The 65,969-nt window shown below is 37.1% G+C and overlaps 6 protein-coding genes and 1 pseudogene across 8 annotated transcripts in view; 6 read left to right on the top strand and 1 right to left on the bottom strand.

The window, feature by feature from the left end:
- Nucleotides 1-6,209: 6,209 nt before the first annotated feature.
- On the top strand, nucleotides 6,210-17,251 carry LOC126793460 (regulator of nonsense transcripts 1 homolog). Its single transcript, XM_050519994.1, has 29 exons — nucleotides 6,210-6,851; nucleotides 7,987-8,238; nucleotides 8,336-8,506; nucleotides 8,716-8,766; nucleotides 8,867-8,959; nucleotides 9,058-9,153; nucleotides 9,245-9,295; nucleotides 9,383-9,501; nucleotides 9,902-10,010; nucleotides 10,231-10,353; nucleotides 10,441-10,512; nucleotides 11,309-11,380; nucleotides 11,464-11,530; nucleotides 11,836-11,978; nucleotides 12,068-12,139; nucleotides 12,228-12,356; nucleotides 12,538-12,693; nucleotides 12,818-12,931; nucleotides 13,010-13,108; nucleotides 13,187-13,264; nucleotides 13,543-13,677; nucleotides 14,082-14,156; nucleotides 14,290-14,407; nucleotides 14,847-15,220; nucleotides 15,316-15,378; nucleotides 15,465-15,536; nucleotides 15,948-16,079; nucleotides 16,181-16,300; nucleotides 16,505-17,251. Exons 1-29 carry the CDS (start codon nucleotides 6,327-6,329, stop codon nucleotides 16,637-16,639), a joined length of 3,816 nt encoding a protein of 1,271 aa, XP_050375951.1. The 5' UTR covers nucleotides 6,210-6,326; the 3' UTR covers nucleotides 16,640-17,251.
- A 1,768-nt stretch (nucleotides 17,252-19,019) lies between these two features.
- On the top strand, nucleotides 19,020-21,751 carry LOC126795519 (serpin-ZX-like; annotated as a pseudogene).
- A 2,146-nt stretch (nucleotides 21,752-23,897) lies between these two features.
- On the top strand, nucleotides 23,898-37,119 carry LOC126793722 (uncharacterized). Of its 3 annotated transcripts, none has more exons than XM_050520324.1 (23): nucleotides 23,898-24,061; nucleotides 24,729-25,720; nucleotides 26,565-26,680; nucleotides 27,318-27,526; nucleotides 27,849-27,968; nucleotides 28,499-28,627; nucleotides 28,725-28,850; nucleotides 28,973-29,028; nucleotides 29,130-29,229; nucleotides 29,707-29,824; nucleotides 29,900-30,109; nucleotides 30,486-30,813; nucleotides 31,464-31,557; nucleotides 31,915-32,023; nucleotides 32,133-32,398; nucleotides 32,514-32,638; nucleotides 32,912-33,146; nucleotides 33,540-33,728; nucleotides 33,819-34,105; nucleotides 34,844-35,051; nucleotides 35,129-35,368; nucleotides 36,194-36,279; nucleotides 36,656-37,119. In XM_050520324.1, exons 2-23 carry the CDS (start codon nucleotides 24,879-24,881, stop codon nucleotides 36,813-36,815), a joined length of 4,353 nt encoding a protein of 1,450 aa, XP_050376281.1. In that variant the 5' UTR covers nucleotides 23,898-24,061; nucleotides 24,729-24,878; the 3' UTR covers nucleotides 36,816-37,119. The 3 variants fall into 3 exon arrangements, 2 of the variants coding, with proteins under 2 accessions (XP_050376281.1, XP_050376282.1); XM_050520325.1 differs by having other exon boundaries at nucleotides 23,907-24,061; nucleotides 24,726-25,720; XR_007672088.1 differs by lacking the exon at nucleotides 36,656-37,119 and having other exon boundaries at nucleotides 35,169-35,368.
- A 1,091-nt stretch (nucleotides 37,120-38,210) lies between these two features.
- LOC126795240 (ATP synthase subunit delta', mitochondrial) lies at nucleotides 38,211-39,476 on the top strand. Its single transcript, XM_050522083.1, has 2 exons — nucleotides 38,211-38,472; nucleotides 39,132-39,476. The coding sequence occupies exons 1-2, from the start codon at nucleotides 38,215-38,217 to the stop codon at nucleotides 39,474-39,476; spliced, it is 603 nt and encodes a 200-aa protein (XP_050378040.1). The 5' UTR covers nucleotides 38,211-38,214.
- A 646-nt stretch (nucleotides 39,477-40,122) lies between these two features.
- On the top strand, nucleotides 40,123-42,604 carry LOC126793731 (H/ACA ribonucleoprotein complex subunit 4). The gene is made up of 2 exons (XM_050520341.1): nucleotides 40,123-40,228; nucleotides 40,769-42,604. Exon 2 carries the CDS (start codon nucleotides 40,772-40,774, stop codon nucleotides 42,485-42,487), a length of 1,716 nt encoding a protein of 571 aa, XP_050376298.1. The 5' UTR covers nucleotides 40,123-40,228; nucleotides 40,769-40,771; the 3' UTR covers nucleotides 42,488-42,604.
- A 683-nt stretch (nucleotides 42,605-43,287) lies between these two features.
- On the bottom strand, nucleotides 43,288-50,735 carry LOC126794393 (lon protease homolog 2, peroxisomal). Its single transcript, XM_050521102.1, has 17 exons — nucleotides 50,508-50,735; nucleotides 50,115-50,227; nucleotides 49,906-50,011; nucleotides 49,521-49,690; nucleotides 49,268-49,359; nucleotides 48,913-49,092; nucleotides 48,738-48,821; nucleotides 48,454-48,581; nucleotides 47,468-47,669; nucleotides 47,177-47,383; nucleotides 46,896-47,026; nucleotides 46,195-46,408; nucleotides 45,757-46,059; nucleotides 45,093-45,287; nucleotides 44,151-44,396; nucleotides 43,954-44,055; nucleotides 43,288-43,746 (listed from the first exon to the last, which is right to left on the bottom strand). Exons 1-17 carry the CDS (start codon nucleotides 50,612-50,614, stop codon nucleotides 43,663-43,665), a joined length of 2,664 nt encoding a protein of 887 aa, XP_050377059.1. The 5' UTR covers nucleotides 50,615-50,735; the 3' UTR covers nucleotides 43,288-43,662.
- A 13,147-nt stretch (nucleotides 50,736-63,882) lies between these two features.
- The window catches only part of LOC126794737 (uncharacterized), a 4,556-nt gene continuing 2,469 nt past the window's right edge, over nucleotides 63,883-65,969 (top strand). Inside the window, exons 1-2 of the mRNA XM_050521509.1 lie at nucleotides 63,883-64,201; nucleotides 65,146-65,207. Coding sequence (XP_050377466.1) covers nucleotides 64,035-64,201; nucleotides 65,146-65,207 — 229 coding nt within the window. The 5' untranslated portion in view covers nucleotides 63,883-64,034. The remainder of the gene's footprint in view (nucleotides 64,202-65,145; nucleotides 65,208-65,969) is intronic.

The following is a 65,969-nucleotide window of genomic DNA, read 5'->3' as shown; positions in this document are numbered from 1 at the left end:
AACAATGTTTTAACGGTAATGAGTCCGCTTCAGTGAATTTTACGTATCATTTTTCTAAGCAGTTTATCATGCTATTAGGTGACCGATGAAACGAGTGAGGGAATTACTTTCAGTGTCGGGGAAGTTGCACGCAGAAAATAAGGTGAGTAAATCTCATTATGATGAGTCTACCCTTGGCGGTGACTAATATTTACGTTTTCTTAAAAAGATCGAACTATGACATTATATAATATAGTGGGTTGTGTATGTGTATAAAATGGTAAATACGATACATATATATGAGTTGCTATATTATATACTGTTACGTTCTTATTTCTAATGAGTTGTATTGTGACAACTATATTTATATTTTTGCGCAAGAGTCGCTTGGTTGTAGTACAATAAACATGTGTTGATTGTCATATTATATGTGGTTTTAACATTGAGTCTTGTTAAAATGTTTTGTGGTCTTCAGACGTTGTTGGCAGTAGTCAGAACCGAGCTTTGGCCGGGTGTCTATTACGATTTAGTTAGAGCTTTAGTTTGTCTGTCGGTGTACTGCATGAGGGGTAACAGATGGGTTCCTCGGGTCTCATGAGTACCCATGTTTTTGTTGATATTGGGTAACATATGGGTTGCCCAGTATCTGTCGGCGTACTACATGAGGGGTAACAGATGAGTACCTGGGTCTCATGAGTACCCGTATTTTAAATGTAATTTGGGTAAACATATGGGTTGCCCAATGTTTCATGAGTACACATATTTTCAGATACTATTGGACGACCAAATGGGCCGTCAGTGTCTTATGAGTACAATTATCTTTAAATGTCATCAGTAAATTCCTTGTATGCGATGTGTGTTATACTGTTAGTTTACTCATACGAGCTGCAAAGCTTACCGGGTTTGTGTTTATAATCCCGGTGCACATATTCGATGGTGTAAGGGATAGTTCTGTAAGTGTGGATTAACAGAATTGGAGGGCTTACTCTGAAGATTGAAGTTTATTTCTTTTATTTGTGGTGAGGATGGAGAAAATTTTACATTTACATTTGTTATAATACTTGAATTATAAACTGGTCATGTATTAATCAAGTCGACTGGGTCGTACTATGAACTCAGTTTCGATACATTGTTACTATAAAGATGATTTCAATATATTTGAAATTGTTTTAGAGTTTTCACGGCTTTGATTTCGAGTTTTACCATTCGAAATTTCGGGGTTGTGACAAATAATATCAGTTGGAATATCTTCTTCATCTATTGTTGTTGGTTCATATGGAAATGCATGCAAATCCATTTTTGACGGCTCCTTCAAGTATCTTTTTAATATTTCTGAAGTTGTGTTTAGTTATCTTGATGAATGGGCTAAAGCTAATACTAAGCTTAGTACAAACTTGCGTAAACATGTGGATATGCTATATTAGATTAAACCAGCTGTTGGAAATTTTAAATTGAATGTTGATGGCTCCAGGATGTATAATGGAAATATTGGAGCAGGGGGTGTGCTTAAGGATGAGGTTGGCTATTGACAAGGTGGGTTTATGGTGAATATTGAGACTGGGGAAGTCCTGTAAGCTGAGGCTTAGGGCTTGTTTCATGGTCTATACCTAGCTCGTAGCTTAAAGATTTCAAGACTGGAAGTTGAGTCTGATTCTTTAGTGCTTATCAATCTTCTTCAAAATGATAATATTGATTTGCATCCTATTGTGACCTTGATAATGAACTACATAAGCTTGATGTGTGCCTTTGACTTTATTGATGTGAAGCATGTCCACATAGAGATGAATATGGTAGCTGATATTCTTGCTAAGTATAGTACCTCTAATAATAGAGGAATATGTATCTTACATGACCCTCCTAGGCTGGTTTTTGATGCTTTGCTGGATGACATTGTTGGTATTTCTAGAGCTAGGGAGTTTATGGCTTGTAGCTCTGACTAGTTTCTTATTTGCTTTCTTTTGCTTGGGCTAATGGCCCTATTTGTACAAAAAAAATTCCATTAAAAATAAATCAATTAACCTAGCTTATCGATTGATTTGCGTCGTCAGTAGGCTGCTAATTTATTATATGACAAAATACTAGTCACTCCTCCAATTTTTAATAACTCGACAGTTTAGTCCTTCATGTTTCAATTTCAACTGATCACTTCTTATACTCTCAAATTTTAAACAATTTGGTCTTCTGTTAAGTTTCCATCCAATTACACCGTTAAGTGGTTTTTTTCCCTCTTACGTGATGTTTGCCAAATCAACAACTTAACAATGTAATTGGACAAAGACTTAACGGAATGACCAAATTATTTAAAATTTGAAAATATAAATAGTGATCGGTTGAAATTTAAATATTAAAACTCAAACTGTCGAGTTACTAAAAATTAGAGGAGTGATCAGTATTTTATTATTTATTATATGACTATAATATGAACATTAATGTTGTGTCTACATTATATTCTCTTGCAGATTAATAGGGGGGCACTTAAGACCGAAAAACCGAAAACCGAATCGAAAAAACCGGAAAAAAAAACCGAACCGAAATGAATTAATCGGTTTGGTTTCCGGTTTGGGCACATAAGAAACCGAACCAAACCGAAAAACCGAACTATTCATAAAATAATATCGTTTTACGTTTATCTTACCGAATATGTGATTCAATTAATGTGATTTTAAGTTTATATTATATATAATTATATGTTTTTTTTGTAGTGTTATATATGTATATATAATCATCTATGTTTATATGTATGCTCATATATGTATGTTTCAAATAAGTTTGCTAAAACAAATATATATATATATATATATATATATATATATATATACAGGCGGATGTGTAATTACTAAATCCGCCTCAATATGAAGCAACTATATGAATGAAACTTCTCAAGATCGATCGACACCAATCGATATGATTGATATATATATATATATGTATATATATGTAGTGACCTTGTATTAATTTCATCCAATTCGGACCTCGTTTAACCGTCGAAATTTCCGATAAACCGAAAATAATACTAATATGTCATAAGGGAAGACCCATTACCAAAATACGAACACCAAAAGTCGTTTGCATATCTGAAATCACCTAATTTTTATCACCAATTGTGTGTGGTCGCACCAAAGAAACCTATTTGACAAAGCCCCGGTCAATGAGGATTTTAATATGTCAAAACGCCTCTTTTTTAGTTGACCGTTGGTACGAACGGTCAAACTAAAACGGACGAAATTTTTATAGGGTCCCTAAATATATATACATATCACATCTGCTGGTGTCGATCTACCATATTTTGAACTAGAGTTGGCGATCGCCTAAGTGTCAACTAATGTATCATAACTTTTATATTATGTTTAAAATAAAACTATCGCATTATGAAGCAGCTATATGAAGGAAACTTCTCGGGATTGATCGACACCATCCGATATGATCGGTATATATATTTAGTGACCCTATAAAAATTTCATCCAATTCGGATCTTGTTTGACCGTCATAATTTTCGGTAAATCGAAAATACCACTAATATGCCCTAAGGAATAACCTATTACAAATATGCGAACACCGAAAGCCATTTGCATATTTGAAATCACCTAATTTTTGTTACCTATCGTGTGTGGTAGCAACGAGGAAACTCATTTGGTAAAGCCTCGGTCAATGGGGTTTTATTATGTGAAAACGCCTGTTTTTTGGTTGACCATTGGTACGGACGGTCAAACCATGTTCAAAATGGACGAAATTTTTACGGGTTCCCTAAATATATATACCGATCACATCTACTGGTGTCGATCGACCATATATCGAACTGGAATTGTCGATTGCCGAAGTGTCCACTAATGTATCATAACCTTTATATTAAGGTTATAATAAAATTATCACATTATGAAGTGACTATATGAAGGAAACTTCTCAAAATTGATCGACACCATCCGATGTGATCAGTATATATATTTAGTGATCATTTTAAAATTTCATCCAATTCGGACCTCGTTTGACCGTCGGAATTTCCGGTAAACCAAAAACAACACTACTATACCCTAAGGGATGACCCATTACCAAGATGCGAATGAGAAAAGTTGTTTATATATTTGAAATCACATAATTTTTGTCATCGATCATGCGTGGTCGAAACAATAAAACTCATTTGGCAAAGCCCCGGTTAATGAGGTTTTATTATGTGAAAACACCTCTTTTTTGGTTAATCGTTGGTACAGACAGTCAAACCATATTCAAAATGGATGAAATTTTTACATGATCCCTAAATATATATGTCGATCACATCTATTGTGTCGATCGATAATATTTTGAAACTAAAATTAAAAATAATAATAATTTTTTTTAAAAAAAACAAAAACCGAAAAAACCGAACCTAACCTAACCGAACCGTTCTGTTCGGTTTTTAGTTTGACCTATCAGAGAACCGTGAACCAAACCGAACCAAACTGAAGTTCAATTTCAGTTCGGTTTCCGATTTGAGCCCAAAACCGAACCGTTTAAACCGAATGCCACCCCTACATATTAATGCCAATGAAACAGAGCTAATGGCTTCATATTATAATCAGTGGCTTGTACAAAAATTGAGTTATACTTGCATTTCATTTCACAGAATTAAAGAAAAACGGAGTGGTTGTTTTAACATTGGGGTGAATTTAAAAGTCTATTAGGTGATTTTTTGGGTGCAGGGTAGAGGATTCCTTCAATGCTAGGAGACATCATATCTTACCTGAAATCTTTTGAAAGTGGCCAGCTTAGATATGTTGATGAATTTTGGCCTCAATAGCCAGTTTGCGACTCTAGCTTTCACCTTAGATCTTAGTGTCAATTTAATACTCTATCTTTTATTTTTGCCAATTTACTATTCTAGTTTTTCAAGACTTGCCAAATTACTACCATGAGCATTAATTTTGCTAATTTGCTACCCTTGTGTCTTCAAAATTAGTCTATTTGACACCTCTTTGACATATCAATTTGTCAATAATCTATGACAAATTAAACAACTGAATTTGAAAATTCAATTAACTAATTTGGTGAATTTTGAAAATTCTAGAGTAGTTATTCAACTTAATTAAGGTTTGAAAAATGACCAACATACATACTCCGGGTAGCAAATTGGCAAGTTTAATTTGTAAAGCTAAGGTAGCAAATTGACAAAATTTAAAGTTATGATAGCAATTTGACACTAAGGTAAAAGCTTAGGTAGCAAATTGGCAATTATGTCATGAATTTTTAATCTTTAGATATACCACATTCATCCTCTAAACATTTTCGTTATATAATGTTTTGTCAATTATATATAGTTTTGTTGATGACTATACATGTAATCTTTTTTTCAACTCGGTGTATGCACGCATGTTTAACTCTGGTGTGTCAAGGACAAAGGTGAAAGCGGCGCACCTCAATGTGTGAAGTTCAAGGAAAATTATAAGATGTTGTGCCCGTTGGAGTGGGTAAATAATCACCACAACACTACCACATATATAGGCCTAGCTAGTGGATCATTTTTGTATATAATCACATCTTGTTTATGGTTTCCTTTTGGAGAATGATGTTGCATATACTGATATACAGGTTCTTACATTTTCTTGAATTGCAGATTGAGAGGTGGGGTGAGGATCAAAAGCACAGTATAGCATGTCTAAGCACTTGAATGTGTGTTCCTTCACTTCCACATACATCTAAGTAGCATATCAAGTTGGGAGTATAATGCTGTGACATAAGAGGCAGCCTAAAATGTCACATCGTTGAATAACATAAAAGAGTGAGAGGTGTACGTTTGTGCAAACATCTATCAACAGAATTTCCGTCACAAGTTTTTGTATTTTTAAATCCATTATACTAGCATCGGGTGCTGGATATATAGGACCATGAATAAAAATTAAAAGTAAAAAATTTCAGGGTTACATTACTCGCGTCTTAGCACTCATATGTGTTACCGTTGCCTTCACTCAATTAAGAAGTTGCACCACAAAGCTGTCCGGGGCCGTGACGAATTACTTTGTGGTCCGGGGCCGTGACGAATTACTCCTTAACACCCTTGATTAATCAGAAGGGTAAAAATTCACTTGAACGCGCTTCACCCAAATAAAAAAAGTTGACATTTGTTACACTTTCTCACGTGCCCACGAAAGCCCCCCACTCCCTAGTACTAACCCCACAGTCCAATCACAGCGGAGCGTGACGCGCGTTCCAAAGCAGTTTCACGCACTCTCTCCCTTCTTCATTTCTCCATGACGTCTCGACTCACTCTCGCTTCTCCCTCTTCCCCTCATTCAATTCCCCTCACCAACCCCTAACCCTAACCCTAACCTCTCAAAATCTTAGGGTTTCCAATCACTCGCGCAATCAATACATCCGCCATGGAATCACAGCCGAACAATCTCTTCGACACGGCGTCCCAGCCGGACACCGCCACCGACGCCTACACCTTCCTCGAATTCAACACCCAGGGCGAGGACTTCGACTACCCCGAGTTCCGCGACCCGATTCGCTCCCCTGTCGCCTGGCCCACCCCCTCCGACTCCCTATCCGACCGCGGCGGAGGAGGAAGCTCCGACCACCACTCCGATGCGTCGCCGGTCTCGGCTGCTCCGGGGAGCGCCACCAAGTCCAGGGCCGGTGGCTCCGGCAGTAGCGGCGGGAATAATAGTAGTAGTAATCAGGTGGTGGACGCCCTAGCGTCTGGGATGAGTGTGCTCAACTTTGAGGACACTGGAGATGATGATAGCTATGAGTTTGGCAAGGGGGATTTCACTGAGCATGCGTGCCGGTACTGCGGCGTGTCAAATCCGGCGTGTGTTGTGAGGTGTAATGTGCCGTCGTGCCGGAAATGGTTTTGTAATTCCAGAGGGAACACCTCCGGTTCTCATATTGTCAATCACCTGGTCAGTTTCTGGCTTCATTGTGTTGTTTACCTTTTGGAATTTCGATTACGTCATCATTTTTCGATTGTTCTTAGGTGGAATTTATTCAAGAAATGTAAAATAGGAGTGATTAGTAGGAAATGTAGTAGTTGGAGGGATTTAGAGGGAAAAATCAGCATTGTATTTAAGAGCTCAATTACTATTGAAGTCAATGCAATTGTCTAGGTTGAATACTACAATAGATTACAAGTATCCAGCTTAGTTTTGTAGGAAAAACCTAAATCACAGTCGCTTTCTGATTTAGATTAGATGCTTTTCTGTTTGTTGAGCTCGAGTTTCAGTGGTTTGGCCTGATTTTGTTCTTTAGGAAGAATGTAGGTAGAGTAGTATAACAGACCATGTGATTGTTACATGTTTCTATGTAGTTTTGTAGATAATAAAAGACATTTGGACTCATGCTACTCTTTATTGGTGAAGTTCTATTGACGAACAGGGAAATTGAAAGCTGTCGAGTACATGCTCTTCAAATTTGTGTTGGTAGTATTTGAGACCACTTGCATACAAATGTTGTGAACGAGCATGTGTTCCTTTTGTTATAACTTATAAGCAACCTGATTTTTGGTTCAATTATGCCGTTGATCATGGTAGTTGTAGACTGAAACTTTTGTAAAATTGTTATTTTTTAGTTGGGAATTGAGTTGTAAATAATTTTTGCTACTTTCGATTCATCAGCTGTAATATGGGAGTTATAATTTGAGGTTGGAGTTTGAGTAAAAATAATGATTGAAATTTACTGTGTATGTTTGAGTTCATGTGAATTAATGTCTTCTTGTTGCAGTTTTTTTTGGAATATTTGTGTTCGCTCTGTTATAGCCTTCTTGCGCTTTCTGTCTTACTGTGCCTTTGTTGTTACGGTTTCTTATTGCGACTACACATCAATGTGCAAGAGCATCTATTGTAGGCTTATATTATATATGGTAATTTTTTTAATTGTTTGCCACTTGTGGGGTCACACTTAATGTTGCTTAAATACTGAGTTGGAAAATACGCCTCAAGATGCTATTTGCTACTACTAGATATTTGTTATTACTCTTTCTAGGAGAGTCAATACGCCCTGGGACCCTTAAAATCTTAACGGTTATCTTGGGTTCTGCAGGTTCGTGCAAAACACAAGGAAGTCTGTCTTCATAAAGATAGCCCTCTAGGAGAAACAATCCTCGAGTGCTACAACTGTGGATGCCGCAATGTATTCCTTCTTGGATTTATTTCAGCCAAGACAGAGAGTGTTGTCGTTCTTCTTTGTAGGGAACCCTGCTTAAGTGTTAATGCATTGAAGGATATGAACTGGGATCTCAGTCAGTGGTGTCCCCTGATTGATGATAGGTGTTTCTTGCAATGGCTTGTAAAGGTTTGGTGCTTCTATCTCTTTTGTCGAACTTCATAGTCTTTTCCTTGAGGAAACCTATAGTTTCAAGTTCAGTTATCTAATTCTTTGTGTTTTGCAGGTCCCCTCTGAACAGGAGCAGCTGAGGGCACGCCAGATTAGTGCTCAACAAATAAACAAGGTAGAAGAACTCTGGAAGTCGAATCCTGATGCTTCCCTAGAAGATCTTGAGAAACCTGGTGTGGATGATGAACCCCAACCTGTGGCCGTAAAGTATGAAGATGCATACCAGGTAATTTTGCTTTTCTGTGATTCTTACTGGCTTGCTCAAACCTGGAAAGGTCTATATCCTCATCTGTGTGTTGTAATTTGATAGTAATGAAAATTTGAAATTCCTTTTTGGAAGTAGAGGTATTATGTGGTTGATATATAAAATAACAGTGAAGATCTGCATTTGCATATAGATTCGTTAATGGGTTTTTTATTTTAATTGTGATGCAGTATCAAAATGTGTTTGCACCTCTTATTAAGCTTGAAGCTGACTATGACAAGGTATGTGTACTATCTTCAACCTCCCCTTTTTATAGTCCTTATGTTATCTTTGTTGAGTACAAGCATTTGTCTAAGCGGCTTGTTCTTAATTATGTCGCAGATGATGAAAGAATCTCAAAGCAAGGACAATCTCACCATTAGGTGGGATATTGGTCTTAACAAGAAGCGTGTCGCTTATTTTGTTTTTCCAAAGGTGATTTTTTTTGAGTTTATCTTAGTTTGACTTTAGTATTGTCGTATTCCACACATTTTTATGTTCATTCTTATCTTACCTGTTGTGTTGTGCTGCAGGAGGACAATGAGTTGCGTCTTGTACCAGGTGACGAGCTGCGACTTCGTTATTCTGGGGATGCAGCTCATCCAGCTTGGCAGTCTGTGGGACATGTCGTATGTCTTTTCCTGCCTGTAACAATATATGTTTGTATGTACTTACACACATTTTTCTTTGGCTCAAAGCTGTAATTTCTCATATTTCTAGATCAAGTTAACTGCACAAGAAGAGGTTGCACTCGAACTTCGTGTTAGTCAGGTAATATTGGTTTTGCTGTAGCTAAATTCCTCATTTTTGGTGAAAGTGGTTGTTGTTCTTTGTGTTAACTGTTAGTGTTGTGTGCAGGGAGTTCCAGCTGATGTGAATCATGGCTTCAGTGTTGATTTCGTATGGAAGAGTACAAGTTTTGATCGTATGCAAGGAGCGATGAAAGCTTTTGCAGTTGATGAGACAAGTGTTAGTGGGTAAGTGCTTTGTGACTTTCATCTGTATCTGCATAATCTTCACATGGATAACATTCTAGAAACACTACTGTTGCTATAATCGTGATCAGATTCAAATATCAGTCATATGGTTGAACAAACAATCGTTCACTTATTGAATTGGTTTTGTCAGCTACTTTATTTTGATACTGGTGTTCATAATCTATTGCTTGGTGTTGTTTGGAAATGTAAAGCCTAAGGTCTTGAGATCAGATTAGCTTGAATCTTGTGAATGTATCTTTGCACGAGCTTAGCTAACCTGATCTGACCATATGTATAAAAAAATTTGAATCTTGATTAGTTTATAGTGATCTTACAGCCTGATTGTATGTCTAGGACTTTTATGCATCTCAAAGTTAATGCTCTTTTGTATTTTTTCCAGGTATATTTACCATCATCTATTAGGCCATGAAGTAGAGGTCCAAATGGTCCGTAATACATTGCCTCGTCGTTTTGGTGCACCTGGTCTGCCAGAGCTCAATGCATCTCAGGTTGATCTATTGATAAATTAAGTATTGTATTATGCTTGTTTGACAAAGATTCTTGTTTTCTCTACTGTCCGCACTGGGTTTGTATTCATGCGTGACATGGTTGTTTGAATTTTTTATCCTCTACTTCTGAAGGCATCTTATTTCCTATTGTTTCATGGTCCCTTCTGAAGTTCTTTCTTGTAAGGATTTGTCTGAGTGCCTTATATCGCTCTATGGACAGGTTTTTGCTGTGAAAAGTGTCCTTCAGAAGCCTATAAGTTTGATTCAAGGTCCACCTGGCACAGGAAAAACTGTCACTTCTGCAGCAATTGTGTATCACATGGCTAAACAAGGCCAGGGACAGGTAGAATCACCAGGATTATTTGCTTCACCCCCTCCCTCCCTCCTCCCCCTCCTCTCTCTCGCACGCTGAATTGTCATCTGTGTCCAGGTTTTGGTTTGCGCTCCTAGTAATGTGGCTGTGGACCAACTAGCTGAAAAAATAAGTGCAACTGGGCTGAAGGTAAAGAATCAGTGCTTTGCCTACAATCATATCACCCTGTGGTCTTTGTTTGGTTATATATCATGTATTGTATTTTCTTTACTCTTTCTGGTACGTTTACTTGATTTTGGTGGCTTCACATAAATTGGGTTTAACAAAGTGACAAGGGAAAATGTAATACTTCCAGGTGCCAAGAACATCAAATATGAGCATGGAACAATGACTAATGTTCCCGGAATATTGTCTTCTTATCCCCCCCCCCCCCCACCGCTTCTATGATGATGTCTGTAAATGTTCCACGGTTTTCTCCCCAGATCTATCTTTCTTAGGCAGTGGGCTTCTAGTAACCCCAGAAAATTAAAAGACAGAACTTCTGTAAAATGGGTACCCAACTTCTCTGTTGATACTGGAGACAATCAGAACGTTTTTCGTACTGAGAAAAGCAACCAACTTAGAGTGATTTTCGTACTAACACTGTGGAGGAGGGTCATAAATTTTCACTATCATACGATGGATGCGGTGTGACTAAAAAATATAAATTAGCTATTTTGGCTCACTCATACTACTCTGTATGTTGAATCAATTGAATCTCGATTGAACTGAATAGCTGTATGTTCGTTCAGCTTATCTTCAATATGAAATTCAATAATTTGTGTCGCAGATCGTTTGGTTAAAGAGTTTGTAGTGTAATAGTTGGTTTATTAGTGCTAGCATGTTACATATTGGTTTGTTGACAAGGTATTGCTTTTCACTCGTATATTTGTATAGATTTTTTCTTCGATGTCTTCTAACTATTCTCTTTCTGTTGGGCTATTAGGTTGTTAGACAGTGCGCAAAATCAAGGGAGGCTGTCAGCTCTCCGGTTGAGCATTTAACCCTTCACTATCAGGTTCGTTCATATTTGTTAGCTAATCTTTCACATTTTTGTTACAAATTATTATCATGTTTAAACCTGGTGCTTACTGATAACAGGTTCGTCATCTTGACACATCAGAAAAGAGTGAACTTCACAAGTTACAGCAATTGAAGGATGAGCAAGGTGTCTGCCTATCTCTCTCTCTCTCTCTCTCTCTCTCTCTCTCTCAAATAGAATGTTCATTTCTTTATTAATATTGCTAATAATCTTCTCAAGTAATATTACCTTTTGAACCTGGGGCTTTTGTACCACAATAATAGTACTAAAGAGAACATGCATGAATCATCCTTGCCATTATTTTGGTACTTGTCTAATCTTATACTGAACTCTGAGGAATTAGTTCAAACTTGTTTGAATTTTTTTATATAATTTTCCCCACATTGCTCATAAACTTTAGATGTATCTTCTATTAATGCAAATCCTTGTAGGTGAATTGTCAAGTAGTGATGAGAAAAAGTACAAAGCGCTGAAGCGGGCAACTGAGAGAGAGATTTCTCAGAGTGCTGATGTCATTTGTTGCACATGTGTTGGTGCTGGAGATCCCCGATTGGTGAATTTTCGGTTCCGTCAGGTTAAAATACATCTTACTTAGCCAGTTCTACTGTCAGTGTCAGTCACAACTTAAATGTGTTTTAAACATTTTCTTCCTTTTCCATTTAGGTACTTATTGATGAGTCAACTCAGGCAACCGAGCCTGAATGCCTCATTCCTTTGGTACTCGGGGCAAAGCAGGTATCTTGAGATCAAATCACTTGCTTTTACATCGTTCTTAACTCTTATGGAATTATGGTTTGCAGTTTAATGTGAGATTCTATTCCAGGTTGTTTTGGTTGGTGATCACTGCCAGCTTGGTCCAGTCATTATGTGCAAGAAAGCAGCTCGTGCTGGGCTTGCCCAGTCTCTTTTTGAACGCCTTGTTTTACTCGGTGTGAAACCAATTAGGTTGCAGGTAATTGGTCAAACTTATTCAATCTCTGCATGGATGTAACACAGTGTGGCTGGTCTGATTTATGGAGAATTATGAAATTTGTGTTTTTAGAGGTAGCAGTTGGGCCTGAACTGATGTTATTGTGAGTACAAGTATGTATATGCTGCAGTACTGATGTGTTATCTTTTGCATTTCAAACTAGGTTCAATACAGAATGCATCCAGCTTTGTCAGAATTTCCCTCCAATAGCTTCTATGAGGGTACACTCCAAAATGGCGTCACCATCAATGAAAGGCAATCAACGGGAATTGATTTTCCATGGCCAGTTCCCAATCGTCCAATGTTCTTTTATGTTCAGGTACACTAGGAGCCAACTCAATATTTGAAAAGTTCATTGTTTAGAAATGTGCCGTTTGCTGGCTTCTTTTGTTTTTTGTTTGTTTTTCTAAAATGTTTTGGGTTCATACGTTGTGGTGTTACAGATGGGTCAAGAGGAGATAAGTGCTAGTGGGACATCTTATCTGAACAGAACTGAAGCTGCTAATGTTGAAAAGATTGTCACAACATTCTTAAGGAGTGGCGTTGTCCCTAGTCAGGTACCATGACATTTAATGGCATTTAGCTTTTACACTGCCTTTCATGTATATATACTTGATAATATAATTGTTTCACAGATTGGGGTGATAACACCATACGAGGGCCAACGAGCATATATTGTGAATTATATGTCTAGGAATGGTGCTCTTAGACAGCAACTCTATAAGGAAATAGAGGTAATATCTTTGATTCATCAGATACATGACTTTCTGGTTCATATTTGTCAAAGTTTTTCATTTTTATTGTTGCTACAGGTTGCAAGTGTAGATTCATTTCAAGGAAGAGAAAAAGATTATATCATCCTTTCATGTGTGAGGAGTAATGAGCATCAGGTGAGTGGGGATGGCAGCAGTTGTATGTGCAAATTCATTTTATTTTTGTGGAAAATTTCTTTCTTTGCTGTAGCCCAAATACTTATTTTGTGTAATGTGTATTCTGCAATGCCTCAATTTTTTGTCATATTTATTCTGGAAAATCCTTTAACACACTACCTAAGTTTGCACAATTAGCTCTTGTCACGTTTGCAATTTTTGCTCTTCAATGTGTGCAGATTTAGTTTTCATCAAAAGATGGTATTCAATATATCTGGCTAATGCACCACTTTTTTCAGGGAATTGGATTCCTTAACGACCCTCGGAGGCTCAATGTCGCCCTGACACGTGCTCGATATGGTATTGTTATTCTGGGGAACCCTAAAGTTTTAAGTAAGCAGCCCTTGTGGAATAGCTTGTTGACACACTACAAGGTATCATCTGATCTCTAAGAATGATGCAGTGGTGGTTGTGTTCACCTGTTTGTTTTTTAACTTTAACTGCCAGATGATTGAAAAGTAGTTACCAATTCTAAATATATATTTTTTGTTCAAGGCTAAAGATTATGTACCAGTGATACACCTTTTTCTCTGTCCATTTTTAGTTTCGTAATACAAATATACTCTCTTATTGTAAAGGGAATAAGAAAATTAAAATAGGATCACTTATAAACTGGCAGACACGAGCTTTGATTGTTGATGGTTAATGGTTGATACTTACCGTCATCATGATTGTTTATCCTGAACGTTGTGTTCACATATCACCTTTATGATTTTCTCCCTTTGATGAGACACCTTAATAACATTGTATATATTGAGTTTGATTTATATATCATTAGGAACATGAGTGCTTGGTCGAAGGTCCGCTAAATAACTTGAAGCAGAGTATGGTTCAATTCCCAAAGCCGAAAAAGGTATGTTAGTTTGCAATAGTCACCATTTTTTGTTTTTGGAAGTTATAAAAGTCATAGAACAGAGAATAATTGATTTTCAATTTGTTTGTGGGAATTAAAATCACATATGTTTGGTTGCCATTGTTTTACACAGATCTACAATGATCGGCGTCTGTTCTTTGGTGGTGGTCCGGGCGTTGTTCCAAGTGATAGTTATGGGTCGATCGCCCCTTCCGGTCAGGGTGCTGATAGAAGAAGCGGTCGTGGCAGGGGTATGTTATTTCTAGTATCTTTCTCTCCCTTCACAAATTGTTGGATGTTTGCAATCTAGGATCACGGTCTTATAATGCTGGAATATAATTGAATCAAGTGTTAGTTCTGCCAATGGAAATTATAGCTTGCTTCTCCCAGTAGGAAGAAACAGAGTAAAACTTGAATATAGGGGTAGACCTTAGGTAGGATTAACTGTTTGGATTACTGAAATCATAAGTACGTTACTCACAATGCAGGGGAACCTAAGAATCTAAAACTGAATGCGCAGTAATCATGTGCATCTATTTTCAAATGAGATTTTACTTATGTGGCGAACTAATTATGTTTCAAAAGTAAGGTTTTGGTTGGGAATGTTGAACTCTGTATTCTAATAACTCTTGGAAAATGTTCTACCCATCTGTTAAATTAGTTTTGTGGGATCCTTTTTCTCAAATCCAGGTAATTACCTACCTCCTGGTCTGCCAAATGGTACCCACAAGCCTGGGGTACATCCTGCTGGATATCCAATGCCTAGGGCACCACTTGCCCCATTTCATGGTGGTCCCCTTTCTCAACCCTATGCTATTCCGACTCGTGGAGCCGTGCATGGACCAGTAGGAGCTGTTCCTCATGTCCCTCAACCTGGAAGCCGAGGTTTTGGGGCCGGACGTGGCAATGCTGGTACTCCAATTGGTAGTCATCTCCCACACCAGCAAGGGACGCAGCCGAATGCAGGAAACTTGGGGTCTAACTTCAACTTTCCTGCTCTGGAAAATCCTAATAGTCAGCCATCTGTGGGTGGTCCATTATCTCAACCTGGATTTGTCAATAATGTTCGTATCCTATTATCGTCCAGTGCTTAATGTATATATGGATTTTCAACAAGCACTCAGTCTCATGTCTTCCTTCATTTTTTTTTTCGGGACAGATGCCAGGTCAAGGGCCAAGCCAAGCATTTCGAGATGGGTTTTCCATGGGGGGCATGTCTCAGGTTTTTTTTTCTCAAACTTTCCAAGTTCCCATTAAGAACTGTGTTCAAAATTGTGGAGCTATATTCATATCTTAATTTCACCTCAGGAGTTCTTGGGTGATGACTTTAAAAGTCAGGGATCACATGTTCCTTATAATGTTGCTGACTTCTCAACTCAGGTATTATTCGTTTTATTTGTGTACTGTGTTCATCAGTAGAGGGACTATTTTAGTTGGTTCAGCTGCAGTTCTGGATGTTCTTGTTTGTCATACACGCATACCTTTGTTCTACTTATGTGCAATATAGTATCTAGATTTTTTAAAGCATTTTGCTGAAGCTTATAATTTATATTATATCAGGCAGTTTGTTAAAGGATGTTAGATTAATCTGTTTTATAGACTTTTATTCTCTCTTGGTATTCTGATGGTTTAATCTATGCTTGTTTGAAATGAATTCTTTATTGTATGTTTAAACTTCGGAGTATCCATCTTGTACTCTTTTTACTTAAAATCCATGCACTCGTTTATAAAACTGAATTTTAATGTTCCTTGAATTTTACTATGTCGATATGCTGCTGGCTTTCTCTGCAGGCTTCTCAGAGTGGATATGCTGTTGATTATGTTACTCAAGGAGCACAAGGAGGGTTTCCAGGGAATTTTATAAACCAGAATTCTCAAGCGGGGTACTCTCGATTTGGTACAGGGAATGACTTCATGTCTCAGGTTTGGTGTTCTCCATTAGTTGGTTAAAACCAGAATAGATTAGCTATTTCTGTCGTCTTTACCATCATTTCGGCAAATCTAAACTGCGGATCATATTTCAGGACTACATGGCACATGGTACACAGGGTCTATTTACCCAGGTCGGCTACAATGACCCATCACAGGATGATGGATCGCAGAACCACTATGGAGTGGGAAATGCTAATGCGCTTCAGTCTCAGGTTTTTTTTCATACAAACTATTTGATATATAACTATCATGGATAGTTATTTCACTTATTTGGCCATTGTGTAGCGAATATATAGTGCAAATGGCCAAAAATGATTGCATCCTTTCTATGTTTCTTTTGCGTGTTATACCTTCGATAGGTGCTTCGTTGACCTCCCTAGTTTTAAAGTTGATGAAGTTGTTCTACATATTTGCAGGGCTATATGAATTCTCTGTACTCCCAGCCTTTTACTCATTACAACACACAGCCAATGAACTTGCAGGCTCCACAACAGCAGCCGCCCCAGCAGGGTCAGAGCTCGCAAAATCAGAAGAGTCACTACAATGGTTAAGAAACAGTAGGGAATAATGTCTCTGATGGGTTATAATCTTTGCATACAGCAACTCGGTTTGTGCTCTCTTGTGTGCCCAAATATATTTTACCCTAAAATGCAGAAATTTGCCGGTTGAAATCAGTGGTTATCTTATCTCCGTAACCAATAGCTTAAATGGGTATTGGTTATAACATCATACAAGTGGGGCAAATGAGCAAGGGTCTGAGCAAACAAGAGCAGCACATCCAGGGCTGAGAAAGAAAAGGATAACCCCGATTAACTGCTTGAAGTTTTGTATTGTTCTGAAGAAAGGTGAGAAAGTGTTCGACGAGTGAGAGCAGTACATGGCATGGTTTTGGTGAAAGGGTGTGGAAACTGGAAACGGCGGCGGGGCTATATATCTAACTGACTGGGGAAAACCCCATTGTTCATACAGAAGCAGTTTACCACAATTTTGTACAGCATGCTGGGGAAAGTCGCCTAGCCCTTTCAGATCGTGACATGTAATTAGACTCTACACTATTATTGAATAGATGTGACGACGATGATGATAGCTTAGCAAGTATTATTCAGTGCGTGTACTGCTCGCTGAACCCCAGTGGTATATAAAAGCGTGATAATGGTTTTCTTTTCTTGATTTAAATACTGTATTGGTTATTTGTGAGTAAGAAGTTTAGAACTTGCTCGTATGATTGGACATAATTGGAGAATGCATGGCATTATTTCAAAATATAGTCATGTTCTATTCCTTGCCCAGAAAAGATACGAAAGCCTACAAAATGAGCAATGCCGCTCATGTCATGTGGTCTCAATCACAAGGGTTTTCTTTTTGGGTTTATTCATGTGGCTGTGTGACTTGGAAGATGGCAAAGGAATCAGATTAAATTCACCATCTCTACCTGAGCTCAGTTGCTGCCAGAACTGTCGTCCTATTGCACACGTTTCAACGTCTTGGCCAAGCCAACCATCTCCTGCACGTTGTAGAACACATCTGACATCAAAACCAAGTCGAAATGGCCGATTTCAGTCGAGGACTCGTCTGATCCCCACATGGGTTCCCTGACCGAACACAACATGGCTTGCTCCTAGCAGAGCTGCAGTCAATCCAGGGAGTCCAGCTCCAGCGCTAAGCTCGAGTTCCGTTGTGTCTTAAAAATTGAACTTGATAGGATCGTGGTTGCTCATCCAATTAGATAGGACCAAAGCCAAGGGAGGCCAAAGCATGCGCCAGTGAGTGCTTGACCGGTGGCCGAGTCACAAACGTCCTGGAGCTCAAGGAGTACAAGGGCGTTGTTAACGATTTGGATTGCTAACAATATAAAGTACAGATAGTTTCCGATTCGCTGACAAAATTGTTCTCTGAGATCTTGGTTCTGCTGGGATTTGTTAGGATTGGAAGCCAAGACTTTGTTTGTTAGGGTACTATGTCTGACACTTATCATCAAGTTTGTACTTTTATACATATGTAATGAAATAAATTAAAGGGCACATTTACTAACTTAAAATGAAACTTATCAGGAATTGAATTCATTAGAAATGAGAGACGGAATAGATTTGGATGTGGAGATTTCAATTCTATTGAACTGTTTACTTTCAACATGGAATTAGAACATAAACAATATTACTTACGATTGATGTTGTTTACTTACCATCAGAATTAAAATTATTTTGATTACTAAAATACTCATATATATCTATGAAGTCTTTTATTTCTTCTACCAATCAATAGTGCTATTGTGTTACACTAATTTTTACCATCAGAACGACATACAAATGTCACTACACCAATTTTCTTTTTCTTTTAACACCCAATAAGACAAATTCAATTTTAATTAAATTTCACTTATCGATCATAAATTATGTAAACAAAAGAAAAAAAATTAGAGAATAATATTAGAAAAAGAGACGAACTGACCTTAAGTACTCCCATAGAATATATGTGATTGTTTATTTATGAGTTTTTAAAATATTATTTATATATATATTCTCAATTTGGGTTGGACAATTTAAAAATATTATCAATTAAATTAGGGTAGTTTAGGTAATAAATATTGATACCCGAACTAATGGAGGAATTGATTCTGATACCCATCTCCCCTGTGAGGAGTTTTGGGAGAAATTTATTCCTGATGAAGAGGTGGGACCCACGTTCATTCCAATTCTCGTATAAATAAACAATGCAATTCTCTTATTCCTTAATTAATTTCTCTATTTTTAATTTTATTCTACGTTGGTTAACGTACCAAAAGAGTAAATATGTATCCTAATGGAATATTGCATACTCCTAGATTTGAGGACCATGTTCTATATAATAGCGCAACTTACGTGTGTATAGTGTGAAAGGCTTTTAGATATGAGGTATGGTCGCCTTTCTAGGGTTTGAAGATTTAGGTAAACCATGGCATCTGTGATCATGAGAGCGTTCCGAAGCAAAACCCTAACTTCCTTGCGTAAGGAGCATCGTCTTCCCCCTCATCGGTACACCTCTGTATCTGTTAGGATGTGATGAGAATTTGATTAGGAAAGTAAATCCTAGTTGTACTTGGTTACTATTCCTAATTGGACATGGTTTATGTCAAAGTTTATTCCTTTTCAGGAATATGTTCTTTTCTAGTATGAAAAGGTTTTAGTTTTCCTATGACCAATTGGATTGTAATTGGTGTGCCTATATATAGGAGACATAGGTAGTTAACCAACGTGTGGCTTTCATGACTTAGTTCGTGGATGTGGTCATCAAGGCGTGGCCATCACGGTAAGATGGATGTGGTCATCGACAAGGGAGTGTATATCTCTTGTGTAAAGGAGCATAGATGTCAAGGGTGAGGTCGTGAGGATGTGTTCTTGGGAAATTATATGAGTGTGGTTGTACATAAGTTATGAGTTTTTGGGTTATGGGATTTAGCTTAAATGTAGCTTGTACTATTATATTTCTCATAGTGAAGAACATGGTGTCTCTCAGAGGATGTAGGCATAGGTTTATGCCGAACCTCGTTAATCTCGGTGTTGTCTTGTTGCTTGTCTTATGGTTTGTTTACTTTTCTATTGGTATACTATGTGAACCATGTTGGGAGGGATCCTAATTCCCTAACAATTGGTATAAGAGCCGATGGCTCGGCTGTGGCACGTCATCATTATTCAAGGTGGAGTCAAGCAAACTGTCAAGGTGGCAACTCAAATATGCATTAGGTGGAGCCAGCTCGGGTGAAGTAGACTCAAGACAAATTCTAATCTAGGTGAGATTTCAAGGGATCTTTTTGACTCAAGGGAATGATGAGGTGAGAGGTATATCTCGTCAATGTGGTTTGTGATGTCAATGATTATGCTTGTTCGTCATTCGTGCTATTCGTTCATCGGAGGATTGCATGTTGATCGTGGAGTTCATCAAGGCCTCAAATATAGACTCATAGTTTGAGGTGGAGTAATTTGATAGAAAATGAGTTTTACTCTTTGGGTACAGAGAGTGGAGGACATCATAGTTCAATGGAGCTTAATAAAGCGTTGAAGGGAAAGACTATGAAACCAGATAAGACAGCGGATAATGCAAAGAAAGACTGCATAGGGTTTTTATAGCAGGTCTAAATCTAAGCGCAGCGGTGCTACAATGTTGTGACTAGAATCATGTAAAAGCGGAAAGCTTTGTTGGTACTATGGTAGCGGAAAATAATTTCATATGGAGATGCTCTCACAATCTTCATAGTTGTCACATGTTCTCGACTGAATATCAAAATTGAGATTGGCGTACTTTGGGTGGTGTGACGATGTCCCAAGTTGTTGGAGAATTTTGATATTGAGGAGCCAAGTGATTTCCAAAGCGCTATAAGTGTTTTATAATATGTGGAGTCAGCATAATCACACATGGTGGAATGGTCCTCATATAAGGAGAATATGTTGAAATGTATCATCTGTATCTTTGACCTCGATGGTGAATGAGAAACAAGGTGCACAAAGGTGAGTCTTGTTTGCAGGAACAACAAAGATATCGTTAAAAAGTTTCTGGTATTCAAATGATGGTGAGAAGGAAATTCCTGCTAGAGAATAAGTCATTTTGAGGTCCCTCTTCAGAGTCAGCTAATGATTATTGACTCAAGTGCAGTTACACATATGATTGGTCATTACGAATCAAAGAGGACTACATTTGATTTGGGCTATGTGCTGCTGGTGCAAGAAAATGCCAATGACTAAAGATGGTGCAAGGTGGCTCGCATGGAATTCTCATCAAGATGGAGATTGTTAGGATGTGATGAGAATTTGATTAGGAAAGTAAATTCTAATTGTACCGAGTGAATCCTAGACGGCTCCCAGAAAGGCGGACCTCGCCTGTCATTGCGATGCTTACAAGGCGGCTTTGAACCGAGTGAATTTCAAAGCTGAACACGAGGAAGTGAGGAGTCGAGTGAATTCATGGGTGGAAAAAGAGACTTACGCCTCATCAAAGAGACTCTTTCTCCAGGCTCAGTTGGTAGCCTAACGAGGCTCCTATTTGCAAATGCATTGTACTTCAAAGGAGATTGGCCAGAAAAGTTTGAAAAATCAATGACCAAAAATTATGACTTCCACCTTCTTAATGGGAAGGTAGTTAAGGCAGTGCCCTTCATGACCAGCAGGAAGAGTCAGTGCATAGGTGCCTTTGAAGGATTCAAAGTCTTAAGACTCCCATACCGAAAAGGAAAAGATACGCGGCTGTATTCCATGTGCTTGTTTCTTCCAGATGCGAAAGATGGTTTGCCAGCTTTGGTCGACAGACTTTGTTCGGAGTCTGGCTTCTTAGATGACCATATTCGACGAGTCTCATATGAGGGTTGGTGACTTCAGAATCCCAAAGCTTTCGACTTCGACGCTTCGGCCGTTCTGAAGGATTTGGGACTTCTGAGAGGTTTGACAGAAGAGGTGAAATCACTCGTGGATGTGCCATTATTCATTCCCAGCATCTATCATAAAGCCTTCATTGAAGTTAATGAAGAAGGCACCCAAGCTTCAGCTGTTTCTTGGGGGATTCACTATGGCTGTTCCCTTGTTCGTCCTAAAAAGATAGATTTTGTGGCTGATCACCCATTCATGTTCGTGATCAGAGAAGAAGTGACAAGAACAGTTCTCTTCACTGGGTATATGCTCAATCCTTTACTTAATTGACGTGTAAGTGGAAGAATATCCAATTCTGCATGTTTGGTGATACAAGCCCAACTTATTTCACTTAGGATTTTTTGGTAAAACGTTTTCTTGTTTTCGATGTAATCAGGACACTGGGATTGCAGCAATTATTTATATACCTCTGTCGTTTAGTTCATATAGTACATGCGAGTTGTGGGTGAGTTTGATTCATGGTTATATATGAACTCTGAGGCTTAGCTAGATGTTACCTTTACTTTGGCGCACTCATTCATGTTCTATTGGTCTTGTGAATTCTGGTCTCATATTTTCTCTTTTTGTCGAAGTTAGGTGTTCACGACTTTTCAGTACAAGAACACAGTGCAAGCAGAGGGACGGAATGCATCGATGCGCCATCCCCACTTTCAGCTTGATTGATTTTGTAGAACTTAATTAGGATCTATGGTAATTTTGTACGCGGATCTCCACGATATATGACTGTAACAAACTTTAGTACAAACATTAGGGAATAGGGACGTCAATGCACTAATGACAGAATCGAAACAAGTCACAGCTTGAACAAATGTGTATTGAGAGGTCATCATATAGTGTCCATGAAATCTTCGATCAAGTCACAGCTCGGAGTCTCAGGCTTTCTTCTTTCATTGGCATGCAACACTTGCTAGCTAGATGATGTCTTTACTTTGGCGCACTCATTCATGATCCATAGGTCCTGTAGATTGCGGTATCATCTTCTCTTCTTATCGAAGTTGGATGTTTTCAAGGTTTCTCTTGTAGCTAATATTCTAAATATTCTGATATATCTCTGATATTAAGAAAACGATACGATAAGTTGCTTATCGGTCAACCCGAAAAATCAAGTCAAATGACAATATATCGGTGTTTTTTATTTTTTTTAAATGAAAAAATAATTTAAATAAAATGAAAGATCCGTCGATAACATTCGATGACGAGAGAGTTTATGATGAATGATCACCTCTATTTTTATTAATTAATATTATTTATGTATTTTAATTATCAAGATAATCAAATATTTTTTTATGAAGTTTATTTGGTACATTTTGAAGTATAAGTTTTAATTTCTCAAGTTTATTTAGTATATTTTGAAGTATATATTTTATAAATATATAAATTTAATTAAAAATTAGTAAAAACGATAAATCCAATATAATCTGATATATCTCGATATATCCTCGTTATATTTTTATTTTATAAAACCGATATGATGTCAATAACCGTTATTTACACCATTGTATGTACATGTACAACTTTCTTTACAAATATACCATAGAGCAATTTGATACGCAGATATCTCTACGTTATAACTTATAAGCAATTTGATAGTACTGTACTACTGTACACTAGTGACAGAAACAAGTCCTAGCACGAACAAATATATAATGAGAAGTCAAAATTGTGGGATGTAGCGTATCACATTGTATGAATAAGAATGTTTGCGCTAGGCTAGAATATTATGTACGTATCAGTGCTGCTCTCTTTACATCAAACTCTAACCCTTACCTTTCCATCAACACCATACGCATCAATGCATGTATCATCTCTACTTCCAAATGTCCCAAACCACATTAGACCATCACCGTATCACTCAATTTGGAGTTTATATGACTTTTTGTGTTTTTTTTTTCCAGTGTGACAACCATACGCACAATGTGGCTTCATGATGAATGGATTTCAAAATTCTGCAAGCGTATAACTCAATTCATAAAGTTCCATAAAAAGAACGTTAACTATTTTGACCACTTCTTTAAAACGGATAGAGTCTATGACAAATTCCGATCATCTTTCCGAATATAGTTTTGTTAAAATATAGAAAAGACGATAATATAGTCTAGTCAAGGAACAATCTTATATACAGAAGAAGGAATATTAATAATGAAACTTTATCTACAAGAAGAAAAGGGACTGCTGTGAGCTCCTAATCCGTTACCTGTCACACACTGCAGTCCAGCTAATACAAAACGTAGCTTGAAGAGTCCTCCTTCATTTGGTTCATCCTCAAACGTCACCTGACTCGTGGACACGTTGGACTCGTTTAAGGGTCCTCTCTCTCTCTCTCTCTCTCTCTCTCTCTCTCTCTCTCTTCTCTGTGCTGTGCATTTGTACCAGAACATCTAAATTCTAATTATAAACAAAAAAAGAAACAAACAAGGCGAAAGAAAAGGAAAAAGCTACCAAAAGACTAGAAAGCAAGGAGACGACAGACAAAGCACAAACCATTTTCTGACACTGAACAAAACCGAAGCTTCCTTTTGTTCGCCCACTCTTGCCATTTTCACCTCTCTCGCGTTTTCGCTTTCTTCTACGGCCAAAGCTGTAAGCTTTCTCAAGCTCTTGGCTTTGTTAGTTTGCATTTGAATTCGGATTGGACTTTCGACTGGAAATTCTGTTGCTTTTTTTTTTGGGTATTTCTCTGTGGAGTTCATTGTTTGCTTCAATTTTGATTGCTAAAGTTCGATTCTTTGATACTGTTCTTCGTTTGGATTCTGGAATTATGGTTTGGGCAGTGAGAGCTTATGATTGCGTTTACATGTTTCTGATGGGATGTTGCAGTGTTGCTTGTATGATTTCACTTTGAATGTTGTGTTAAAAAGTTTGAAACTTTATGCGGATCACGGGAAGAGAATAAATTTGGTGGAGATATATGTAATATGAAACTGTTTTTAGGGTACTCTGATCCAAATGCTTAGTGAGAACTGCCAAGGTTATAATCTGGTTTAAGTACTGTCTCTGTATGGCTTTACTGGAACACTTCACATCTGTTATGTATGTATTGGATTCGTGGACATTCTAAAAGTTTGTTTCGAGGGGTATACGAATCATTAGTAAAACAATGGGATGGGGAAATCTTGATAGTAAATGTAATATCAGTTTCTAAACTCTTATGCCATAGGAATGTTAGATCCTTTCAATATTTTGCTCGATATCATCTTTATCTTTATTGTGCTGTTGCATGACAATGTTTAATGTTACTGGACAGTAGAAGCTGCAATGTTCCTGAGGATGGTGTGCTGAACTTGATATCGTACTGAAAAGTATGTTATTTTTTTCTGCCTTCTGAGCCTAAGCTAGACTTATACTCAATCCGTATGCATTTGACAGAAATGTTACTAACCTGTGTCTGGGAGTGGTAATGTCTCCGTTGCACTTGAAATGGTACACTTGGTGTTGTATTCTGGTGGGGCATGTTTGCATGTCTTCCCTGTCTCTTACTTCAGGGCAGCTCAGAAGTACAGGCATTGTGTCAGAAGACTGGATGAAAAGTTTGGGGTCACATATAAGTGATGGCTTTGAAAGCAGCACCTCGGCTTATGTAGAAACAATGTTATCATCTCCATCAAGCAAACAAGTATCTTGTGAGGACCTGGAAGGTGTTGGATCATTCAATTCCACATGCTTGTTAAACTCAAACTTGTCTTTCAATTCTGATATTCAGATATGCGGTACTGGAAACCTGGAGATACTTCCTCATGTATCAGTTATATGTCCATTTGAAGGCTGCATGATTACATTTAACATGTCTGGAAATGTTAAAATTGGTCAATTTGCTGTTATAGTTGCTGGTTCTGTGGTTTTTGCGGCTGCTAATCTGACTATGGGGTATAATTCTTCTATAAATACAACATCCTTGGGTGGATTGCCACCTTCTCAAACTAGTGGTACTCCAGTGGGCTATGATGGAGGTGGTGGAGGGCATGGTGGCCGAGGTGCTTCTTGCTTAAAAATTAATCAGACAAGCTTTTGGGGCGGTGATGTTTATACTTGGTCAAAATTGTCCGAGCCATGGAGCTATGGGAGCAAGGGTGGAGGCACATCTACCAAATATCCATTTGGGGGAAATGGTGGAGGTCGTGTTAAGCTTCATGTGAAGGATTTGTTATATCTAAATGGATCTGTAACTGCAGAAGGAGGGGACAGCGGGACAACTGGTGGGGGAGGATCTGGTGGAAGTATATTCATACATGCTGTTAAGTTGTGAGTATAAATTGCTGCATTTGCTACTTTACTATTTTATATATTCTCTTCAGAAGGCTCTCCGAGCAACTAACTTTATTGAAGACTAAGAAACTTAGGGTATATAATGCTTGGACAGACACTAATTTTCATTTCTAGATAGAACTTTATAAAATGGAATTTGGTGAATCCGCTTTCATTCAGAACGTCTGCTAGGCAGTGTGTGGAATGGCCGAGCGCGGACCTATGGCATAAAGTGAGAAGTAGTGCATCCATGTGTTATTGAACTAAAGAAATTACATGATTGTAATAAAAACTGGACTTCATTGACATAGTTTGTGTTGTAAACCATATTAATAACTTACCATGAGATAATGTAAACAGGAAATAGGAAACAGAGGAAGCAGAGTTTTGTAGATTATTTGCTCGATAAAAAAAATTGAAATATATTTATTAGAGTAGTGGGAAAGAAAGTATAAAAGTTATGGCATATGAAGTGAAGATATGATAGTTTCAATAGTTATTGTGAGAATTAGAATATATTAAAATAAAGAAACCGTTGGTAAGTGGGAAATCTGATGGTTTCTAGATGGTCTAGATTAATACTGTAGATAAGAAAGATAAATAATTACAAACCTAGAAGCTGCTGAACCTACATCGCTTATAGTACAACAGTCTAGTTATGAAAGTTTATATTATTACCTGGTGCAACACTCAACTCGACATGATGACATCTAAACATTGTATTAGATAAGTTTTCAATTATGATGTAGGAATCCATCTGTTGTTTATCTATTAACCATTTGATATCTTGGGGGTACATCTGTTGTTTATCCATCTGTTTGCATATTTTATTGTCACATAGGAAGGGATATGGTACAATAAGTGCTGCTGGTGGAAGAGGATGGGGTGGAGGTGGTGGTGGAAGAATATCACTTGATTGTTACAGCATACAAGAAGATGTTAAAGTCACTGCCCATGGTTCGTACTCAGCTAGTCTTAGAAGCAGTAAACCATTGAGTTTCAATTATTTGGTTCTTATTTACTCCTTATAAACCTGATTTCTTGTAAAAAAAAAAAACAAAGAACCTTTTCAATTTGAATAATGGTTGCTCACAGAAAACTTTTCAAATGGGTCAAGCTAATTATTTAGTGGTTAAATTCTTCTGGAAAGTATAAGCCTAGCTGTTTTAGGCTAGCGCTGTTTTTAGTGGGACTTCTTGTTCACTGCTTTTACTCTTTATTTTCAATTACAAAAAAAGTTCTGCATCTGTTCACTGGTAGGCAGTATCACACATCTCAACACCATCATACATTCATAAATTAACCTGGTTGCATCCTATCTTGAACAAACAACGCAGTAGAGAAGGGAAGAAGTACAACAGAGGGGGTGGGAGATCTATTAATAACTCCCTGGTGATAAAAATCCAGTCTAGAGACTCATAACTGCATGTTCAAGCTTATTCAACTTATAATAAATATGTTTAAATTCCCCAGCCCTAGAATATAATTTTTGTTGGGAATTATTGCATCCTATATTTAATATGCCTTTATCTTTGTAGATCCATTGTCATGGAAATTATAACTTCCAAAAATATCCTCATTTTTATTGTTTCAGGAGGTTTAAGTATTGGCTGTCCTGGGAATTCCGGAGCAGCTGGCACATACTTTAATGCAGATCTGCTTAGTTTAAGAGTTGGAAATGACAATATCACAACAGAAACTGAAACCCCTTTGCTTGATTTTTCGATCAGCCCGTTATGGTCACATGTTTTTGTGGAGAATAGTGCAAAAGTGTTAGTTCCACTACTGTGGACCAGAGTTCAGGTTGCCAACTTTTAGATACTCGAGTAATTTTTTGTTTTCCATAAGTTGTTTTTTATGTGAACATTTTTCTTTTATTCTTTTTTAATTACCTGTTAAAATTGCAAAGTTTATCATTCATGAGATGTGGCTTCATAAAAATTTGACTGAAGATATCCATCTACTTCATATAGCGTCTGCTGATCATCCCACAGATACACCACTGTTACATGTTTTATCTTAAAAAGTCTCTTATTGAATGCCAAGTCTGTCTTCATCTTGTATGCCTGGTAACCAGAAGATATATAAATATGTAAGTTGTAATATCACTTGTTCAATTGTGAAGGTGAGAGGCCAAGTTAGTTTATACCGTGGAGGCAGCATCATCTTTGGACTGTCTGAGTATCCAGTCTCTGAATTCGAACTTGTTGCTGAAGAGCTTTTGATGAGTGATTCCATCATAAAGGTACACTTTAAAAAAAAAATCAGGTGCAGCAATCTTTTAGTTACGATGAACATGGAAAGAGACTGAGGAAAGTTGAATGAGATTTTGAACAAAGTTCGGTCCAGAATTGTGTAAAATCAAGACTATCAAACCTGTATGACCCCTTAAGTTTTGGAAGGAACCAGCTTTCCTGCTCTTTGGGTTGTTTCTTTAGCAAGAAATTTATACACGCTCTCTCTGATTTAGTCAGCAATCATGACCATCTTCCTATTGTGCTTCCTGACTTTATATCTGCTCATGAACTATTTGGGGTTTGCTTTCTCAGTTTCGTTTCTAAATGTGGGTGTAGTCTATATTGATCCTTTTGTACTTTTTGCTGATTTGTTTGTGTTCTAATCTATCAATTTTACAAAACAATATGGTGTTATGGTGCGAGTTATGCATGTAATACCAAGTATAATATCTATATGAAATTATTTTCCTTAAGCTCTATAAACTCTCTTGTTTTTTTTTTGTAAAGAGTCTAAGAAAATGCCTTGATGTAAATGAAGGTTTTTGGTGCATTTAGAGTTTCTGTCAAGATGTTACTCATGTGGAACTCCAAAATTGAAGTAAATGGCGGTGGAAATACCATTGTTACTTCTTCAGTTCTTGAAGTTAGGAATCTCATTGAGATGAGGGTATGATTGTCTGAACGTTATCAATTTTATGTTTTACGATTTGAAGTATGTCTCCTGTCGAATTGGAAAGCTGAATTAATGCTTTGCTTTTTTGCAGCATAAGTCTGTCATTAGTTCAAATAAAAACTTAGGTGTTTATGGTCAAGGACTACTGAAGTTGACGGGTCATGGTGATACAATAAAAGCCCAGCGTCTTTCCTTGTCTCTCTTTTATAACATAACTGTAAGTTGGTGTATACATTTGTTGTCATATTAATTGAACTCTCTCAGTACCCGCTATTGTGCTGCAACTTTCCCATTCTAATAGAATCAGGTCAGAGATTAGTAACTTTAAAATTGAAGCAGGTTGGTGCTGGTTCTTTACTTCAGGCTCCTATGGATGATGATGCAAGCCGAAAAGTGTGAGTATTAAATTTAGGGCTTGTTGCTCTGTGATTATGTTTTCTTATTTATCAGGCCAGATAAATTTATTGAAGGTTGTATGTCGGTTCAACTTATGTAGGGTAACAAAATCCCTATGCGAGAGTAAGACATGCCCATTGGATTTGATTACCCCACCAGATGATTGCCATGTCAATTACACACTCTCCTTTTCACTTCAAGTAAGAACTGGAATTTATTGAAGTAAAGAAGTTGATTGATGCACATTCAAAATGAGCATCTGCTTGACAATAATTTTATCGTGCATGATTTATGCTTAATATGAAACGTTGGGTACCTTTATGTAATGTAAATATTTATTTTTTCCAGTCCATTGATCGGTTGAAATTTGTTTCTGCTCGTGGCACCTTATCTGTATCAAACTTAATTACATTACATTTATACAAACTTAATTGCACTTTACCATAGCCCATTTCATAAATCAGATATTCAATTTAAAATAATTTTACTACAATAATGAATGACCATTCCGTTAGCATGATGACATTCATTTCCTTTATATATCCAAATCAAAATCAAATTTATCAGGTTGCTTCTCTGGCTTTAACCTTTAATTGAATTAACTCTTTCCTGATCGGTTACTGGGTTGGGTTAACAGGTATTGCTGTTGACATATATTTTCCTTTGGCACTTCACAGATCTGTCGTGTAGAGGATCTTCTTGTACATGGCGTTGTCAAGGGAAGTGTTGTTCACATCCACAGGGCTAGGACTATTATCATTGCTACTGATGGCCGGATCACTGCATCTGAACTAGGTAACGAGGTTATTTTTAAAAGGAAGTTGCAAAAGTTTAAAGCATCTGATTACATTTAATTCATCTTCTTTTCAGGTTGCAGTAAAGGTATTGGAAAGGGAAACTATTTAAATGGAGCTGGTAGTGGTGCTGGACATGGAGGAAGAGGGGGCTCTGGTTATTTTAATGGGAGGGTGAGCAATGGGGGTAATGAGTATGGTGATGCTAATTTCCCATGTGAATTAGGGAGCGGAGCTGGGGATGCCAATCATTCATATGGAAATGTGGTTGGAGGGGGAATAATTGGTAAGTAATTTTGAATTAACTGCTGGCCACATCCTCACTGTTTAAGTTTTTGGGATTAGTTGTAAAGTTGCAAGCTTATCAATTGTATGAGAGCATCTCGTAAAAATCCTTGCAACCTATCAACACAAGTTAAATACAGATTTTGGTCCCTATTTGGTAAGGGGAATAAGGGCTGGCCATGTAATAGGGAGTGTTGGATATAATATAATTGTTGTCCCGCATCCTAATGACTTGAGCCTTTAGAAATGGTGGTAAACTAGTCTTTGGTATGAGAAATTCCAACTCCCTTGCTAATACACCTACAACAAAAGGGAATATGGTTTGTTATGTGTTCGCTATATCAATTTTCTTATGATTCATATTTATTGCTTGCTAGTGATGGGATCCATCCAGTGGCCACTCTTAAGGCTTGATGTCTATGGATCTTTGAGTGCTGATGGTCAAAGCTTTGATAAAGCAGTTAAAAATGATAATGGTACTTTAATTGGCGGGCTTGGTGGAGGTTCAGGTGGGACAATCCTTCTTTTCCTTCAGGAGCTGAGATTACTTGCACAAAATTCATCGTTATCTGTAGTGGGAGGCAAAGGTGGTCCACGAGGTGGAGGTGGGGGTGGGGGTGGAAGAGTTCATTTTCACTGGTCTAAGATAGATTTCAGGGATGAATATACTCCATTTGCAAGTATAAATGGCTTTATTAACAGAAGGTATGATTTGATGTCATTGCTATAAAATTGCACATTGCTGTCATCTTACACATCTTGGACTATTTAACATTCATGTTGGATGATTCATGTGTAATGAACACCATAAGCATTGTGTTTCAGGCTTTCATTCCAACATCTTTGAAACTTTTCCTTGATACTGTTTCACTTCTTTGGCCTACTGCCTTAATCATTTGACATGCCAGATGCCATGGAATGGTCATATCATTCCATAATTGACAAGTTTATTAAGTTTGGATTATATTTCACATTATTTTGAATTATGTATAAGCAACTGATGATTTTTCTAGTTGAGAAAATACCATGCCTTAGATAGCTCAAGGTGATTGTAGTAGTCTAAATATTTCTATTACTCCATTTTCAAGTTAATTACTACTACTACTACCACTAAGCAATTAGTGCGAAAAAGTCAGTAATAGTTGTTTCCCCTCACTTCTTAAAAAAAATGTTACTAATATTTTTGAATATTTGTTACATTCAGACTGTTTTCTGTTTTATTTAATATCTGATCACATTCTTTGTCGTTCCTTTGCCTTTTGTTTCAATAAAAAACTGTTTTTAATAATAATAATAATAATAATATGATATTGTAATAACAGCCAATTAATTACTTGCTTTCTATTATGTATCAGTGGAGGTGATGGAGATGATGGAGGTCGTCATGGATATGATGGAACTATCACTGGGAAGAAATGCCCTAAGGGCCTTTATGGCACCTTCTGCAAGGTAAACATCATCTTGTTACTTATCTTGCTTTTATTTATATAACCTTCCGCGAGTAATCAAATCAGGGTACTCCATGAAACGTTCTACAACGTGTTGGGGACATCGCCATAGACCCTTAACTCTAGAGTCCTTGTATAGAGTAGAAGCAAGTACGAAATTATAGGATTGTGGCAGATATCATAAATCATGTCAAGCAAAGATTTTGAAAAAGAAACTCTACCCTAAGTCACCTTTTAATCATGAATTGAGTATTGGCTCCTTTTTTTCATTTTTTTTTCTGTTTGGTCATTCTGAATTGTGCATTCAAAGAAAAAAGCATTCCTATTTTTTATAGTAGTATTATTCTTTTCTTCACAGGAATGCCCTGTTGGCACATATAAAAATGTTGATGGTTCTGATGCTCGTCTTTGTACTCCATGTTCTGTTGACCTTCTTCCACGACGTGCTGAATTCATTTATGTGCGAGGTACATTGATGATTGTAGTTTTATAAATAATTGTTGAGTCTCTCCTTGGTTCCATTTAAATTTTGCTACAGGGGCATTCATCTCACAAAAAGATGCACACTTGCTGCAGGCGGGGTGACTCTTCCATCATGCCCATATAAATGCATATCTGAAAAATATAGGATGCCAAATTGCTATACTCCACTTGAGGAGCTTTTGTATACCTTTGGGGGGCCTTGGCCTTTTGCAATTGTATTGTCATGCATTTTGGTGCTTCTAGGTCTGTTATTAAGTAGTTTGAGAATCAAACTTGTTGGATCATGTTCCCACAATAAAGCTGGTTCAGTTGAAGACCATAATCATCATCATTTTCCTTCCCTTCTTTCCTTATCTGAGGTACACTCCCTTTATTTTTATTGTATGGTTTAAGCAGCTGTGAGTTGACTTGCTGAATTTATAACACATTCCTGCACTCTTATTCCATTCTCTTTCATAAATTATGATACCTTAGGTGCGGGGAACCCGAGTTGAAGAAAGTCAAAGCCATGTTCATCGCATGTACTTCATGGGTCCTAATACATTTCGAGAACCTTGGCATCTTCCTTATTCTCCTCCAGATGCAATCATTGAAATTGTGTAAGAAATTGGCTTAACATAGAAGCTAGGATAATTTAATAATCATCTAAGAGTGATACTTTGAGTTATTAACTAGGTTACGTTAGGTGTCGACCATTATGATCAATGCACTTGAATGCAAGCAAATTTTATTATTAAACTGAAGAATCAGTCTTCCAGGGTTCTTTTGCTTTTGAAAGGATAATTGAAAGAACCACTTTAGGGTGGCGTCAATTTGCTCCATCTTTTGTCTTAATATGATTATTTACATTGCAACCTTTTCCTGTGCTACAGGTACGAAGATGCATTTAACAGGTTCATTGATGAGATCAATTCTGTTGCTGCTTATGACTGGTGGGAAGGGTCTGTTCATAGTATACTTTCAATTCTCGCATATCCTTGTTCTTGGTCCTGGAAACAGTGGCGGCAAAGAAAGAAAGTTCATCGCCTTCAGGAATATGTAAAGTCTGAATATGACCACTCATGTCTCCGCTCTTGCAGATCTCGAGCCTTGTACAAAGGGATGAAGGTTAGACCTTTTGTTCTTATTTAACCCTTCCAGTCTTCAGTTTTGTAGTTACGGTCATTTAGTAGGTTTCTGAGGTTGCTACTGGTAGTCAATAATTAAGATTTCAATCCTTTCAATCTGATGCTCATATTAGCATAGATGCATTAACTGAAAAAAAATTTATCGTCCATAATTCTTTTTAACAGTTATTTTGAACTTTGTCCAGCTTTTTTTTTTATGTAAGAGGGGGCTTGAGTTTGATTAATTTTTCCCATCAGTCTTCAGATGAAAATATTACTCCCTCCCTGCTTAATTGTTCTTTTACATCAGACTAACTTTAAACTCAGTTTTCTGTTACTGATGATTTAAAATTGGTTCTTGTATGTGTCATCTTCATGATTGAAATTGATGCAGGTTGGAGCAACACCAGACTTGATGGTAGCATATATTGATTTTTTTCTGGGTGGTGACGAGAAGCGTCTGGAATTGGTATCAATCATCCAGAAAAGGTTCCCCATGTGCATAATCTTTGGTGGTGATGGCAGCTATATGTCACCTTATAATCTTCACAGTGATTCATTGTTGACCAATCTTCTTGGCCAGGTATTCATTATACTTCTAATCTTCAAATTCATTATTTACGGTAGTATAATACCTTAGAAATGATTCTAAGTTATGTCATACTGTTCACAGCATGTCCCAGAAACCGTTTGGAATCATTTGGTCAATGGTTTCAATGCTCAGTTGAGGATGGTGAAGCATGGATCCATTCGAACTCACCTAATTCCTGTTATTAATTGGATAAGTAGCCACGCAAACCCTCAACTTGAGTTCCATGGAGTTAAAATTGAACTTTTATGGTTTCAAGCAACAGCTTCTGGTTATTATCAGCTGGGGATATTGGTTATAGTTGGGGATTATCCCCTTCAAAATTTGCACCAGTCGAATACGTGGTATAGAAGTAATAATGAGCTGCCAAGGTAACTTTTACTAATTGATGTCCCTACATTTCTTCAGAACGACCATAATACATATTCTAATTATTTTTTAATTTAAAATGAAGTTTATAAACCAATTTTAATTCAAAGCTACCGACTATAAAACAATATTGTAGCGGTTACCTTTCAGAGTGATTGTTTCTGGTGAAGATGGTAAGTGGCATTCTCTGCTTACCTTACAGTATATATGTTTAAAGTTATCCTGAGAACGTGCTATTATCCTTTATTTAGAATAAATACTGGACATTATGGTGCAATTGGGTTTGCAAAGGAAAAAATATTTGCCCCACAAGAAAAGGGAAAATTGATAAAGGAACATAAGAACTGAATCTTATTCTGATAAGCAACTAAAGCTACTATACCTAATGATTCTGTACATTTACTTTATTATTATTATTTCTCTCGAAATGAATCTATCAAAACTGTTAGATTTACTTTATTATTTTCCAAGAATGTTTTTTATCTAGTAAGAACAGATAATAGTTGTCAGAAGGTTGTTTGATTCACTTCAATTGATGTTCAGGAGCAAGTAAAAAGAAATCAAATTTTATTTGCCCTTTTTATTGTAATTGAGTTTAGGTGTCCGACTTCTGACTGCATTTATGTCATTATGGAGCTTAATATATAGCACCTGAAACACAAATGCTTGATTCATGAGCTATGTATTCTTTTGTATAATTGATTATTGACTCAAGTGTTCCTGTGTTTATTGAACACCAGGTCGAATTCTGCATGTGCAAGTAAATGTCCAAAGCAAATGCAACAAAGTTGGCCGTATGTAGGTCATGCACTGTCAATTAAAAGGATAACTGGAGCAATAAATGGGGGCCTTATAAATCAGACTACCTTGAGATCTATGGAGTATAGAAAAGACTTATTTTTTCCGCTTTCTCTTCTACTGAATAATACAAGACCTATTGGCCGTGAGGTACATAATTTAGATATATATACTTATGTGATTAAATAGTCTGATGTCCAAGAGCTAATAAAATGGTATTTCTTCAGGATACCCTGCTGCGGTTGATAAGTGTCATGCTTTTAGCAGATCTTTCTGTCACCCTTCTCATGTTGCTTCAATACTATTGGATTTCTCTTGGGGTTTTTCTTGCTGTCTTGCTCATACTTCCTCTATCTCTACTTTCTCCCTTCCTTGCCGGATTGAGTGCCTTATTCAGTAAGGAAAAAAGACGAGCTTCACTTGCTCGGGTATATGCATTGTGGAATGCGACATCCCTATCTAACATTGTAAGTTATCAGAGCATGTAATACTGGTAAATAAAATTCACCTTTAAAATTTTTATGTTAGTGCTAAGCAACTTATGGCTATAAATGTGACACTTGAGCTATTCATCATATCTTTGATAATTTAAGAGGGGATGAATTTGTTGCTCAGCATTAAGACTTTGGTAAACCTTGTGGCATCATTCTTCTCAATTTACAAAGATAGTTCCCTTTTTTCTATTCACTTAGATGGTCTGCTGCTGTTATTTAATTGAGTATTTCGTTCTGCTCCAGTTGGTCTCCTGGTGGTGTTTTACGGCTAACAGTAGTATCGTGTCCATAATTTTTATTTCTTAATTTTCAATAAAATCGTGCTTTTTATGAAAAAATAAAAAATATATACCATATGATAACTATCTGTAAGCTTGGTCTTGATCAGCTAATAGAGTTTGTTCGTGATTTGCTACCATGACAGACCTTTTAAGTTTATCAATATTGTATGCAAGTTAAATGATTTGTTGGTCGATTTGGAAGATAAGATTCATGGTAAAATGAAGGTCGCAAGAACTATTATAATGTACATTCTTCGAGAAGACATATTGAGTACTTACTGAGGTTTAAATGTGTGATAAATTGATAATCAGGAACCTTTACTAAATTCTTTGCATTATGGTACGATACTCACCTTCTGTAATCATCAGTGAAAGAAAAATTTGGTGGCAATATTGTAGTGTCTAAACCATTTTTCAGATGTTGCATCAGTCTTTAAGGAATAAATATTAATTCAAACACCTATTTTCTCCTCTAGTTTTATTTTCTTGCCTTATGTAATTGGTTTTGATGTTTCAGGTAGTTGCTTTCATATGTGGCATTTTCCATTGTAGCTTTTCCTTTTTAAAGGCAGCTGACCGGTCAAATACATGGAACACTAGGAGGTAAGGCTTCAACTCTATTCAATCTGGATTCAGATAATTATATCTTTTGGAAGAAACTATGTTCTGCTTGTTACCCATTTTAATGTTTGTGTGTGAATATGTGCGTGTTTCTGTTTGGGTACATGGCAATCTATGAAGCCAAAAATGAGACTATGTATAACATGTTGCATGATTACCTAGCAATCACTTTTTTCTATTTATTAGATAAGTTTATCTATTGTGTGCGTTTATGAAATAAGAAAGGAAATGCATTCATCAAAATCAGCTCATTTTTTTCTTTCAAGTAATAGTAATGTAAATATATTCTGTAGAATTTTGGCATCGGTAATTCGTACATGTCAATGTTTATATCCTTCTTAATTGTTCTTTCCTCCAGGGAGGACGATAAATGGTGGCTTTTGCCAACTGTTCTTCTGCTGTTCAAGTTAATACAAGCCCGTTTTGTAGACTGGCACATAGCAAATCTAGAAATTCCAGATTATTCTCTATTCTGCCCAGACCCAGATGCCTTTTGGGCACTTGAGGCTGGCACATAAAAGGGGTGGATAAACAATCGAAGTGCCAATGACTAGGATTCTTTGTTATTCTTGAGAGAGGCTCTAGTGTTTTGGCTCCTCTATGGCCACATTGCACAGGTGGTGGTTTATTTTTGCTTTTGTAAATGTTCATATTCATGTTTTTCCACCAGTGCGCATTTGTTTTTCTTTGTAAATACGTCTTTAGTTGTACAAAGGCAGTAGTTTTAGGTTGCATAGCAATCATAGTGCAACAGTGTAAATTTTTTGAGGCAAGTAAAGAAAATAGATAGATATGATCTAGCATGCATAGAAATGCTATTATCAAATAGTTTCGAGTTTGTGACAGTTGTAGCAATACTAATTAGTGGCGACGAAGTTCATTTACTGATGAATCTACCAAAAACTTCATCGTCAGAGATGCCCACAATCATCAACTGATTGTAGTTAAGTTTGAGAAATGGTACGGTTGATAGAACTGGCATGGTGTCATACGATAGGAGTGGAGATATACACGGATACACCTTTGAACTTGCTATAGAAGAAGGTACCTAGGGAAAAACCAAGTATACGAGATGGTAGAAAGTGAAGTGTCGACTGATTTTGAAAAGAGTGCAAAATTAACTCCGATTTCAATGCAGATATAACTAAAAAGCTTCCTAACACTCGGGACATGTTTGACTTAACTTCTTCCATATAGTTGATGAGATCTTGTTGGAGAGAAGAAATCTCACATCTAAGAAGTGATAAATAAAATATAAATTATAAATTGGTGGATAATACACAATTGTACCGATGTTTTTGTGATTAAAACTCAACACATGTGAGGTGGTTAAATTGGGACAGTATCGGTACAGTTGGTCCACGAACCACGCTTTGTCGTTGTTTAACATGGTATTAGAGCAAGTCCATCTCCAGTCGCGTCTCTAATCTGTCGTGGGTATGAGTTGGGTGTCACTTTGTCATGGGCCCAAGATGAGTGTCATTATCATGTCATCGGAGGGTTTCCGATTGGATGGTCACCAAGTGTCGTTGGTTACTGGACCTTGGTTTATTTTGTCCTAGTATGTGGGATGTTAATCTGTCACATGCATACCTAAAAATTAGGTTGCACGAGAGGGGACATGTTGGAGAGGAGAGATCTCACATTTAAGAAGTGATAAATAAAATAGAGATTATAAGTAGGTGGATAATACCCAATTGTACCGAGGTCTTTTGTGATTAAAACTCAACACATGTGAGGTGGCTAAGTTGAGACAGTATTGGTACCGTTGGTTCATAGACCTCGTTTTGTCGCTATTTAACACATCTACAATTCCATATTTTCCACATGATGACTACATCATTCTTTTACATTTCACTATGTTCTGGTCTATAACTTGACAAAACATACACAGAAAAGGCACCGATCAAACTTGTCATGTTTCGTCAAGCTTCACGCTTCTTGGGTCGAGCTTCTTGGCTGCGGCCACGACCTTTCTGTACAGAGGTCCCAGCCACCACTCCATCAACCGATCCAGCATTTGTGGAGGCATGGAAGAAAGTGATGCCAAACATGGATCCACCCAGGACTCCATCAACTTACATGGAGCCTCGGCCTCCCGTCCCTTCTTCCCTCCCTCCCAAAATGAAAGTCAATTTCGTCCTCCCTTATTCTTCTGAGCTCTCTGGCAAAGAGGTATGAGCCCTAGATATCATATATTTTCGGTTAGTGATTCGTTTTTCTTATATTTTGTATGTGTTAGCAAGTTTTTGTCGAAAAACTTCAATTTATTCTGGTGCGGATAGCATGCAGGAGATCGATACGTTTTGTATGTGGACTGATTTTGTTGATTTTTTTTAGATGGTTCAAATCTTGGTGTTACTTGGAATTACAATGAATATGTATAAAATTTGTGGAGGAAAGCTGGCGGAAAGCTTAGTATGTAAATTGTTAAATAAGTTTTGGTTTGAGTTTTCGTTCTACGAAGTATTGTTTGTTTCCTGACTGCTTATGATCTCTCTCTTTTTTCACTCGTCGATAAACTGCATTGTGCCCTTTAAAAGTACATCAGTTTCATTGTTTCGTGTCATTAGAAATTTGCATTCATGATCTATTCAAGGGTTGATACTCTTTCATTATTACATTTGGGTTATTGATATCCTTTGAAGTAGAAATTATTGAAGCTTCTTGTGAATCATATAGCGTTCCAAACAAAGATTGGAATTCGGATATGCGTGGAGCATTTCCCTTTTTATATATGCATGCCATGTTGGTGATAACATTGAGTTACTTACCATTGCATTTTGTGTATTGATCTAAAATCCATTTTAAGAATGTTTAGGTATGTGATTTAGGTGGACATGGTCATAATACCAGCTACAACTGGACAGATGGGTGTGTTGCCTGGCCATGTTGCAACCATTGCGGAGCTAAAGCCTGGAGTTTTATCAGTGCACGATGGGAGTGACGTGAAGAAATATTTTATCAGCAGTGGCTTTGCTTTTATTCATGCAAATTCCGTTGCTGATATAGTTGCCGTGGAAGCTGTGCCGATTGACCAAATTGATGCGAGTTTGGTCCAGAAGGGGCTTGCAGATTTTACTCAGAAGCTCAGTTCAGCCACAACCGATCTGGAGAAAGCCGAAGCGCAGATAGGTGTCGACGTCCATAGTGCTCTTAACTCTGCTATAACTGGCTAATGAATTACTATGGTTCCACACACAATCAATTTTTTGTTATTTCTCTCTTCATTGCAATGAGCACTCTGCTCATCTTGACAAATTATCGCCAGTGAGTTTTGAATGAAATAAAGCATTATTACATAATCCTTTTTTTTTTCTTTTCTTGTTTCTCAAAGTTGCGATCACCTTCTTGGAGGTTGTGATTGTAACAACTCATAACTGGTTCACTGCCCTTTTTTTTGGCTTAGAGGATATAACAACTATATGTCACTCATGGCCCTATAAAGAGATCATGAACTCTTGTAGAGCGCTTGCTCATCCATCTTTTTCTCAACAAAATACCATCTGATTCTGACCAAAAACAAAAAACCATTTGATAAAAATGATATGATAATTACCAAACCGAAGTTTGAGACTACGCCATTGCTACATTCGAATTGTTATTAAAAAATTCGACGAGCTTATGAAAATCCGAAGGCATCTTAACCTAAACATCCACTGAAACTACGAAAAGAAAACTAGGCCGAGTTGTCCTTGCATGGCCCAGCAAACTGAATCATTAGAATCCCGAAAAGTCTCCTTTACCCTCCGTGTGCATTGACCATACTATCCCTTCCCTCACGAGAATATGCTATTAAACCTCGCTAGGGTTTTAGAAGATTGAGGCGAAGTGAGGAGTGAGAGTCAGAAACCCTCTCTAAGGTGGCCGCCCTCTCTCAACTGTCCAAATCCCAAAAGGGTTTGCTTCCCAGCCGAAATCAAACTCAAAGGTATGTGCTTTCCTACTCTATCTATCCTCTTTAGCGTTGTTCATGTCGAACTTTATCGTATTGTGTTGAACAGCGAACTGAACTGAACTGAACCTTACTGTTGTCATTGGTCTGTTGGAATGTTCTGAACCTCTTTATCATATGTACGTGATGTTTTGTCATTTCTGAGGGTTTAGGTCGAAGTGTTTGTAGGTTAGTTTAACTGGGTTTGGGACCAATGGAATCGTTGTGGGTTTTAATTAGAAAGGGTCTTATGTTGTGTCAGCTTCATGTGTTCGTGTTATTTTGGGTTATTAGGAGTTGTGATTAACTGATTATAATGTAGTAGAAGCAGATAGGGTTGTTTTGATAATTGATTGTTTTGCGATTTTTAAAACCAGGGATGTTGATGATGGGAATAAACCAATTACATAATACCCCTGTTATTGGTAAAGTTTCATTAGTCTCGGAAAAATGTTGTGTGGTTGAATATACGAGAAGTGATTCGATAGTGGGTTTTATCAGCTATTTTTGTTTTGATTCTCCTGTTGTACTTTGCAGGAAATGTCTTCAGACGATGAAAAATCCCCAGTCAAGGCCATGTCAGTGAAGGATAGTGAGAAGAAGAAGAAGAAGAGTAGGGAGAAAGACGTTGATGTGGACAAAGACTACATGATCAAGCCCCAGAGCTCGACTCCCTCCCTGGACACCTCTCAGTGGCCTATTCTTCTCAAGAACTATGACCGCCTCAATGTTCGGACTGGACATTACACACCTCTTCCCTCGGGATTCTCCCCCCTGAAGCGGCCTCTTGCAGAGTATATCAGATATGGTGTTCTTAATCTGGACAAGCCCGCAAACCCCTCTTCCCATGAGGTTGTTGCTTGGATTAAACGCATCCTTCGTGTTGAGAAGACTGGTCATAGTGGTACCCTTGATCCTAAGGTTACTGGTAATCTTATTGTCTGTATTGACCGAGCAACACGGCTTGTCAAGTCTCAGCAAGGTGCTGGAAAAGAGTATGTCTGCGTTGCACGCTTGCATTCAGCTGTGCCTGATGTTGCCAAGGTTGCTCGGGCCCTTGAATCCCTCACTGGTGCTGTGTTTCAGAGGCCACCCTTGATATCTGCAGTCAAGAGGCAGCTTAGGATTAGGACCATCTATGAAAGCAAGCTTCTTGAGTTTGACGCTGAAAAGCATCTGGTTGTTTTCTGGATTTCATGTGAGGCAGGTACTTATGTGCGAACACTGTGCGTGCATTTGGGCCTGCTTCTTGGTGTGGGAGGGCATATGCAAGAGCTTAGGAGGGTTAGGTCTGGGACTATGGGTGAGAAAGAGAACATGGTTACCATGCATGATGTCATGGATGCTCAATGGGCCTATGATACTAATAGGGATGAGAGTTATTTGAGGAGGGTTATCATGCCGCTTGAGGTGCTTCTGACCAGTCATAAGAGATTAGTTGTCAAGGACTCAGCAGTGAATGCCATTTGCTATGGTGCCAAGTTGATGATTCCTGGGCTGCTGAGGTTTGAGAATGAAATTGAGGTAGGAGAGGAAGTTGTGCTTATGACTACTAAAGGGGAAGCGATTGCTTTGGGAATTGCTGAGATGACCACTGCCGTGATGGCAACTTGTGATCATGGTGTGGTGGCAAAGATTAAGAGGGTGGTGATGGATAGGGATACTTATCCTAGGAAGTGGGGATTGGGACCGAGGGCATCCATGAAGAAGAAATTGATTGCAGAAGGGAAATTGGATAAGCATGGGAAGCCTACTGAGAATACCCCTCCAGAATGGAGCCGGAATGTGGTTTTACCGACAGGTGGAGATTCTGTTATTGCAAGTGCTGCTGCGGGGTCTGCTGCTGCACCAGCTGTTGCCACTGAGCCGACTTCTGTTTCGGAGAAGAAAGAGAAGAAAAAGCGCAAACAAGAGGAAATCACTGATAGTCCTATTCCAGTTCCTGCAAAGAAAATCAAAGGTGAAGAAGTAGCTGAGCTTGAAGTTGAGAAGACAGAAAAGAAAAAGAAGAAGAAAAAGGATAAAGACAATGGTGTTGTGGATTCTTCAGATGGGGAGAAGTCAGTGAAGGCGAAGAAGGACAAAGTTAAAGAAGCTGGTTCACCTGCAACTGAAAAGTCCGAAAAGAAGAAAAAGAAGAAAAACAAAGAGGCTGACGCTGCCACTGATAACGGCAAGGGTGATGGTGAGGCTGATAAGAGTGAGAAAAAGAAAAAGAAGAAGAGAAAGGATAAATCGGATGCTGACGAAGAATAGATGGAGGGTCTAGTAGTAGTGTCTTTAGTGTATGCCTCTCTTTCTTTCATCTACAATGAGAATTTTTCCATCTAACTTTTGGATTTTCGTATCTTATATATTGTAAGTTATTTATCAGTTTAGCCTTGTATTCTTCTGTTTTTCTTCATAAGCGAGTATTTTAATTGAGTTATTTTACATTATCCTCGGCTCCATTTCAATATATATTGATACACTGGCTGATAATGTTTGTGCATCAGGGTATTAACTAACAAGTGATTCTGTTTGAGTATTGATTTGAGACCATGATTGTAGAGCAAATGTGATCCCTTGTATAACTCGAGTCTCCCCTTGCTCTAGGCTTTGACGCTGTGATTGACAGACTCACCAGCCAGTGCAAACTCGAGTCGACTAGCGAGAGGGACGTTAACGCTGATAATTGACTTGTGGTTCGTTAGTGTTTCACCCAGGGCAGTTTCCGAATGCAGAACAATTGTCTCAAGTTCGATCAATCAGTCAATTGCTTGAGAAGTTTTATCCGCCCCTCAGTAACAGCATTAGGAAGCTCTTTTACAGAATTGTCCTGATGCCAGACCTGTAGCCATTCACAACATTCTCGTACCAAGGTTGATGACGAACTTTATGCATTCATGAGGAATATGAAGCACTTGCCCGCATGACATTCAAGCATGCAGATAATTCTGATTTATAAGTATTTTTGACTAATTGATTCAGGTGGTGAAGTATCGGAAAGCATTAGGTCCAAGAGTGCAGTGAGTGACAGGCGTCCTTGCTAAAATAATCAATGACATTTATACAGATGACATAATTAGATTATGATTACTTGGGCAAATGTAGCAGAGGGACATTAACAAGAGATATAGCAGTTGCTCATGCTCGGTAAATGCAGCCTGATAAGAATGAAGAACAATGCATCCCGAGATTTTATACAAACTCTCAAAAGGAAATGAACTAGTATTTTCATATTCTTCCATGACCACGTTCAATTCATCTTATCACAAGCCATGACTGGTAGAAGTGATTGCGTATAGCCGTATATCTTGCGTCTTTGCAGCTAAGACAGCTGCTGAACAATTAGTGTCCTCCATTGTCAGCTACAAGCCTACAACCACCGTAGGCAAGTCAGTATTTCAGTCTACAGGTGCGTGTAAATATTTTCCTCTCCAAGGGGCATGTCATAATTTTGAATGCTGTCTCCAAGGGCATCCACCTTCAAAAGCCTCCTCTAATACGTCTTCCACTCGTGTTGCTACTATAATCTGATATGAAACAATACGAAAAGTTAGATTGTGCCCACAATCACTCCTCCTGTAGAGAAAAGGCCATCAACTTGAACTACAACTTACAACACAACATCAAACAAGCTGAAAGAATGTGAAACTAAAACATGTGGTCAAAATTCCATCTTATGTCATACAATCAACTATAAACTTGAGAAGCGTTTGATAACATTAAACCAGAATTACCTCAAGACTGGCCAGCACTGCTGATGGTACCTCAGTTAAGTCTTTCAGATTTCTCTCAGGAAGAATGATTCTTTTAATACCACAACGGTGTGCTGCCAACACCTGCAGAATTGCAAGGCATACGTGCAGAGACAGGTAAAAAGTTACATATGCATAATCCTATAAGAAGAAATGGTCATGGGGGTGGGTAAGCATACCTTATCCTTGATACCACCAACAGGTAGTACGAGACCCCTCAATGTCATTTCTCCTGTCATTGCTGTATCTGCCCTTACTCTTTTCTGACTGAATAGTGAAACAAGTGCAGTCACCAGTGTCACACCAGCAGAAGGCCCATCCTTAGGTACAGCGCCAGCAGGAAAATGTATATGAACATCCCGACCCTGCAGAAGATTTGTTTCCTCTGATACTGCCAACTTTAGATCAGTTGCCCTGGCTCTTACCTGGAGATTAAATAAGAAAAATTTATGGGTCCCTCTTCTTTTATCAAAGCATGATTATATAGCCAAAAAAAAACTTTAATAAGGTTAGAGCTGAAGATAATGAGGTGAGAACTTGAACAATCAATTGAGAAAATTGACATCCATTCCTATACAAATACCGTATTTAAGTTCTCAGCTAGCCAAATCGGTTGACGAGAAAGATTGCAATAAGTAATTTATACAGATACATGAATATACGTGCACATGAGAGCCTAAAAATAAGTGCTCATGAAGTGACCACCCAAGATTAAGTGACCGTGAAGGCATGAAGTGAGCCAAAAAGTGTCCTAAAAAAAGAAAAAGAAAAGGTTGACTAATAGCTTGTGACTGTACAGATTAATAGCTTTTCTTAAGCTGTTACTAGCAGCCAAAAGTTTAATCCAGTGTAGGTGTTATTCCTGGAAATTACTACTATCTATACACAGGCCACACACACATGAGAATGATTCATGATCGATATCCTATTGCTTGGAGTAAACCCAGTGTTGCTTAATTTTTTTAGAAATTAGATGAAAACCCCAGCATGCATGGAAAATGAATAAGACCAAACACAAAAATACTATCTTCACAGCACCACCAGAAATGGTTGACTCATGAAAAAATAGGGCGGAGCTAGTACATCAAATAAATCAAGAAATCTTAAAATATATAATTTACCCAAGTCAGTGCTATCTGTGCTGATTCTTTTATAACATCTCCAAGCTGACCAGTGAGATGTAATTCACCCTTTCCTGCCATTGCTGTAGCCTCTACAAACTGAACCTCTCCACCAACAGAAGTCCAAACAAGCCCAACAGATACACCAGGAGTTGCAACACGTTCTGCAGCTTCCTTGTCATCAAACCTAGGAGGCTGCATTTTAAAACAACTGAAGACCTCAGAATCTCATAAGCTTGAAGCAAGTCATCTGCAAGAGTATAAATGAGAGCCTAAACGCATAGGGTACAAAAATTATTCCTAATTTCTTGACCACATCTCAAGAGGTGCTTCAAAGTTTAGACCGATAAAGTGGTACAAAAGGCAACCCAAATCCCAAATCCTTCTTTTCCATAGTGAGTTAAGAATCACTTTTAGAGCTACCAATCATGAATACCTGAAGTGCATTCTTAACTAAGAAGAAACCTAACAAACAAGAGGAAGCAAAATAAACACTGCACCATGGAGTTGGGTCATTCAGGGTTGTTAAATGGCACATTTCTTTGATTGTATCACACCCAAAGACGATTCCCAGCTACTCTACTTTCTCATTTTACACACAACAGATGTTTATTTCAACTGTAAATTAACCTGTCCTACTTTATAAGATGACAAGGATAATTACCCCTAACACTTTTTCCAGCATAACTTCATCCACAATCAGTGGCGAAGAAATCTTGAAAGTGCTTGATATCTCGTGATTAGTTGCACCCATTGGAATAACCTCCATTTCCACTTCTCCACCATCAGCAAGTCTGCTTTCCACTATCGGGGAAGCAAGAGAGTGCACATCTTTGCTCACTGAGACAGTTTGCTCATGCTCTGCAACTCTTACAGCTGCTGCACGAGCTAAAGCAGCCAAATTCCTCTCTAGATTCCGAACACCAGCCTCTCTGGTGTACCCCTGAATTACAAGTTTCACCATTTCCTGCCACAACAGAGGCATTTGTCATAATATAGACAGACTCCAGGTGTGACTGAAAACAATTTTTTTAAGCCATGGCAGCTTGAATGTGTCTAAAAATCTACTTGAGAATAACATGATTATTGAATGCATGGTTACCTCGGGGATTTGAAGATACTCGGTGTTTAACCCATGCTGATCAAGAACTCGTGGAATTAAATGGTGCATGGCTATCTTCAGCTTTTCTTCGGGTGTATACCCAGGCAACTCAATAACTTCCATCCTGTCCAAGAGTGGAGGTGGAATGGGCTGCATCCTATTTGCAGTTGCCACAAAAATCACCTTTGAAAGGTCAAACGGAACATTCAAATAGCTAAGGCCTTGAATCAAGGAACCACTTGAACCAATTCACATTTAAAAGATACAGACCCCTATTGGTTCTAGCAGAATGATATTTATCAGTTATAAAGCTAAAGGTGTATTACATGCATATGAATAACAGACCTTATTTCACACCTTGCTCATGAATTTTTAAACTTACAAATGTAACAGCTCTACATGAAGAACCTGACTCTCCAACCCACGCAAGCAGAAGAGAATGGCATAGGATTTATTGGAAGTCTCTGTTGAAAATTTATCATAAATCTATCCTGATTCAAATTCAGAATTCGAGTCATCATGTCACAGGTGATATTGATATATTTGTAAATTTTCTTTCTTTATTTAGAAGATCATTTTGTCCAAGACTTAACTTTAGCTTAAAGCCTCAAAGGTCAAACTTGGGATTCATAAATCAAAAACACATTTCATATTTCTTCAAACTTAGCCTATAGTAAGAATATTGCTAGCGATTAGGATACTGATCATTGAAAGTTTTGTTTTGCTCAGGATCAAGAACCTCCAATAAAGCTGAAGCTGGATCACCACGCACATCAGAACCGGTCTTGTCAATTTCATCAAGCAGCATGACAGGATTGCAGACAGCTACTCTCTGAATACAAAATAATTAAGAAATATTAATTACTGATTAATTCTATAATTATCTGTCTTGTATGGAAAGTAATTTAGATAATCATTAGCTGCTACAAGCATCCAATAACTTTCATCAGGTACATGAATGATGGTGAAAAGAATAGGATACCTTCAACCCATCAATGAGTCTCCCCGGCATGCTTCCAATGTATGTCCTCCTATGTCCTCGAATATCAGCCTCATCCTTGACACCACCAAGGGATATGCGTATAAACTTTCTGCCCAGGGCAGAAGCAATAGATGATGCCAAAGATGTTTTCCCAACACCTGGTGGGCCAACGAAGCACAGCACAGGGCCTCTGGCATCTGGTTTAAGCTGCAAAGAAAAATAACCAGCATATAAGCATCAAACTCTATAAGATACAAGACATAAGAACATTAGAGATACACAAATGGGCACCTTACGGACGGCCAAATATTCAATGATGCGCTGCTTGACCTTTTCTAAACCATAGTGATCATTGTCAAGACGTTCTTTTGCAGCCCTTAAATCTAATTCAAATTCTTCAGTAGACTTCTCCCAAGGAAGATCAGCAAGTAGCTCCAGGTAAACACGTGAACTATTATATCCAGGTTGCTGGGGTTGCATCTTTTTAAGCCTCCTGAAAACATGAAGAGAATAAAGTAAATAAATGACATTGAAGTTGCAACTGAACTTTAGAAATTCAAGCAAATTGTCTACTTGACAAAACAATGAAGGCAAGTGGGATAAAAGCATTGAACCTTCACATATTCAGAAATTTGACAATCATGACTCACAATTTGCTCATTTTGGAAATTTTTTACTAAAGTTCTCTCATCACAAGAGACAAGGAACAACTTGATGAGGGTACTGTTAACGTAGCTTTTGCAACCTACCAAATATCCCTTTCGGTGAAAGCCAAATCATAGGTAAAATAAAACACAGAGGTATGCTAGTTGTATCAGTTAAGTATCATTTTGACATTCAAATTTATCATAGTTTGGTATAAAGCATTCTGGTTATTACAATCAATCACTACCAGGACTAGAAAATGAATGATGTAAGCCGGTACATGTACTGGCAGCACACTGTATCAATCGTCAGTAACAAGCTTGAGTGAAATCGATAGAAGGGAACGTGACTATCTCTTGGGTCCCAACAAAAATATTCTCACACCAACATTGGCAACATGTAAACACAAGTTACGTAGAAAACTTATTATTCTCCAAAGACCTTTGCTTGGGGACCATAAACATATATTAGATAAAGCTCAAGCTAAATAAGAGTCAGGCCACAACAAATTTCTATTAGTACTAATAACCATAGCATGACAATCGATGTTAAATTATCTGGTGACCAGAACCACTTTAGGTGCCAGACCAAATGGCAGTAACCATTAAACCTTATCTTTAAGAAAATCATACCTTAACTCCCTTTGTGCATGCTTCCAGATATTTGAAGGCATTCCTGCACTTTGCATCTTTCTTTCCAGGGCAGCTACATCATCTTCATCATCATCATTGTCACCGAGCTCCTCCTTTATAGCTCTCATCTTGAATGTGTTCAGTATAGAAGGAAAAGTAGAATAATGATTAGCGTGTGTAGTACGTAATGGATATAAACAACAGTCTATTAGGAAGGCCCATTCCTTACTTTTTCAGGAACAAGCAGATGTGAGCTTTAAAATTGAGAACTTATGAGAGCAAACCTGTTGACGCAAAAGGAATTCTTTTTGTGATTTTGATAATTGACCCTCAACTTTCTGTGTAATCTTCTCTGCTACATGTATAGACTGTCACAATATCCCCAACATGAATCATTAGAAATTAATAGAAGTCTCGTGATAATGTGCTACAATCAAGGACAAATGAACCCACAATTACCTGCAAGTGCCTGTCAACTAACTCGGTAGCTTTTGAAAGTCTTACTTTTAGATCAACTGAATCTAACATAGACAGTTGCTCCTCAAAACTTATCTCAAAGCTAGCAACAAATATATCTGCTAATTTATGAACCGGGACTGTCTCTAGAAGTACTTTGGTTCTTCCACCAGTTTTTTGCTTCTGCGAGCACAAAAATATTTAAGATACTGATTTGAAAATATGAAACTGTATGTCTAGGGTCTGTAATTCATCTTTACCCACTTTTCGCTAGAGGACCTAATGCATAAATAACTTATGATTTTCTTCTAGATTTAATTCCAGTACCCTAAAAGAAGATAATACCTAAAAGTATTACCTGCTCAAGAACAGAAATAAGCTCGGTAGCAGTTGCTTTGAACTGGCGAGACAATGTGATGAATTCAGGATCTTGCTCCACTAGCTCCATTTCTTAAGATAAGAAATATGAAAGATATCAATACAATCAGCATGTACAAACAAATCAAACTATTAGTAAAAACAAGACAACGAGGCTGGTCAAACCATATGTAGTATATCAAGCAGCAAAAAAAATCTTCAGCCAAAAAATCAAGTGAAAGCTAACAGCTTACCAGATTTTGACATTTCAAGAGGAGATATCCGTGCAGTATAATATGTTCCTCTTGTACTAAGTTCCTGGACGCTGAATCTACATAAACCTTCAAGGACAACTACATATGTAACCCTCCCACTTGGCTTCTCAACTCCTCTTGAGAGATGTAGAGCGCGTGCAGCAACTCCCCTACGAGATTACATCCAACAATATCATGCAATTAGTCTACAACCAAAAAGGGGAAAACTTCCTAACAGAACATGTGAATATTGATCGACTTACAGGCAAAACAAAAGAATCAAATTAAAAAGAACGTAGTTAAAGTGCAGTTAAACTCATTGACATAATGTATAAACACCTTAATCATGTGCACCAAAAGTTAAGACTTTGAAAGTCGAGTATACCTGGTATGCCAATGAATATCCTGCTGATTCTTGCCATCCACTCTCTGACCTTCAGACGTGCCAGCTTGAACTTTCGAGCTGCGCTCCCCAGAATCACTTCCCATGCCTGAAATTATCATGTCCAACACGAAATTTCCTCTCATGACTAACTCAATCTATCACACATAGAGTCAACATACCATAATACAGAGAAACTAAGAAGAACCCACCTTGAGACAGCATCGGTCCAACTGCTGCTGCCTCGGCAGCGTCTCGGACCGGAAGAATGCCAATCAATCCCTTCTCTTCCCTCTGCCATAACTCCTGCTCCACCAGCTTCACACTGCACCAGTTTTAAAAATAAAAACTCAACCCATTTCCCCATGAGTATGATGAACAATGCATAAGAAAATTGAGTAATTTTAATCATCATGAACAAAACTACGGCTCAAAAATCAACCAGTGTGAGCGACTACTATTGATCCAATTGGCCGTGACTAACCGAATTTCCGAAAAGTTTGCGAATAGTTGGAGCTGAGTTCAGACTCTCCACTATGCGCAAATTTTATCGCACGAAAACAGACAGGTAAAGGAATCGAGAAGGGTTGAGCTGAATTAGAGACCTGCTGGGGGAAGTGCATCGAATTCGAATGATGGCGCCGGGCAAGAGGACCTTGTTCTTGAAGGGGAGGATACCGAGGCGACCGGGAAGCTCGACGGATTCCGCCATGCTGAAAAAAACTGAAGAGAGAGAGAGAGAAGCTGACTGTGATTTTAGAGAGAGAGAGAGAGAGATAGAGAGAGAGGTGGTGAATGCTATGTGTGTGGGTTTGGTTTTATTTGGAGTTTTGAGTAGACGAAGTTGGTTTTCCATCTTTTTTTTTTTAAACGGCGACGAGTGAGTTTCAGAGTTTGTTTTTTTTTTCTGGTGGGTATGAGAGGAAATATACTCGATTTTGTTGTCCGGCGATTTAGAAAATGGAATTTCTCTTGCGATCAATTTTTTTTAGCATAAATTCTTTCCATAGTACCTGATATATGATTATGGTAACTAATGTATAAAAATGGAAAATTGGTACATTTTCTCAAATATAAGCCATTTGAGTTAATTTTGACCATATTTTTAAACTTATTTCTATCATTTTAGGTTTATTTTACTTCATTTTTTTTCATAATTGCTTCAAACTGCCTCTAAATGATCACAAAAAATTTAATAACTCTTCCATTTAACATTTATTATGATTTACGTATATAATTTTGTAATGTAGTTATCAATCTAAAATTACTTTTAGTTATAAGTAATTTAAAAAATATTTATTGAATAAAAAAATTAAGACTACATAAATGTAATTTATTTTCCTTGCATAATATAATTAGGATGCAATAAGTCTATTACTAATTTTTTTTTATTTTTTTTATATGTGAAGTAGATGCTAAGTGGAGCATATGTATCAATTTAATTATCTCCAAAGATAGAAAATTATACGAAAAACATTTGAAGAAAAATGCAGATATGATGAGACTAGAACTGAAATAACGAAAATAACCCAAAAATGATTAAAATTAATAGAGGTACTAAATGACTTACAAATGAGAACTTCATGTACTAAATTATCCGTTTTTATATATCAGTTATCAAATTGTACAAATAGTCATACCAGAATTAACCTTTTTTTATATAGTTTTTTGGTAATGGATGAGAAACGTGTTGGATTGTCAATGTTTGCTTCTTTTTATTTTAATCGTTTCGGAACCAGCTCAGTTGAGAAACAATCATCGAGCTTGGTTCGTACATTTCTCTCTATTGTTTAATTATGGAATGGGCCAAGGGCTGCGTCTGTTTTATTAGGAGATTTAAAGTTCAAACCAACGAAAAATTATATATGCAGTACTAATCCAATTAAGTCCTCCTAAAAAGGTGTCTTTAAACCAGGATCCATCGACAACAATTCATGATATTATTATTACTATTGGATCATGACAGCTCAACTCTTTTGAATTTTGATATAGTATTCGAATGAGACCTAAAGCTTTCTTCATCCATAAGTCATAGGAGATTAGGAAGACCGGAGCAAGAACAACACAACATGCATGAAATTTCCTAGAGTTCTACTAGATACATAAACAACATGTATTGCATAGGAAATGAAAGACGTAAAATTTCACGCGATACCGGTTTTCGAGAGATAGTTAATCATAATATTGGGGTAACGATTGCAAAACCAAAACTTTTTATTTCATATTTATCAATATATAAATATGGTTAAATTAAGTTTACGCCGTTTGACCTTACATATAACATCATCAAGAAGAACCATGCCTGACAAGGGTGGGTTGATATGATTGATCAATCTACAGTATGTGTTATTTTTGGATACTATAATGACGTAAAAGAAAACTCTAGGATGAAATTATCATTATTACTCTCCTCGACATATTTTTAGTGTATGAAGTGAAATTTGTGCGTGGAGTCCTTTTGGAAAGATAGATAGAGTACAATCTGGTTGTGTTCTTCTAGGCTGCCTCTATGATATCGTTATTCTCTTTAGGAGAGTTTTGTATGACTATATATACCTTTGTGTTAATGTACTCACCGGCATTGACGATAACTCTCCCGTTGGGTGTGTACACGCAGGAGGTGGTAGGTTTGTTTGTCTACAACGGTCGTGGTTAGTAGTTGACTTTTAAGTCTGACTAGTCCTAGTGGAGTTAGGTTACTCTGGGTTTTAGCCAACTTTTACCTACATGCAATTAGGCGCGGATTTAGGTGGTTTGGGGCGAAACTCAAGTCCCTCTAAGAATTTGAGAAATAATTAACTAAATATATGACATATGTTCGTCTAGTTTTGTGTGTTTGGTTTTTAAGTTTTGTTAATATCAAGCTCACTCAAGATCAAATCCCAATAAATATAAATTTTTGTGTCTATTTTTCAATTTATTTCCAATCTTCTTTGACTTCTTCAACTTATAATTAATCAATTTTATTTTCATTATGCATTAATTTTGATTACGCTCTTTGATCAATTCCAAATTTCTCTTTGTAATCGACTAAACTTATGGTAATTATTAATGGATTGCTATTTTCACATTAATAAGGTATATATATAATACATTATAGTTAAATATTGTATGCGCTACAAATTTCTTTCACTTCGGTAGTTGAGGAAAAAAATTCAAGTCCCCACAAATTGTAAATTTTGAATCCGCCACTGCATGCAATATTTAATTTTCTTTCGGCGGTGTTTTGAGTTGTTTCCCATCCTCTAGTCAGTCATGTGTGTTGAAGTTATAGAACAGTCGTCATCTCAATGAAGGGAAAAGGTGGTTGACGATAGAGATGTTTGTTTTTCCTTACCGGAAATCAAATTTAGAAGAATAACGCACACCTGTCCTATACAAAAGGGATGGTACAAAACTGATATCTTTATAAAAAAAGAGTTTTTTTCACCAACAATTCCTCAACTCTGGTGTACCTACCAATGTGATACCTCAACTCTTAATCGTACCAATGTGATACCCAGACTCTAGTATTGCTATCATTGAAGTACTTCCGTCAGTTTTTTTCAACTTCTCCGTCATCTTAGTGACGTGGCAAGTACGTGAGGCCCACAAAGAGGGTTAAAAGACAAAATTAACCCCATCTGAGAGGAGCAATGTTTTTCCCGCCCTTTACCTTGAGAAAGACACCCAACAATTCCAATTTTGGCGCCAATTTTCCCTCCATACTCCTTAATTTGTGTCTCTTATCTAAACTAAAGAACTACGGCCAACTAGTCGACCACAATCTGATAAAACCTAGATCAATCTCATTTTCTATTTTTACCCTAGCACTTGTTAAACTAACATAATAAATATAGAAATTTATATGGAACATCTCATTTCCACAATCTCATAAGAATATAGAAACACATAATTTAACGAAATTCAAATACATGTGTTAAGTACCATTAGTTACCACCTTTTATGTTGATCTGCCATGATTTTTGCTTGTAAGAACTAATGGTACTTAAACATGTAGTTGAATTTCGTTAAGTTATGTGTTTCTATATTCTTATGAGATTGTGGAAATGAGATGTTTCATATAAAATTATATATTTATTCTGTTAGTTTAACAAGTGCTAGGGTAAAAATAGAAAACGAGATTGATCTAGGTTTTATCAGATTGTGGTCGACTGGTTGGCGGTAGTTCTTTAGTTTAGATAAGAGACACAAATTAAGGAGTATGGAGGGAAAATTGGCGCCAAAATTGGAATTGTTGGGTGTCTTTCTCAAGGTAAAGGGCGGGAAAAACATTGCTCCTCTCAGATGGGGTTAATTTTATCTTTTAACCTTTTTTGTGGGCCTCACGTACTTGCCACCTCACCAAGATGATGGAAAAGTTGAAAAAAACTGACGGAAGTACTTCAATGATAGCAATACTAGAGTCTGGGTATCACATTGGTACGATTAAGAGTTGAGGTATCACATTGGTAGGTACACCAGAATTGAGGAACTGTTGGTGAAAAAAACTCTAAAAAAACGGATGTTCACTTTTATTATGTTAGATCGTGTGCCACACGCGCTAACAACCTAATAAAATTCTTTCACCAAAAATATCCACCAGCTAACTGAACAGCCAAAATGTTTGCATTGACACCACCAAAAATCTTCATTCATTCATTCCATGAAGGTGGTCTCTCATAAACATATCTTTATCTGGCATCTCATGCACGTCAAGTGTTCGATTATATTGAAGAATAAGAGAAAACATTTCCATATCTTCTCCTTCAATTCTCTCATTTCTCTTCATGGGTAGAAAGTCTCTGTTTTGTATTTTTGCGATCACTACTATGTTAACGGAGGAATGTTAATCAAACCAACCGATGGACTAATACATGGTTGTGGTTGTACCACGTAGGTTTCAAGTGAGCCTCCACTAGATAGAGGGAATCATTTTTGATCCTATTAGAGCCAGAATTTGTCTGCACTCCACAGCCACCCGATCTATCTAATATTATAAATACTGTTTGATTTAGTTAAATTTGTCAAATTAGCAAGACGCAGGTCGTCGGCCATTAAGAGATCGGCCCCCACCCGGTGATCGGGTTTGACAGCGTCGTCGACTTTGTCCGGCGGCTTTGGACCGTCGGATGGGGGAGATAAGGTGGGCCGTACGCAGTTGCCAAGTGGTGGTGGGTGGTTGCATGCGTCAACCATCAGACGTCAGCTCTAACGTGACTGCCGCGCTGTCCACGTAGCCATCTGGTAGGGCCCGGTTGACGTGGCATGTCAGAGTTCAGATACTCACTGACTGGATTTGTTTGGTCTGTGGAGGAATTCGACAGATGGCCATTCAGACAGGATAACAGTGGCTATGCCCGCACACGCCGCCCCCACGTGTCAACATCTGATCATAATGAGTGTTGGACTGAATGGACTCTCCTCACTTTCGTCTACTTGTTGTTTTTATTTTTTTTCCTTCTTCATGAATTTCTTGGAAGGTAGAAGTATTTGGTTATAACGTATAACATACATAATGAAACTCAATACTAGTGCACCTGTGTAACATTTGTATACTGTGTATGATTGAGTAACTTACATCAAACATAGACTAATAATTGGAGTAATGTTTACTCACATCACAGCTACCTATATCACATCACAGCTACCTATAATCTAAGAATATTGCACGTTTTGTTATACTATTTAAGAGATTATTATTAATGTTGTATGGAGTCTATTTATATATTTTTGGAAATATAATGTGTCAAGTAATGTATGGCATGATTATGTTATATATCATTGTGTCGTTATTATTTATTAACATTGTAAGTATATATATTCACACATTTTTCATCATATGTGTTAGCTTCGTATCTTTCCATCTTTCTCTTATGTTTTAATCCTTTCCTACTGTATTCCCAACTGTGATCAACGCAAACCAGCCTAGCGATTTTGGCATGTTTACAAATTGCTAAAAACATCTATTTTAGAAGTTAATTACGCTAAGGAGTGTAATAGGGTCCCCTATATGATCCTGCAAGAAATATGTACGTGAAGTATAAACAAACCGGCTAAATGACCTAATATTTTAACTGCGACCACGACGTATCTCTAACTCAATTCATGATTGATGATTGATGATTGCTTTAACAAACAAGTACAAATGACACGAAATAATTAGCCATAAGAATTTGTGTGGAAACAAACACAATTACCATAGAATAAGGTGCTTTCAGTGTCTGAAGTCTGAACACAAGAAAAATGTACCATTCATATTATTGGCCAACCAACGATTCGTGGTTTTTTTTTACAAGGTCATTTAAATAGCAAACTAAACTCCCAAATCTGTATTTACTCCATTTTGGCTATTTTCCGTTAGTACAGAGATCAGTGTTCTTTTGTTAGTGCATCTCCAAACATGTTGAACTTGTTGTAGCCATTCGAGTTAGTTAGCGTGTGCTTCATTCCCTTCTATCAACAACTAACCATACAGCTGATTTATATCAATACTGATTCGATGGGTTTGAAATCACGATACTGATAAAGTCTGATACTAACAAAGAAACAATTACGAACTCATATTTATCACAAGTCTACAAATCTATTCAAGAATATATAATAAACGCACTAAAATAGTTCGACAAATGATGATGACAATCTTGGAATAGAGATGGCGTAGTGAAATTATAGTCATCGCAATACACACGTGATAATGCTTTTTATAGTCGTAGACATCGCAAAAGGAAAACATGGGACTCAGTACCATTATTTATTTCATCGTATGATTCACATAGTTGAAGACTCAATCAAGCAGACAAGGCCACCCCTAGACCTGTGACTGGTTCTAAAATAATAATTTTTTTCCAGAATTAGAACCGGAATTTGAAAAAAAAAATCAGTCTAGATTTAACATTATTTGTTTTCGGGACCGGAATGAACCAGAATCGCAAATATCATGTCGGTTTTCGGGTTTTTATAGTTATAAAAATTTACTGTAATATATATTTACCTCCAAACCTTAAACAATAACATAAAATATCAACTTCAAAATGCAAATACAGAACGTCAACAACCTCTCTAATATAATTCAACAATTAACATACTAAATTATTTCAAAAATAATTGAGAGAGAGAGAGAGATAATGCAAACTTATGAAAAATTGAATTTTGCAGAGTAACAAAATAACAGAGAAAGTGAGGTAGAGGAACAAACAAAGTGATGGTGTAAGGCAAAACGAATAGAGTTTTTTAGTTTATATAGCGATTAGTAGGAGTCTAAGAAATAAAGAAAAGAAAATGATCAGGGAGGCGGTGACAAAAGATGTTTCTTGTAGATGTTTCGATGTGGTTCCTCTAGAGTTACTAATTTATTTATTTTGGAATCGAATTGAATCGACCATTTTGGTGCGATTCCGACGATTTTAAACGGTTCTCGGATCTAAAGTCTCGGGCCTACCACGCCAATATGATCAAGACGAAATTAAGTTCACAATAGAATATTAGACTCACTAGTCGTATAGGTTATATGCTTTCCACTTGCATCATATGATCATTAAAAAGAGAAAACAAAGAACCTAAAAAGGACTCTTTGAGAAATTTTTATATTCTATTAGTATCATGTGACTAGTCTAATGATATTTCTTACCTGTGAAAATTTTACATCAAAATTATCAATGCAGTTAATATTATTATTTGTGAAATGACGAGTATTGATGAGTTTGAATTAAAATTTGGGGTTTAGAGTTTAGGGTTTAGATTTTAGAGTCTTAGAGTTTAGGTTTAGTGTTTACGGTTTACGGTTTATGATTTACGGTTTAGGGTTTAAAGTTTAGAGTTTAGAGTCAAGGTTTTAGAAGACAAAAATTTCTAATTAAAAATTCAACGTGTAAAATTGTGATTAGACTGGTAAACCACTATGTTTTATCACGTGGTACTACGTGGACTCTTGCCATGGAGTTTTTTTTTTCACTTTTTGACTTTTTCTCAACTTTGTTATTATTTGAGGACCCAATATGAAGTGAGTAGACTAGGCCATCGACTTGGACATTATATTTTGAATCCAAATTGACTTACACGTTAAGTTAAGTTACTGTGCATCTACTTTTAAAGTACAATAAAAGGGATTTTTATTTTAAGCCTACTTTTTAAAATAATCATTTTCCACTAACAAACTTTGAAAAACGCTAGGTGATACTGGAATAAACAACTACCTTCTAACGCCTAAACTTTTAGGCGAATATTAGAACAAAAAGTAAATTGTAAAATAAATGAAAGACTAAATCTCAAATTTCTTATTCTCCAAATCTTTTCCTAATTTCTTCGATATCAGACTCAAACTTAATATATATTTATCCGTCTTCATCTTCTATATCATCATCTGAAATACAATCTTAATTATGAAGTTCTCTTACTTCCATTATTATTATTTTTAAAGTCCACCGATTTTGACCGCAATTGTGGAAGATGGAGATGTTGATGGTGAAGATGGTGGGTTTCTTTGCAATTGTGTGAAGCAACTTGTAGAGGCCTTGATGAATTTTGTAGCACCTTAAGGAGATATGGGTTGTAGCTTGAGGAGATGGAAGGTGAGCTTGATGAGTTTTTGAATGGTGTCCATGAAGATGTTGTGATGATTGATGAATGAATGTAGTCTCGGTCTCTACCTCTTGTCTCTTAATTATCCTTGTATACCAATCCTTCTTTCAAACTCCTCTTTTCTGCCGTCCACTCGAAGTAGTCCCTCTCTAAGTCTTCTTTTGATTATAATTGGTAGGAAGTAAATAGAAAATATTTCCAAAGAAACACCAAGAAAATCTACCGAAATCTTATAAGAATCCTCAATCAAATGGGATTGACTTTTCTTCTCCTTTTTACTCCGCAACAACATTTTTGCATTAGAAATTCCGTGAGCTTCTCTTCAAAATTTTGACCAATTGAATAATCACAATTAATCCTTCATAACTCTGCTTCTTATCAAAAGTCTTAGTTGTTGCATTTAAACGCCCTTTTGCCTTATATTTCCTCACAAAGTACCTTAAAACAATAAAGAAGTTAATAAGGAAATAAACAAGTACAAATGTAAGGATTTAAACTATAATATTTGAAACACCCCAACCTAAAACTAACATAAATACACATTAAAATCCAATTTATATCAACAAAAACCAATATCTAATCTAAAATAATTGTGGTTGCACCCAAACCTTGATTGGGCTACCTACGTACCCTTTAAAAATGGATCAAGCCATTGGTAGTTGAACTTAATAAGGTATAACACAATTATGGTCGAAGAGACAAGTCAAGAATCTCATTCTCGAGTAATGAAGTAACCAACTCATCTGGTAAATTCGATTAATTAATCATTGCTCTCTAAGACAAAAACATAAATAATCCAACGGGTGCATTTTCACGATTAACAATCCAAAAGTCTGTATTTTCAGTAAATCCTAACGATTTAACTTCATCGATTCAATCTCACAATCTACTCTTGAATTCCCTACACCGAGAGGGTTAATTTGAACCCCAAAACTCGACCGGATTCCGTCACCACGCGTCGTCGAAAGTGGCGGTGCTGCCCCTGTTCCGGCGGCCTCCGATCATCACCAAATTTCATCAACACAATCTACTCAACATTTCTAACAACCTTCTAGTTCACAACAAAATTCAAATTCAAACCTAAACAGTCCAATTGATAAAGAACACAAAATCGACATTATTCACAAACCCTAGAATTAGAAATTCTTGATTCGATTACTTACACTTCGATTTGGCTTAGTTCTTTTGGAGAGATTGTCAACGATGCTGAGACAAGCAAAACCCCTTAAGAAATTCAAGCCATGGCGGCCGGAGGAGGGAGTTCCGACGAAAGGAGCGATCAGCGGTGACAAAGCTTCTAGGTGACGCTGCTCCGACACTCCGGCGAGATGGGGTCGGCCACCAACCCAAATCGACGGAGGGTTAAGCTAGCTTTCGAATGAGACTGGTGCGCCGGCCTGGTGTGGTCGGTCAGCGGCGTTCCGACGAGGAGAAGGTGGCGGGGTCGAGTTCGGAAAAAACAGGGTTTTTCTTAGGTGAACAGTAACCGACCGGAGATTTTTCCGCTTTCTCCCATTTTTCTGATTTTCACCCCCTATTTATACTATTTTCCAAAATTGTCCCACTTCCTTTTTGATTCGTAACTTTTTCATACGAACTCCGATTTGGGTGTGCCATATGTCTACGAATTCGCATTGACGAACCCTACAACTTTTGTGAAGGAATTTTTCTTGAAAAACTTGTACATCAAAAGGTAAATATTTAAAGTTTTTACACTTAACGATGCTATATGGTTAAAAAAGGTTTGGGCGTGACAATATTGACACATAAAATGCTCTTATCAGCCACATATGACCAAATAGACAAAAAACGAGGCGGTGACCCGTCTCTTAGTACCTAGGTGACCGCTTTTTAGGATATTGTCCACTAGAGACTCTAGAACAAGACCTACGATACATAATAAGAACATAAGGTTCGACTTTTCTTGTGATATTAAGTGAACATAAACACGTCTGAGATTAAAAACATGAAAACACAAATACAAGTTTCTTTACTTGTAAAGCGACGAGGTCGACCGAATAACTCATGTGTTGGTCAACGGTTCCGATTCCAATCAGGAGCCAAACCCAGTGGTCGTGTTTGGCATCCAGGATAGGAATGGATTAGGATAGTATTCGGATTAGACTAGGATAAGATTGGATTTGTTTTAAATCTTTTCGTGTGTTTGGTAAAAAAAATTAGAGCTGGAATAGATATATATAAAGTTCAGATAATTTTGTTCTTCGATTCCTTTTCTTCCACACTGATTAGTCCTCGCTCCTCTCCAGTCACTTGTAGAGACTCGTCTCCACCGGCAACAGCCACAAGCTATGGCCCTCTCTCGATTAGTTCAATTTGCCGGTCTACAATCTGCACAATTTGCTGGTATTCAATCGACAATGTGTTCAAATTTGAATTTAAGGTGGAGATGCGTCGGAGACTAAGCAGGATTACCGCCGATCGAGATGGAGAGGACGGTGAGGCCCGGTAGTGATGGAGGATATGTGGCTGGGGAGGTGACGAAAGTTGAGGGATAAACTCGGGGACTGAAGAAATAGGACATCTGTTTGTATTTTGGTGGAGAAGAGTCGTTGCTCAATTAGTCAACATTCATGCTTGTTTATTGAAATCAGGTATGATTAATTCATATACCACCTTTCCAACATGATATGATATACTATCCTGACAAGATTTAAATTTTACATCCAATTGCATTCCGAATCACCAAACACCATATTGAATTTATTTTACCCCTATCCTGTTACATATCCGGCCAAACAAACATGGCCAATTAATAGTGCATGTGCAGACATTCTATTAGGAGGAACCAGTACTGTATTGATAATTGAAACAAACGAGCTATTAGGCCTCTTGCCAAGAGCAACGATCCATAGGAAGGGTTGGATACATTTTTGGACCAAGAACATTATTCACAAAGGCTAATTAGACTGGGTTACCCTAGCTATTGGTTGAGGCTAACTGAATGCGTGCGCCGCAATAATTTCTCTTCAGTCTTATGAAAATGTACCACATGCATCATATCCCAAGTGTAAACAACAAAAAATTTATATAACAAACAAAACATTCTATTAATGCCGATAGTAATTAATCTTAGAATTGATATCCTTGTTGAGTGATTACCCATGACCGATGACTATAGGGATGAATAATGTATGAGTGCATCTATTGCCACCATATTATATTATTTATTCACCCTACACATATATCATTTATTAAAAGACTATGTTACTCACATGTAAAATAATTAGTACGTACGCTAGTTTCTTATTTAATTTATAAGAAAAATTAAATGTTTAATTTGATGATGAATAGTACATATCTTTTTTCCCTTGCTTTCTCATCATCTTTGATTCATTATTCATTTAATGAAACCATAGGTGTTAATTTGATGAAAATTTGTACATTAGCAACTCCAAATTAGATTTTAAAAAAAAAAAACTCTCTTCTTCATTAATTCAAACATTGAATCTTTTGACATGAATCGAAATAGATGGACATCAAAATTGTTTTTGTAATAAGAAAATGGAAGTTGATTCTAATCTTGTTGATACCTAAAAATTCATATATAAGGTCTAATGCATTTTTCGAGCCCGATTCATATTTCAAGGATAAATACACATGTAACCATCATGTCATGCACGTGGACTCAAACCACATTCATGCATTTGAGGCTTACAAGAATGTGTGTGGTGTGGAAGGTAACATAATCATATGACCCATTGGTAATTTTGGGCTTGGGACCAAAATTCATGTTTGACGATCTAACTCTTAATACTAGTAAAGAAGAAGAGAAAAAGCCTAAAAGCCTATGCCAAAATCCTTCGTAACCAATCAAAATACAAAGGCCACATAAAATCCCTTAAATAAACAAATTCCCAGCAGAACTCTTTGCGCGCTCATGCACGTACCTGCCCCGGGGGCATCAGAAATCTTGCAAAGTTGTCCCAACAGCAGATTTTCTACCATGAAATCTACATATATGTTTCACACCTTTAAACAAGAAAGTAATAAACCAAGATGCATTACGATATCTTATACATGTTTTTAATCAAGTCATACCTTTACCTAGTAGTCTAAGTATTTAATCAAGATTCTTTTAGCTGCTGGGATGATATATATATATATATATTATTATTATTATTAACCAAAGGCAGCAGAATATGTAGAATGGGAGGGTGAGCTAGCAAGGTGTGAACTGCCGGGACGGACACAACATTAAGTTTCATATGATTCATGTCCTTCGAGGCTTACTGGGCCTAGTCTTTGCTTACTCAGACAAATAGTGATCAATTTTAGACTCGGTCATGCTAATATCACTGCCGTGCAACCTCACTAAAACACCCTTTTACAAATCTAATTAAATTAAGAAATAAATTTCTTCGAATGGAATTTTTATTATTGTTTCTCATTGCCATATATTACATTAAAGATTTTAATTAAGGTGCGGCTATTGCCACCTCACAATCCACTTTGTTTACCCTACAACTTATTGATTTATTGAAAGACTGTAATACCTTGATATAAAATTACTATAATAGACAATAAGTTATTAAATTTGTAATTTATTTTTTATTATTTCACAAAACACACATATTAAATAGTTAAAACTGAAACAAATGAAAAGATCAAAATCCTTATACTTATGCAATATTATTACATTGAAGAGCATGTTTTTTTTTTGGATTTGGACTTCAATGTGATCGAACTTGTTTTCTTAGCTGATATTTTTAATTTTAACTAAATTATACTATTGATATACGTATAAAGGAGAAAAATACAATACATAACCCCATTTTAGATTTACAAAATCTAGTTACATGTAGTAGTAATTGCAAGTTTTTTTTGATAGAGATTGACAAAATAAAACTGAAATAAAATATGAACGAAATTGTGTAATATAAGAAGAGAATGTAGGGTGAATAAAACAAACTTATAATTGAAGAAATTATGTTGAGTTATTGAAAAATAGGCAATTTATGTATTATAATTGAGTGAACAAAGTGATTTGAAAATATAAAAAAAATATACGTGGGGTAAAAAGAGAATATGGGGTGAACAAAATAGATTGTGAGGTGGCAATATCTGCACTCTTATAATTAACGTCTAAATTTGAATATGTATAAGGATAATTTCAGGAAAAGAAATAAGTGATATGAGTATATTTAGGAATTGAAATATAAATATAGAGTGGTGAATAAAGAAGATAGTAGAGTGACAATAGCCTCACCCGTAATAATGTATTAATCCGGGGTTGAAGATTGGCTCTGACCGTCCTTAAATGTAGTGGAGGAAAATAGTAGGTCCAGGTTCTTAAAGCACTCCTTTTAAAGTAAAACCCGACCCGGCCCAAACCATTGACGAGTTTAATAAGACAAACCCTCCTCCAGGTCTTAGCCCTTGACCGCTTCATTTAACCTGATCTCTCCTCCGTCTTCCGGCGCCTGAAACCCCCCAACACACACTCTCTTTCTCTCTCTCTTTTTGACTACAAATTTTACGAAAAATTAAAATGCGAACCTCCTCTCTCTTTTAATTTTAATTAAAAAAAACAAAAACCCCAATTTCGCGCTCTTATGGCTTCTCCCTCTCCAGCCCTAAGCGCCAACACCTCCGACGCCTCTCTCGCCGCCGCCCACCCCCCTCCCTTCACCGCCGTTTTCCGCTCCGAAACCCCCACCAAGACGCTCCGCGGCCTCAACAAGCCCAAGTGCAAGGTCTGCGGCAATGTCGCTCGCTCCAGGTTCGTCCTCTCTTTTCCTTTTTTTTTTTTCCGTTTCAGATTTGATGTAATTGAATTGAAGGAATTGGATTTGCTTTGCTTTGATTTGATTGATGTTGTTTGTGGTGTTAGAAGTTGTTAGAAGCTTGAATTTACGGTAAAGATCGATGAGTTCTTGTTTCAAATTTCACATTTTGGAGGGGCATGATTGGAATTTCACTATAGAAAGGTAGCAACAATTGCTCAACAATTTGGAAGAGAAGACTCAAATCACATGGTTGGCTTTGTAGTGTTAAAGCTTGGAAGTTGATGCTGAGGTCAAATCTAAGGCGCCGTGTTCATTTAGAATTCCCTATAGCCTTAACTTGGTTTTGAGTCCAACTGCATGAATCTGCGAGCTCCCAGTTCATATGGAGAGTTCCCTGTTTACACCATGGAACACTATATGATGCTCAGTTCAACAGCTTATAATTTATTTATTTTTTTGGAGTAGGCATAAATTCACAGAGCTTAGTTCTCTGTAATAGATCGATTGAAAAGGAAATTATCTCAGTAAAATGATCTCAGTAAGATTTTAACATTTCTTCATTGCCCTTTGGATTGTTTAATTTCAGCCATTGCCTAATGTTATTAAAACCATTTGACCCCAAACATGCACTTTGAAACCTTTAATAACTTGTCTTCACTTTCATATATGAACTAACAAAAGCATCAATCTGGTACTTGCTCTTCACATCTCTCACTCACGGTGGATTTCCTTTTTACATTAATGATGATCCCTCTTCTTTATGTACCAGTAGTGCATAGCTTTTTATTGATCAAGTAGTTTTGTTAATGTTATTGAAGATGGTGGATGACTAATATTTTCTGGGTGAATTCTGCTCTAATTCTACTTCCTTTTACCTATAAAATTAAAATTTCTTCTTTTATCTATGATAACTAAAATCTTAATTTTGTTTATGCAGGTGTCCATTTGAGTCTTGCAAGAGTTGCTGCTCAAGAGCGCAAAATCCATGTCATATTCATGGTATGTTAAATAAGCGTGTGTGTGTGTGTGTACATGAAAAGTTTTCTGCTTTCAAGTGTGTTCGTTTAGGGGCTGTTCAATAATCGCAATCTCAGGTGAATCTGATTCTTCGTGCATTTTGGATGGTTTGCAATTGCAGTAGTAATACAAAGTGAAATAGACAAATATTACTGCTAAGTGACCTAAACCTATATAAAAACAAATTAGGTTTGCTTTTACTAGTTTCTCATTGGTCTATGGCAACTGTCAATAGTGAGGTGTATATTTAGCTAATCTTTAGAAGTTTAGCTCAAAATGAAATACATATAGGTATTGTTACTGTTTCCATCAAAAGGGATGAAGGGGGGAAAATGTGGTCTTGAACTTAAGGAATCCACCCCCTTGGTATCAAACATGTGAATCACTGGTTTCTGTGGTGATGAGGGGAATGTTTCGAGTGGACTTAGAAAAATAATGATGGGGACTCAGACTCTGTAGGATACTAAAAACATCATGGGTGGGGTATAGGCAACACAGCATTGTACTGAGATTTTTTATTAACTTTTTTTTCCTTATGGGTACTAGCAAATTATGTTGGAGACTTTCTAGAAGATTTGGGTTTTAGTAGGCATGAGTATCTTCATATTACTATAACGGGGTATTTGTGGTATCAATGACATGATTGTTTATGTAAAATTCGGTTCCAAGTTCTTTATATAGGTATCATTTATATGGGGACCATGTATGATCATAATTATACTTTAAACTGATTAGCCGATTAAA

Source organism: Argentina anserina, chromosome 5, assembly GCF_933775445.1.
Source record: "Argentina anserina chromosome 5, drPotAnse1.1, whole genome shotgun sequence".
Lineage (NCBI taxonomy): Eukaryota > Viridiplantae > Streptophyta > Magnoliopsida > Rosales > Rosaceae > Argentina > Argentina anserina.
Note: the sequence above shows the minus strand (reverse complement) of the source record. Positions and strands in the feature narration are given on the sequence as shown.

Bases quoted from the DNA above. Each gene is read 5' to 3' on its own strand.
- LOC126793460 (XM_050519994.1), top strand. From the start codon at position 6,327: ATGGAATCACAGCCGAACAATCTCTTCGACACGGCGTCCCAGCCGGAC. The intron at 9,296-9,382 runs GTAATATTGGTT...TGTTGTGTGCAG, and splicing joins TCGAACTTCGTGTTAGTCAG to GGAGTTCCAGCTGATGTGAA. The intron at 15,221-15,315 runs GTTCGTATCCTA...TTTTCGGGACAG, and splicing joins AACCTGGATTTGTCAATAAT to ATGCCAGGTCAAGGGCCAAG.
- LOC126793722 (XM_050520324.1), top strand. From the start codon at position 24,879: ATGTCTCCGTTGCACTTGAAATGGTACACTTGGTGTTGTATTCTGGTG. The intron at 26,681-27,317 runs GTTCGTACTCAG...TTATTGTTTCAG, and splicing joins TGTTAAAGTCACTGCCCATG to GAGGTTTAAGTATTGGCTGT. The intron at 32,024-32,132 runs GTACATTGATGA...CACTTGCTGCAG, and splicing joins TGAATTCATTTATGTGCGAG to GCGGGGTGACTCTTCCATCA.
- LOC126795240 (XM_050522083.1), top strand. From the start codon at position 38,215: ATGTTTCGTCAAGCTTCACGCTTCTTGGGTCGAGCTTCTTGGCTGCGG. The intron at 38,473-39,131 runs GTATGAGCCCTA...TATGTGATTTAG, and splicing joins CTGAGCTCTCTGGCAAAGAG to GTGGACATGGTCATAATACC.
- LOC126793731 (XM_050520341.1), top strand. From the start codon at position 40,772: ATGTCTTCAGACGATGAAAAATCCCCAGTCAAGGCCATGTCAGTGAAG.
- LOC126794393 (XM_050521102.1), bottom strand. From the start codon at position 50,614: ATGGCGGAATCCGTCGAGCTTCCCGGTCGCCTCGGTATCCTCCCCTTC. The intron at 47,670-48,453 runs GTATGATTTTCT...TCATGTTTTCAG, and splicing joins CATGCACAAAGGGAGTTAAG to GAGGCTTAAAAAGATGCAAC. The intron at 44,056-44,150 runs GTATGCTTACCC...GCAATTCTGCAG, and splicing joins TTGGTGGTATCAAGGATAAG to GTGTTGGCAGCACACCGTTG.